A 72,089-nucleotide genomic window follows, 5' to 3' on the forward strand; every position below is an offset into this window, starting at 1 on the left:
GACCAGGAAGACTCCCCTGACTTCATCACAAGACCCCCCGGGAGACCCCTACCACAACCACCAAACAACACTGCGCAAGCGCTATGCGGATGTAAATGACTTTTGAGTTCATTATAATACGAAGCGAGGCTGGGTGGGGCTAGGTGATGAATATGTATGAGTTTGTTAGGAAACTTAATGAATATGGAACTTGTAACCCGATAAATACCAAGCTGAATGCAGCTGTCGGCACGCATGATTTTGGAGGAGCGATCCCCCGTGTGTTCCAGCGCTGGAATAAAGCATACCTACTTTACTACTTATTCTAGTAGTGGAGTCCTTTCTGCTTTTCACCCCTTCCTGCTGAGATGTCTCGGGGTTCCCACTGCAGCTGTGGAGTTTGATACATCTTGTCTACCACCCGGGATTTTGTGCTCATTCCTGCTGTTCCAGTTTGCTGCTCCCGAGGGTCCCACTGAGGCACCACGATCAGCTGCCCCTGGGGGTTTGTGAAGCAAGCCTTTCTTCCATCCCTTCCTGGCTTGGCTAAGCTGTTGTTACCATGTGCTCCCCAAGCTAGCGCCACAGTGCCCCCTGCAGCCGCGGGCGGAATCATTACACCTGCCCTGCCCACCGGGAGCCGCCAGCGCCCCTGCCGGCTGTGACCATAACTACACCAAAGGGGAAAGTGCCTGACAGCCGAGAAGGCTGTTACTGGGTTTTTGGTTCTGTTTGTTGTTAATGGTGAAAGGAATGAGAAGGAGGTGTCTTTACAAACAAACTGTGGGTCTGCTGGTAGATAAAGCCAGATACTGAGAGGTGAAAGAAGCAATGGGAGGAACCATAAATTCCGTAGGAATTCCACTAAATTGACACAGTCTGTTACTCACTCAAGACTGCTAATCCTTGGATTTAGAGAAAAAGAAGAGAGACACAAGGAAAAGAATAGGGGGGTGGTTTACACATTAGAAAGGGGTTTGTATTAAGCGATTTGGGAAGTCTGTACCTCTCAAGTACCTCAGCCAATGGGGAAAGAGAGAGGGCAATGCTGCCAGGAAATTAGGATAAAAAGGAGGCTGTGTCCTCCAAAAATTTGAGAGACCCCATGGGAAATGCCCGTGACCTATCCCTTTATTCAAATAAAGTAACAGGACTCCTCTGTCTCCTTTTTGGACATAAGCCTCTGGTGTTTGAGGATTAATTTTCCTGATGCTGACATAGTTATTGTTGTTTGTTTACCTTGTTTTATATATATTAGTAAAGAACTGTTTTTCCTATTTCTCATATCTTTGCCTGAAAGCCCCTTAATTTCAAAATTATAATAATTGGGAGGGAAGGGGGTTACATTTTCCATTCCAAGGGAGGTTCCTGCCTTCCTTAGCAGATACCTGTCTTTCAAACCAAGACACAGTTGACTTCAGAATGTTAACATTTATGAAATATGAGTTTACTCAAAATACAAAATTAAACTATATAAAATAACTAGAATAATGGAGAAAGTGACAAGGACTGCTGAAAGATTAGACATGTTAGATACTTTCAAAAAATATATCAAGCACTGCACATACTCGTGGAGAAGCATGGGTTAAAACATAAATATATTCATGTAGTCTTGAAGAACACAGGAAATTACAGGATAGTTTTTGCTTGTAAAAGCTGAAAATAAGCTTACCTGAACCAAAGGTCTTGAAAGAATCTGACTTCCAAAACTGCTTGGTTTTTCACATATCAACATGTAACATGTTTATTCTAGGAAAGAGTCCAGACCTCACATATATGTGTTTTAGAAGAGGAAGGAAAAGGAAAAAGGAAACCAAAACTCCCCACAAAAATAACCCTTCACAAACCACTTATCATGATTTCATGATTGTGATCTACAGAAAAAAAAAACCCAAAAAAGTCATTGATCATGTGCTCTTTAGTCAGAGAAAAAGTTAAATACCAGATTCTGTATATGGTAAAAAGCATATGTCCTAGTGTATACTAAACCAAGCAAGCAATTAAATTTAAATTGAATTATTCTTCCTCTTTTTTCCCCCCCAAGGGTAATCCTATGGGACAGCTCCCCATTAAATTTTCATTTCCATTACAATACTTTTAAAATCAATTTTATTGCAGCCAAACATTGTTCATATACCTATCCATAAAATAAATTGTGATATATACACAACACTACGTTACAGGACATAAGTTTATAAGTTTTGGCAGATTCTGTTTAACAAAATGGAAATTGAATAACTTTAGTACTTGGAGAAAGTGAACTTCCTTATTTTGGTACAAATGTTTTTTGTCTCCCTGTACTCTAACCATACCTAAACTGGTTTAATAAACTAACGTTATTGTGTAACATCTCACTGTTTTCTCTTATGTTCTGATTCTAGACAGAATTTTTCATATGCTTCTTCAATTTCTGGATCCATCTTGTTATCAAGGTCATTAAAATACCTAAAAAACAAAACCAAAACCCCCCACCAAAACTGTTAAGTTTATGTACAGATTTTCAGAAACAGTAAATAGGTGAAATATTTACATAGATGTCAAGGATAAAACAGAGCTTATGGGCACTAGGAAAACAAACAAAAATCCCAAAGCAGCATAGATATGTACAAATTACTACAGTATTTGTCACCATTTTAGATCATCTTAGGCTGCCCACAGGTTAAAAGACAGAAATATTTCCAAGATGACAAAAAAATGCAATAATGCAATACAAGCTTTCAAAAATGTAATAACACATTTGCACAGATGCATTTACAAAAAATATTATTAGCATCATGTTGGGAAATAGAATTATTGGGATCAATAAAAGAACTGTGCAAGCAATAGTCCTGGAAGTTTTAGGCTTGTGTGTGAGAAAACTTTCCATGGGAAAGTCCCTGTGTGAAAGATAACAAGCAGGCCTGAGAAAGAGAGAGGGAGTGAAAAACTTGCAGCTGTACTATCCGGGAGTGAGCGAGGGAGATGGGCACAGAATTCTTTTGATCATAACAAGACTATGGAAATTTGCCAATGTAAGTCCAATTAAGTAGAAATAGAAATGTGTCGTGATAAGCTTTAAGCCACTTAGGAGCTAACAAGCTGGTATACTATATAAGTGCCTTTGGACTGCTAATAAACGGAGTTCGCTTATTGACCATATTGGTTTTGGACTGTGTCTCTCTCCCCCCGCCTGGGCCCGGGCTCCTCGTCCTTCGGAGCTTCTAACAGCATCATATTAGCAAAATTTTAGTTGGTTAACGTCCCAGTTTGTCATGGTTTAGCATAGTTTGGGTTTTTAGTTAAAGAGGGCTCCATCAGCCACAGAAGTGATTCTTTTGCAAAGAGGTGCTTACAGCTTCCTCTAGACCTGACAGAACCAATCAACTGGCTAGTTTGAATATTGGCAACTTTTTTAAGCCACTTAAGAAGCTTGACATGCCTCTGTGATCCACATTTAAGAACGAACAAACCCCGGGAAAGCTCTCTTGCTTCTGGCTTTTGGACAGGTAACTGGGGGGGCCTGCGGCACGGCCCAGCGGGGCCGGGTCAGGCCCTGCTTGGCACGGGTCAGGCCCTGCTTGGCACGGCCCGGCCGGGTTGGCCGCAGTGCGGCTTGGCTAAGATCTCAGCCGCTTCTGCTCACTGGACACCCAGCGCAGCCCCTCAGTGCAGCCCAGGTCAGGCAGGAGACAGCCATCCTGGAGCCGTGCGGCCCTGTTCCACCCGCAGCCCTGCTCCGCACAGGCCAGCCCCTGCAGCCCTGCTCCGTGCAGGTGGCCCGGCAGCGCGGCTCGGCCAGGCCGGCCCTCACCCAGTGCAGCCAAAGATTCATCTGAGGCTGCTGCCCTGCAAAGATCATGTGACCAACAGCGATAAGCAAATTCCAGCTGCGGGGCCCAGGTGAGATTAACCCCTTTAGTGTTGTAAGATTCCTCCAGAACAGATGAAGCCTGCAGACATCAATCCTCTCCCAAGTCAAAAGAAAAGGAAGGGTGAGGGCACATGAAGAAAACACCATAAACACACCAAAGTCAGTGAAGAAGGAAGAGCTGAAACCCCAAGAGAGGAGAAAGAGGACATGCTTCAAACCTAGAAGCTGAAATTCTGTTGTAAAGCTATGGTGATGGACTATGATACATCGGAGTACCCATTGTAATTTCATGAAAGCATGGGGGGTGGAGTGTTCAAACTGCAATTGTGAGCAAAAGTACTTGTGCTGAAATAAGCAAATGTTGAAGTAGCTGTGATTTGATGAGAAGCTTGAACAGAGAGAGATGAAAGTGATGAAGACCCTTGCTCCCAGGGAAGAAGACCTCTGTTCCTAGAGATGAAGATGCTCCCAGAGATAGATGAAGAGAACCTTTACTTCTGAACAGCTCATCCTTAAAATGGTACCCCATTAGCTCAAGATTGAACCCTCGAAAGCAGTTGTGAGGAAAGCTGTAAGACGAGGGAAGGGACTTTCACATGTGAGCAGAGAACCAACCCGGGTGGCTGTCTTGCTGTGACAGTGAAGCCATGAGAGAACTTCTTTGTGGAGGTGTCTCCATTGCATGAGCAAGGGAGACTCCTCTCCCTAAGTGAACTGAAAAAGATTATAGAGGTGGTAAACTGACTGAAAAAATCTCAAGGGTTGTCTTTTTACATTGTCAGTGGGAGAAGGGAGAAAGGTGGGGGGAAGAGAAGTGTTCTGAAGGTTTAGTCTGACTTTTTTTTCTTTCTTTCTTTTAGTTCTGTTAATAAACTTCTTTATATTCTTTTAAGTTTTGTGCCTGCTTTGCTTTCTCCTAATTCTTATCTCACAGAAGCAAAATAAGTAAGTAATGGATATTTCGAACCAAACCACTACACTCGATTGGTGTTTCTGCCTGGTTTACGAACTGAACCTGCTACAAAGTTCAAATACTGAATCAACTGTCTTGGTTGCACACTAGTCAGAAAAATATATTTATAGAGAAAACCTGTATTCCTATTTACTGATATATGAAAGAAGGCAACCTTACTTCACCTCCCTTTTGTATCTGCATTACCTTCTATTACATGTTAACCAGTCTTTCGGAAAAGATCTGTCTCATTTAGGTCACAGAAAAGACTGTATCCCATTAATGATAATCAGTATTGTGCAGAGTGGAGACTGAGTTTCAAAAAAAATCAAGATGGGAAGTGATAGGGATCACTTAAAAGCTTTTTTTCTCCTTACAGATACTGAGAAGTAACTTGAGTGTTCCCTGTTTTCTCTAGGTCCAACTGGAGTTTTCATCACCATAAACAAGGACAATGGAGTTGTAGCTTGAACATGATAGTGTATATAATTCTAAACAGCCTTAAAGAAATCAACAGCTATTGACTCTCATAAAGTATGCATTAGTTTCAGGTGCACAGTTTATTGCTTTCTGTGCTTTAGTTCCAAACAAGGGAATCAGCATGCACATGAAAGCAGTTAACATATTTGTTTGTTCTTCCTTTCCTGTAGAAGTGTAGACTTGAGAAGAAACTCAAGAACCCTTCTCCCTGATGTCAGTCATGAGAAATAGCTGATAGAGGATCAGGATAGATTTGTCTAAACTTTTCTTAAGCCTTCAAAGAAGGTTCCACAGTCACCTTGCATGAAGATTGACTGACAGTCTTTCACATGCCACTTTTTAGATTTGCTATGTTTAACTGCTGTCTGTATTCATTTTGCATTTAATTTGTTCTAAACACAACAGTTCACAAGGGTAGTTTTTTCCACAGTATGATTTTGTTGATTTCTGATTACATCACTAATTTAGCTTCCAAAGTTCCTGTAACTCCCCTCAGCTAGGTACCATCTAAAAATTTTCTAATTTACTAACAAAAACATTGATCCAGACTAGCACTCTTATCACACATGAACACAACACTGAAAATGCTTTTGAGTATCAAATCATGATCTGAAAGTCCTCCTTCAACCAGTACAGAGCTCAGAACAATTTATTTTAGACTGTATTTCTTTCACTGATTTCCTATCAAATTCTTATAAACTGGTGTCAGAAAGTGAGACTATATTCCCATCTACTGCTTCCCCTTTTACCATTAATTGAAGGAATACTACTTATCCTGAAGAGAAAACCTTAACAACCTTCTCCCTTTGAAAGACACTGAAAATTTTGTAATTATCTCTAGCTATAATGAATTCAGGTTGTCTCACTACCAACACCTGAAGGTATGATGCATCATTTTGCTTGAAAATTTTTTTCTAAAATGCAGAAGAGAGTATGTTTGCACATGTGCAAAAATATATGAAGTTTAATTGCCCTACTCAGTTGGATAAATATAAAATGTTTCAAACTTGTGTGATTACAAACCAACTTACACCTGTGATGCCTTAGGTTTTAACTTTTATATTTTTCAAATCCTGTACTGCCTAGTGTGTAACTCTGAAGTTTTGTGTGGCCTGTTAACTACTGTTCTCTCATGCTGGTTAGACATAACAAAGCCTCTCTAGGTTTGCTCTTCAAGGACACCTTGATTGTCCTAGGCCCCAAAATGTGTAAACTAAAGCCTTTGAAGAGGAGGGGCAAACTTGGGGTAATTACATCATTAACTGAAGTTATAATTGGAGAATTAACCCTGATATGCAAATGGACCAAACTTATAAAAGTGTGAAGATCCTGTGACCCAGGGTCCATCTTGGGTGTAGCCTTTTGACTGTCCAGGGTGTGCCTTTGAAGGCCCTTTAAATAAATACCTACTTTTATTCTCTTATTCTTGTCTAGCCTCTGTTTTCAGGTAGCCACTTTAAGGCATCACCTGAACAAACACATAACTTCCATTGTAAAACTAAATAATAATTATTAATTTCATTTTTTACAAGATTGGATTCCTAAATTTGCAGTAAAAATAACTAGTGTTAAAAAAAAGCCCAAAACCACCCCACAACAACTATCACTCAAAAAGAAAACATACTGATCTCCAGGTCCTGATAAAGCCATGCCATTTTCTTCATAATCTGGAAACAAATCCTCTCTTTCAAGCAGTTCTTGGTATTTTTCTTGGTAATCTGCCATAGTAAAAATGAGACCCAGTAATATATTAGTCCTCTAAATTAACATATATCTATACGGTTTGAAAATAGCCTATTTAATGAAACCATAAATGGCATGAAATATATTATCGAAGAAACTCCCACTACAGTTTTTTTCTCAGGACATCAATCAAACTCCAAGAATGATACCTACCTTCCCAAAGAAACAAAGGTAGTCACAGTTGTCTTTACCTCAGATGATGTCTTGCCATGTTGCGCTCAGATTATAGGAAACAAAGAAACAAACCCTTTTGCTACTAACAATGGACAAACAAAAGAAGACCTGGGGAAACCAAGTGCTGAGGACTATGGCACAAATTCTTCTGAACTGTATGAACTCAACTGCACATTCTCCATTTCAAACATTTACCTTCTTTTAACACAGAATAAGGCATGTGTTACACAAAGCCAGGAGTTAAGCCATAATTTTGTCTGTTAAGTTGTATGAGTTTCAGATATTTTAAGAACAACTTTTATGTACTTCAACAGGACATAATTACAACTTTTTAAAGATTGAGAAAACAGGGGACATACCCGGATCTGCTGCAGTGAAAGGAACACCATCAGAAGTGTAAAATGTTGGTTCATTCTAAGAATAAAGTTATACAGTAAGTTATATGAGTTCAGAGACAGATGTTCGTAGCTTTTAGCAATGTGATTGTCTATGAATCAAATTCATATTAAACTAAGGAACTGAAATATCAGTACATTCTTACCATAAAATAGTTAGGGTCATTTTCAGGAGTAGCTTTTGTATGTGGAGAAGTTTCATGAACTCTACCCCAGTTACTTGATCGTAGTTCCACTACTTTCAGAAGCATATGTTTCACATCTCTGAAATAAACAAAAGCAGCACAAAAGTTAGAATGATTTGTGCTAAAAAATAATTGGGCTAATGGTTGGCTCATGGGGGAGGGGAGGAGAAGGACTTAAACCAAACAAACAGAAAGCACAAACAGAAAACAAACATACACAACCATCTCATTAAGTGGAACATTAATCTCTAGTAAAAGATAAAAAACAAAACAAAACCAAAAATGAAAGAACCACTCTCCCCACAAGTGCTACATGAAAGTGACCAACATATCACCTTACTTTTTGCAAATGAGAGTTTTTAAGGAAATATTTTGGACGTGGTCATTATTCTTGAAGATTTTTAGGGTGTTCTGTTTAATATAAAAGCAAAATACTGCAAACAAATTTATCTTCTCACCTGCTACAGTTTGCATCCAATACAACATTTTCAATTCTCTGAATCATTTCCTCCATATCATTCTTTCCTTTTTCTTTCCAGGCATCTTCTAAAACTGAGCCTGTCAACTAAAGACAAGGTATTAGGTTTTGTTGGGGTTTTTTTTTGCTAGTATTTTTTTTCTCTTTTAAAGTGAATTATAAAAGTTTAAGAAACTGTCAACAGAAGAGTTTCTTTAACAATCCATAGCATTTAGATGCCCTATGTGACTACCTGAGGGTTGAAGGTCCCAATCTCCTACATCTTTTTGTTGAATGGATTAATGACCACATAAATAGTTTATTTTAGACTACAGACAGTATGGTAACTCTATGTCCAATGTTGCCTAGAATTTTGTCGGGGTCTCCTCCCCCCACCATGTAGCCCTGGGAGAGAGGCCCTGAGGGGACAGACATGGGGTTTCCCGAGCCCCTGGTCAGCCTCGTTCCCCATTGGTTGGTTGGTGTTTCCCGGCGCGGGCAAGGACCCTCAACCCAGACTGTGTGGGTTCCTCGGCAGAGCTCCAGCCATGCGGCTGGAGAAATAAACATCTCTGAAACATCTACCAAGAATCCGTCCATATATATTTCTTTTCCACTGGCCTCCTGGTTTGGTGCATCGTGTTACAGAATCCCCACTGTAACAAATGGTGGTGAATTGTGAGCAGAACGATCCCCGATCCCTAAGCGACTGATTTGTGTGAGTAAACCCTAGAAACTTTGGATTCCTCCTCTTGGTTTTGTTTTGTTATTCCATATCTAAACTATGGAGGAACCGTGGGAAGACTCCTGGCTTTCAGAGCTGCATATGGACATTTATCTTAAAATGATTCTTGAACAACGATTTGTAAATTTTAGCTTGATTCAAGCTCAAAAAGAACTGAAACACTTCCTGGCATGGTTGTTTAAGAACTTTTTCTATGTTTCTTGGGATTTAATTCTTACCAAAGACTTTGGACACAGTTAATTTTTGAGTCAAAATACATGCTGATGGAAGAATATTTTCGTGAATATTATTTAATTACCGAGACTGTTGAGCAATGTCAGCTGTGTCCTGGCGAAGGGAAGCCTGCCTCAGGGACCGTGCGGCCTCGGCCACGTGGACCGACCGCTCTGCGAGCAGCAGCGAGGCAGTTCCCGCATGCAGGTGGAGCCACGCGAGCCGCAGTGTCGGCGGTGGAGCGAGGCGTGGCGGGAGCGGGACCACCCAGTGGAGCCTGCCCGGCCCCGCGCAGAGCATGGGGGAGCGAGCCCCGTGAATGCCTGACCGAGAGGGGTGGCCGGCGGGCTGCGGCTGGCTGCAGCGGCGGCGCAGCGGAGCCACGCCCAGCCCAGCCGCGCGCTGGAGCAGGGCGCGGGGGGTCATCGCTCGGGGGTTTGGCCAAGATGCAGTGCCTGGCATTGGCAGCGAAGCTGCGACCAGAGGAGGCAACACATGGAGAACTGAGCAGCGCGGCCCAGCTAGGCCCGCGCATCCCCAGGAAGAGCGCGCAGGCACTAGCAGCTCTGGAAATTCTAGCACAGGAGCGAGCGAAAGAGAAAGCAAGAATGCAGCGAGACAGAAAACCACAGCCACTTGGAAAAAGGAAAATATTGGAGCTAAGGTTTTAGGAATAGTAAAGTGGTATAATGTTAAACAAAATTATGGTTTTATAATGAGATGTGACAACCAGCAAGACATATTCGTGCATAGAACTGCTATTAAAAAGAATAACCCTGAAAAATGCATCCCAAGCTTGGAAGATGGAGTAGTAGTAGAGTTCAAAATTGTACTAGGTAGAAAAGGGTTACAAGCATCGCAGGTCACTGGGCCTGATGGTGTTCCTGTAAAAGGCAGTATATATGCAAAAAATCGTAGTCATGTTAGACAATATCTCCATTGTAGGCCCCCCCTACAGTCTCCCTTTCCTAATCCCACCTTTCCCTTTTACCTTATATCCTACTGCCCCCAGTGTATTCCCAATCTGTTTTTTCATCCATGGTTTCCCCCACAAAACCATACCTTTGCCAATTGTTTCCCCAAAAATCCCTTTCCGATGCCGATGGGGGGATGAAAAGGGGGAGGGAAGAAATTAAACCCTCTCCTGCCTCAGTTTCCCCACAAAGCATGCCTGGAGAGTCCTGTCTCCCTTCTGTCAGCCTTAAGATGTTCCACAGAATCTTTTTGGACATTCAAAGACTCAGGAGGGTAGCTTGTTTTGTTTTGAAACTGTCCTTGTTCTTTTCAATGTTAAGTTTTACATCTCTTTTGTTAAAAATAAACGGGTGAAATGTCGGGGTCTCCTCCCCCTGCCATGCAGCCCTGGGAGAGGGGCCCTGAGGGGACAGAGACGGGGTTTCCCTACCCCTGGTCAGCCTCGTTCCCCATTGGTTGTTTTGTGTTCCCCTGCGCGGGCAAGGACACTCGGTCCAGACTGTGAGGGTTCCTCAGCAGAGCCCCGGCCATGCGGCTGGAGAAATAAACATCTCTGAAACATCTAACAAGAATCCATCCATATATATTTCTTTTCCACGGGACTCCTGGTTTGATATATGAGTGTTACAGTAATCCCCGCTGTAACAGAATTTCACAGCCACTTCCCTCATTTCAGTCTTGAAATGTGATCTTGAAACAACTCTTCAGTGATTTAATTACACTGTGAAACAGTCACATTACAACAAAATGCATTTTTTAAATATTGCAGTGATTTCTTGTAAAAAAGCATTACATTTCATCATCTTTCTGAGGTTGTGTATCAGTGGGACATGGAGATTGCATTTGACCATACAATTACTTGTGTCACACTGACACAAAAATATTGCAACATTCTGAATCCTGTTGAAAGGACTATCAGCATTTGTCAGATCTTAATTGCTTTAAATACATGCTATGAAAAGAGAGACCATATTTTTGCAGATGATGCCACAGGCTTACCTGATAATAACAATAGGTTAGTAAGCTTTAGAAAGACTTCAGTCAACATACCTAGAAACAGATGTGCCAGAGAATTTCACCTGGGTATGTATAAAGAGGAGCCAAGAATTATCTGACCAAGCCAACTTGAGTTTTAATACATAAAATCTGTGAGACTGAAGCTGTTGCTGAGGGAGCTTTAGCAGCAGACAGCCTAGAACTGCTATGGATGAAAGCCTTTTCTGTTAAGAATAGGTACTTAATTCATTGTCCAATAATTGCAGAGTAGGAGATAAGAGTTAAACTACAAAAAATTATTTTGCCACTATGGTCAAACTTAATATCAGTTCCTAATCTACTGAGCATAAATTCTACATGATCTAAAAATGCTTGGAATGGTGTCTGATGATACAAAGGAATAAAATGCAAAGATAAAAGCAAGCACTTGTTTCACATTCCCAGTTTTCTACTGTGGTCCTGCATTGATCCTAGGTAATTAGATAGCAACCCCAAGAAGGTTTAATTAAAAATAAATATACTGCAAAGCAAATAGGTGAAAAGCCTGTATCCACCACTATATTAAATGGAAAGGACAACAGGAGACATCTATTGCTTCAGTAGTGAATCCAATGTTTCATGAGGTAGCTCAGTCTAGCTACAGATACACTTCAACATTTGTAGACACTTGGAGTTTCCCTCTTCATTCAGGACTATGATGATATATTAAAAAAAAATAAAACCCCAACTTTTTTTCTTTTAAAACTACTGTCTCACCTGTTGCTGTGACCCAGCCCACTGTGGGGCTCGGGCAGCGAGATGCCAATCAATCCCAGCCCATCCCCTGGATCGAGTTTCCCGAAGAGGCAGACTCAGAGGGGGGGTTGATGGGCAGCTCAGAAGACTAAGCCACATCCCCCCGGGCTGTGCCCCGGTACAAGCCGCCTCCCCTGGTTCGGGAAAATTCTCGGTTACTCGGTTGTTCATTTGTTCTCTACCTCCCGCCTCTCGGTTTCCCCCAGTGGTTCTTGTTAAATTGTATCCTCCCCTGGCTTGTAACTCATTGGTTGTTTTCCCCTTTTGCCGCGGTTTTCAAATTCCCTATAAAACTGAGGACAAGCCTCGGGGGGGCATCCTATCGCATTCCATCCCTTCCGAGCTTGTTTGGGTTGCGAAACTTCTAACAATAAACCTGTTAGGTGTCAGACCAGAACAGCCTCTCTCTTCCTTTGTCTCCGAGCTAACGTGAGCCAATACCATCGGCTCCTGCTGTGTTTCCTCTGCTGAGAAGCCAGATAGCTAGCTCAGTCAGCAGCACCTTTCTTGATGCCAAAGTCGCTTCAGCGACGCCCAGAAGTAACGCAGCTGGACTCTCTCTGACCGGGGGCTCACCAGAGCTTGTGCCTCGAGCACAAGTACTGCATTAGGTTGGCGCACCAAGCATGGGGCTCACGCTAGTGCGCGATCCCTGCAACGTTGTGGCTGTCGGTGGACAATAAGAAGCAGCGACTTTGGACCTGCCGACGCCTCTCGGTGCAGTCCGCTCTGTTTTAGGAGCGGTGCCCTGAGAGAAGGCTGCTAACTCCCACTGATTCTGCACTGAACTGATTTTGGAGAGCAGCCGTGCCTCGGAGAACCCCACCTGCGCTTTTTAGTTTGGGACCGGACGCCTTTTAACTGATTTCTGAAACTTGTGCGAGTATCCCCGGCCCCTGATATTTTCTTTTTTCATTTTGCAGGTGGTGGGCGAAAGAAGTGCTGAGAGAGAGATGGGATCAAAACTCTCTCAGCCCCAAAGAGAGGTTTTTCTCCCAAGTTGTGAAATCCCTTCAAGTTAGTGGGTTTAAATTTTCAAAGGGTCTGTTAAAACCGTTTGTTCGCTGGCTTTTCTTTTACCATCCTCAAGCGTTTCCCACAAATTTAAAATCGCCTGCCTTCTGGCAGGCTGTGGGGGATAAGATTACTGATTTAAAGTAAAAAAGGGGACTCCTCTGGAAGAAAATTCTTTCCTTTAGTTCTAGTCCTTCGGGACTTGCATAAAATGGATCAGAAAGTAAAAGAAAAGCACAAATCCCTTCGCAGTTCTTCCCAAATCCCTCCTTCCTCCCCTCCTCCTCCTCATCCCACTTCCCCTTCGTTGGAAAAACCGAATGGGGTGATATGCCTAGAGGCACAGAGTTGCTACCTTCTCTCTGACCCCTCTCGGTCTTTTCAGCCACCCTTTCAAGATAGCCCTGGCCAGGCTGCCTTGACCCCTTCCCAAACTCCGTATCCCTCGCCCTCTTCCCCAGTTGCAAGCCCAGAAAACTGTTCTAAATGCTGTTCGCCATTATCGCCCCCCGACTTCACGTGGCTGAACAATGGCGCTGACCTCATGGCACAGTTTACCCCTCCCCCCTCTTCTTCTTCCCACAGTCCCTTTCGCCCTCCTACCCCCAACCCTTTCCTATCCCCGCCCTCAGACATGACGTCTTTGGGCTCCTCCCACACGTTGGGTACTGCCCCCTGCATCGGGAATCCCTGTCCATCCTGTGACCACTCCTCCTGGTCCTCCAACCCCGCCCACTGTGGAGGACTTCTTGGGTCCCACACCTCCCTTTCCAGTTCCGACGGGGTAGAAACCGGAACCGACGCCATCTTGAAATCGGGTCTGGGAGTACCCTCAGCCCACTCCTACCCCTTTGCTGCTCCTGTAACATATGATCGCTCTGGCAATAATCCCACATGGAAACCTTTTGATCCTGCAGGGCTGAAAGAGCTTTGCAAAGCCCAGAAAGACTTTGGGAGGGAGAGTCAGTATTTTAAGAACCTCCTGAGAATAACTCTCAGCGCTACAGTGATTGTGCCACATGACCTCAAAAGCATTTTCTCCTGCTTGCTTTCCCCATCCGAGTTTCAAATGTGGGAAGAAGGTTGGAGAAAGCAACTGGGAGAGGTCCTCCCTATTTTACTGCAGGATCCAAACAATGCAGGGGATGGATCACCTTACTGGTGAGGGGTTATTAGCCAAGCCCCAGAACCAGGCTCAAAATACACCAGAGCCGGTCCTGAATGCTGTAAAGCAAGCAGCACAGCAAGCGTTCTTAATGATGCCCCCTAAATTAGCACCTCAATTGAATTACACAGAGATTCGGCAACTGCAAAATGAGCCATTTATTGATTTTGTGGATAACCTGAGGCTCATGGTGGAAAGACAAGTGGAAGGTCCGAAAAGAAAAGAGACTATATTATAACGCAAATTGCAAAGACTAATGCCAATGATGCTTGTAAAAGAGTGATTTTGGGTCTTCCATTCGAACCTCCAGAAACCCTAAGTCAAATGATCCGTGCTTGCATGACTTTAGTGCCTATTAATCAGCCAAATTTAAAACGGGGGGGGGGGGGGGGGGGGGGGAATTTAATAAGAACTGCAGCTGCTGCTGATGCAACAGCATCTCAAAGCAATAGAATTGCTAATTTGGTCTGTCACAGGTGTGGCAAACAAGGGCACTTGGCCCAAAACTGCAGAGCTCTGGCTCCAATTAATCAGGGTTCCTGAGATGTCTCCCCACGGCAAAATACATCGCCTGCCACTGATGGGATGCAGCCAAAAAACTAACAGGACTGCATGGATTGACAGGGCCACGCGGGGGAATGAATCAAGAAACTGCCACCAGAAAAATGGTTACCAGGACCACTGCAACTCAAATGGACTCAGTAACACTCCAGAGAACCGTTGTGAGTTGCGAGAACCTGAAAGACTGTATACTGTTTGTGTTAAAAGATGATGTACATTCACCAGGTGACATTTGTGTTACACCAGAAATTATTCAAGTGGGGCCACAAGGGTTCTTTACTGTCAGTATCCAGTGTGTTAACCCTCCCTATTTTCCTGCTGCTAACCAGGTTGTAGCCCAAGCTGTTCTCATGCCCAGTAGTCCGCCACAGGACTACAACCCCTGTGTCTTCTGGGCTGAGGTAGTTGGGAACAACAAACTTAATTGCAAACTGTCTTGCCAAGGCTCGGCCATCAGCCTGGCAGGAATGATGGACACAGGAGCAGACGTGACAGTCATTTCTTCCCACCATTGCCCGTCACATTGGGAGCTGCAGCTGGCAGAAGGTACTTTGATGGGTGTGGGGGGATCTATATCTGCCCAGAGAAGCAAGGCAGTTGTCCAAATTGAGGGTCCGGAGGGACAGATAGCATCAGTCCGTCCTTTTGTAATTGACTCTGGATTTACATTCTGGGGAAGAGATCTCATGTCCCAGTGGGGGGCTCGAGTTGAAATTCCATCTCAACCCCAGAATTTTTAGTAAAGGCCACTGCGGAGCGCCCCTTCCAGAAATTAAATTGGATCTCTGACGAACACATCTGGCTGGATCAGTGGCCTTTGAAAACAGAAAAAGGTGCTCACCGCACTCGTGGAGGAGCAATTGAAAAAAGGAAATATCGAACAATCTAATAGTGCTTGGAATTCCCCAGTGTTCGTAATCAAAAAGCCGGGGAAAGACAAGTGGTGCCTCCTACAGGACTTGCAGAAAATAAATGCAGTCATAGAGGACATAGGACCTGTAATACATGAAATCCCTAATTAGCTTGGTCTTTGCATATTAAGTGCTTTAATTAATTAATTTTGAGTTAAATATTTTTAAATTGAATGTTAAAATTAACTCATCAGCCCAGGTACACAAATCAAGTTTTATTATTATGGTTTTCACTTGTTCAAAGCAGTTTATTTACACCCTTCCCAGTAAAAATTCCCCAGTTAAAAGTTTCCCAGTTAAAATCCCTTTTCAAACATTAATCACTTGTACACCATAAGAGTTATCTTTCCTGTGTTTACTGTATACTTTTACAAGTGTTTTAAGATGTGTTGGATGTATTTTTTGGTGTTTTTACTTGTACTTTGGTTCCAAGGCAAATTTCAAAACCCCAGTTCCAACAAACAGCCCAGCCCCCATAGCCATTACCCTGTAGGCAAGTACCATAGCAACCTGAATTTTAATGACCCTTGTCTCAACTAATACCACCCCTCTGACAAGGATGAGCCATTGGTGGACAGAGATAATCTGTCAAAGGGAAAACACCAATCACTTTAAACCTAAGGGGCGGACTGTGGGCGGGCTGTGGGCGGACTGGGGCGGAGCAAAGGCACTATAAAACAACGGGCCAGAGAAAGATACACCCCTTTTTCTCCAGCCTTGCTGAGGTGGAGTTCAGTGCTGGGAAAGCCTACTCCTATTAAGGAGCCTTTAGTAATTTTTTTGGCTTTTGGACCAGCCAAAAGCGAGCCTAGCACTGCAAGCCCTTTTTCTCTACCTGAGGTCTAGTGCTGTTTCAGCCAGAAGATCTAAAATCCCTGCGCTCCTGGGGCATACCATCTATCGAGCCACAGGATCCCAAATTTTTATATTTTCCTAATTTTTGTAATTTTTCAATTTTCCCATTTTTTAATAAATTATTTTAATTTTTAACTAAGAGTTGTCTCTTTTCTCACAACTCTTTTGGGGGGGAACTCGTCTGGGATCCTATTTTTGCCCTAAAATCCAGGTATTTTGGTTTATTTTACTGTTTTTGAATTTTTGCAATTTTTTTGGTTGTTTTCCCTTGGATTTTCTGGGCACCCACAAGGATTACTGCAGTGGAGAAAGGACACCTCCAGTGGAGAAGGACTTTGTGGTAAGGCTTGAACCCTTCTTAAAAGGAATTTAGTTAGGGCTTACCCTTTTTAAGGGCTACTAGTTTTTGGGGTACCTCCGGGTGGAATTCCTTTTGTGAGAGTGAGTGTGGGGTTGGCCATCCCCAGTGTGAGTGTGAGTGTGCTTGAAAGGATTCATTTTTAAGGGCACCACGAGGGATCACCCTTTAGAGACACAGAGGGGAAGACTGAGTATGGTGGTCAGCCTTACTGTGGGGAGGTTTCCACATTTTAGGGGAGTGCGCAGCCCCAATTCAGTTTTATTAGTGTCTCAATCTCCTCGGGTCTGGAACCGAGGAGAAACCTCATTTAAAACGCCTTATTTTTTTCTTTTCGGTGGGGGCGCCCGCCATTTTGAAATTTCGAATTTCGGCGGGGGCGGCCGCCATTTTGTAATTTCAAATTTAGGCGGGGGCGGCCGCCATTTTGTGTCCTTTTAATTTGAACTGCACCCTTTTGTTGTTCTAAGTGCATGTGTGAACTTGTTTTAGTTGGACTCTTGTGGTCAGTGCTATCTAGCACCTTTATACTTCCTGTTAGTTCGGGTTGTTTGAGTTATTGGATTATAGTTGTAATTTGCTTTATCTACTTTAATCATAAGACACCACTTTGATATTTTGAATTACTGTTTGTGTTATTCATTATAATCTTTTTCCTTTAATTTGATTATAAATATTTTAAATTTACCTCTCCTTTGCTAATAAAGACAACTCTTGTTTCTTAAGTTTTAAGTATTATATATATATAAAGCTATCTAAATTTCAGTTATACTTTAAACAATTTAAATACACATTAATTATTCTTATTATAATTACAATTAATTTTTTTGCACCATATTTGTTTCTCACCAGCCTACCATATTTAATTTTCCCACAGATTCACCATCATTAATTCCCTTATACATCTACTATCCCTACTTACTTTTCTCTACATTAGTTGTATTGTATTTTATGCTTATAAATCTATTATCATTGTAATTTTATATTGTGATAGTGTATTGATTTTAGGTTATTTTGTAATATTATCTCTTTATACAATATTCTAATTGTTTTATATAATACAATACTTTGGTTTATTTAATTAAAAAAAAAAAATTTCTTCTGCACAAGCTACTTGTTTGCTTCCCAGTAACAAAATGGGACAAGCAAATAGCAAAAAGAAAGACCTAATGAAGAAATACAAAATCTTCCCAGAGAGTCCATTAGGACAAATGCTCTTAAAGTGGGAAGAAAATCTTTTAACTAAAGAAAAAGACCAGTGCCAAATGATTAGGTACTGTGTTTTTAAGTGGCCAAAACATAAAATTAACAAAGATGGGCTCAAATGGCCCAAGTATGGGTCTTCTGAAAAATGGCTTTGTGAAGCTTTGCATTCTTATGTACATTACAAAGCTCCAAAACATTCTGATGAACTAGACTATGCTAAAATTTGGTCAAATTATTGGCAAAAACAAAATGAAGACCAAGGCAAGAAAATAGAATTGGAAGAGGAAACTAAATCTAATTCAATTGGACTTAATAAAAATTCAAACCAAATTTTTTCCATTGCAGAAGAACACAAAGAGAAAGAAAAACAAAAACCTAAATTAAATCAACCAAAGTGGGACCCCCTAGACTACCTTCCTCCAGTAACTCCTCCAGAAAGGAGGGTCCAAATTGAACAAGAAAGGGTCCTTCCTTCATCAAGCCACCCAACCGAAAGGGACTCAGAAAGTGAGAATGAAAGTGAAAAAGAAAATTCTGTTCCTTCCTGCTCTCACAAAAAGACAACCGGACAAAGGATTTCTTCTAGCCAGGATGGCCCAGCATCTTGCACTAGAAAGAAATCATTTAAAACACCCGACTGTCCCACCTGCCTTAGCACTCCCCATGAGTCTAAAATTTTACCTCTTAGAGAGGTACTCATGGGAAATGCTCAAGGAGGAATTGGTTATGTAGTTGTACCTCTAGCTTCATCTGAGGTACGGGAATTTAAAAAAGAAATGAAAAGCCTGATGGCTGACCCCATTGGTCTAGCTGACCAATTTGATCAATTCCTCGGCCCTAATATTTATAATTGGGGAGAGATACAATCCATCCTTCACTCCTTATTCACCATTGAGGAAAGAAAATTGATTAGAGCTGCAGGAGTGACAGTCTGGGACAGAGAAAATAATTCTAATCAGGGCCCAATTGGAGAACAAAAATTACCACTGACAGACCCTGAATGGAACCCAAATTCAGAAGAGGGCAGGAGGAACATGAAAGACTACAGAAATTTAATTATAAAATGGATTAGAGAAGCTGTTCCTCGAGTTAATAATATGAAAAAGGCATTTTGTGGGGAACAGGAAAAGGATGAGTCCCCAACAGCTTGGATGGCTCAGTTAAGGAATAACATCCAGCTTTATTCTGTCATTGATTTAGACAGTGAAGGAGGCAAAACTATGCTAAAGGTACATTTTGTGCTTCACTCCTGGCCTGACATCAGGAAAAAATTGGAAAAATTGGAAAAATGGCCAGAGAGGGAACTAGATGAATTACTGGAGGAAGCCCAAAAGGTCTTTGTTAGGAGGGATGAAGAGAGGATGAAGGCTAAAAGCCGAATAATGAACAACAGTACTAGTGCTCCAATTCACAACCCTCCTACACAAAGAACTTTCCAAGGGGGCACCCCACAACAGCAAACCCAAATTTGCCCTCAGCAACAGCCACAGGTTTGCGCTTGCAATATACAATCTACCTCAATTGTTCAAGGACCTAAGAGGCTAATTTGAACATACTGTAATAAACCAGGCCACGGGCAGTGGTACTGTTTTAAAAAGCAGAGAGACCAAGGAGTCCTCAAAATGGAGGGACAAATTTTGAACAACTGAAGGGGTCAGGGGCTTTATTCTCTGGGGCAAAACATCTTAAAGAGCCCTTGATAAAATTAGAAGCTGGACCCCAGAGACAACAAGTGGAGTTTTTGGTGGACACAGGTGCTGAAAGAATCTGTGTCACTGAAACACCTCCAGGATGTTTTATTTCTCAAGATACATTAGATATATATGGTGCTAATGGTGAAAGCTCGCTGTTCCTGTAATTAAAAATATAACCTTTTCCGTACAAGGACGCACCCATACAGGGGACGTGCTATACCTACCTCAAGTTGGGATCAATCTTTTAGGACGTGACTTCCAAATACCTCTGAGGGTTGGGGTGGTGCCGCAAGGTGGAAAAATGACCACTAAATTGTTTGTTTTATCTTTAGTAGATGAGCAACACATTGACCTGGTAGTGTGGGCCAAACCTGGCAACCGTGGAAAAATGGACATCACACCTCTAACAATTGAGTTGCTCCCAAATAGCCAGCCAGTACGGATACCACAATATCCCCTCTCCAAGGACAAAAGAAAGGGCCTGAAGCCTGTTATCATGGACTTATTTCAAGATGGAATTCTTGAGACCTGCAAATCCACTTACAACACTCCAATTTTGGCTGTCCAGAAACCAGATAAGTCATTCCGGCTTGTACAAGATCTGCGTGAGTTCAATAAGAGAGTCCAAACCAGGTATCCACTGGTGCAGGACCCCTATACACTCCTGAGTCGGGTACCCCCAGCACATGCCTGGTTCTCTGTTATTGACCTTAAAGATGCTTTCTGGTCATGTCCTCTAGATTCTCATTGCAGAGACATCTTTGCATTTACCTGGGAGGATCCAGACACTGGACGGAAGCAGCAGCTGCGCTGGACTCGCCTGCCTCAAGGTTACACCGAGGCACCCACACTCTTCGGCCAAGCGCTAGAAGATTTGCTAAGTTCCTTTTCTCCACCCGAAGGGATTCAGGTAACTCAGTACATAGACGACCTGCTCCTCTCTGGGGAACAGGAGTCTATGGTAAGAGCTGCTATAATTCAGTTACTGAATTTTCTAGGGAGGAACGGGCTGAGGGTGTCAAAACCTAAATTACAATTTGTGCTATGGGAGGTGAAGTATTTGGGACATCTAATTGGCCATGGCACAAAAAAACTCAGTGCCGAAAGAGTAGAAGGAATCCTAAATTTACCACCTCCAACTTCAAAACGAGAAATTCGGCAATTATTAGGCCTATTTGGATACTGCAGACTGTGGATTGATCAGTATTCACAATCTGCCAAATTTTTATATGAAAAACTAATGGAAGAAGAACCTTTTAATTGGACTAATTCAGACACACAAAAATTACAAAATCTGAAAGAGAAATTAACAAAAGCACCTGTTTTAAGCCTCCCTTCACTAGAAAAGCCCTTCAATCTATTTGTTAATGTGGAGAAGGGAATTGCCTATGGCGTCTTGACCCAAGAGTGGGGTGGAGTCAGGAACCAGTTGCTTTCCTTTCCAAATTACTGGATCCAGTGTCCAGAGGATGGTCCGTCTGCATCCAGTTCATCGCCGCAGCAGCCGTTCTGGTCTCGGAGAGTCAAAAACTCATTTTTGGTGGAGACTTGACAGTGCATACACCACACTCAATCAAAACCATTTTAGCTCACAGGGCTGCAGAGTGGTTAACTGACCCAAGAATAGTCAAACATGAAGCCATTCTCATGCACTCGGACCACCTGAGGTTAGTTGTTTGTACACATCAAAATCCAGCTCAATTTCTTTATGGGACCCCATCAGAAAAAGAAATTGAACACAATTGCATTGAGATAATTGACATCCAAACAAAAGTCAGAGAGGACCTGGTGGACTGCCCCCTCAATGAAGGGGAAATCCTCTTCATTGATGGGTCATCTCGAGTGGTGGATGGAAAACGATGCTCTGGCTATTCAGTGGTCGATGGACACCAAATGTGCGTGCTAGAAAAGGGCAAATTACCATCAACCTGGTCAGCTCAAGTCTGTGAGCTCTATGCCCTAGAAAAAGCACTCCACCGACTAGCAGGAAGCATCGGGACCATTTACACTGACTCCAGATACGCTTATGGCGTAGTCCACACCTTTGGAAAAATCTGGTCCGAAAGGGGGTTCCTAAACACCAAAGGGAAAGATATCCTACATAAGGAATTGATTCTAAAAATTCTAAAAGCACTGCAACTGCCTCAGGTGATCTCAGTGGTGCATATTCCAGGCCATCAATCAGGAACCACAAAAGAAGCTCGAGGGAACAACCTAGCAGACTTGGCAGCAAAAGAAGCAGCAGTGGAAGAAGAGGTAAAAGTCATGGAAGTGAACCAACTTCCAACCAACACCACCACATCTGACACTATTCCACAAACTAACATTTTACCCACGCCCATTTTTACTGATCAGGAAAAACAAAAATTAGTTTTAGTTGGAGCTAACGAGGATTCTCAAGGCCGCTGGTATTTACCAGATAAACGCCAAATATTAAACAAAAATTTAACCCGAGAAATTCTACAAAATATCCACCAAAGCAATCATTGGGGTTCAAAGGCTGTGGCGGATCACTATCTCAGAACCTTTGGATGCACTGGTGTTTATGAAATAGCCAACCAAATAACCCGGGACTGTGTAATCTGTCAAAAAAGTTAACAAAAAGGTAATGAAAAAGAACACTGGAGGAGGAATTGAATTAGCAATCAGGCCTTTCCAAAACATTCAAATTGACTTTACAGAAATGCCTCCTGTCCAGAGGTGGAAATACCTATTGGTAATCATTGATCACCTTACTCACTGGGTGGAAGCTATTCCAACTGTCAATGCAACAGCCCAGACAGTGAGTAAGGTGATCCGCGGGCAAATTATCCCCCGTTACGGGATAGTCCACCGCATAGATTCAGATCGAGGTACCCGTTTTACCTCCCAAATTGTACAACAATTAGCTCAGCAATTAGGAACAAATTGGAGATTACATACCCCGTGGCATCCGCAGAGCTCTGGGAGAGTGGAACGGATGAACCAGACAATCAAGAACACCCTCACAAAATTAATGCTGGAAACAAAATGGACCTGGGTAAAATGCCTTCCACTTGCTCTTCTTAGAATCAGAACGCAGCCAAGATCTGATTTGGGTTGTTCACCATATGAGATGTTGTATGGATTGCCCTACCTTGCTACACCACAAGAGCTGAATGTGAAAGAGTGTGGAAACACCAATGTACAACAATATGTACAGATAATTGCCAAAAATCTGGAGTTGCTAAGGGAAAGAGGTTTTCTTCCACAAACTCCCCCACTTGATTTTAATTTACATCACATCAATCCAGGTGACTGGGTGTTAATAAAATCCTGGAAAGAAAAGTCATTAACCCCATCTTGGGAAGGTCCATTTCAGGTCCAGCTAACCACTGAAACAGCTGTCCGAACATTTGAAAAGGGCTGGACACACATCAAGAGGGTGAAGGGTCCGGTAGCACCACCAATTGAAGAAAAGAAACCTCTAGACAAACCATCAAACTAAACACCCTGTTTGAAAGCTCCACTCAGCATCCCTCAGTCCAAGTTAATAAAACCCTGTACTCCCAGTTCTTCCCCAGTTATACCCCGTTAATAAGTGCAGTTTATCCCCAGTTATACCTCGGTAATAAGTGCTAGCTACAAGTTGTTAAATTAAGTTGAAAATATTTCGCTGTTAATTCTGTTCTTTGTTATTCCCTTTTACAGATTCTGCCTTCACACAACCATATTGTCACATCAACTGTATAGTAAGGCTCCATTTGAAGCCAGCATTCTCTTTCAATAACAGTCCAATCAGACTCCAAAATTACGGGCATGATAACTCTAATCTTTGACAAGGCCAACCCCAAAATAACCATGAGTTTCCAGAAGCCTGAGATCACTGAAGGACCATCTGAAGGTGAGAAGCCTAAAGAAAGGACTAAAGAAGCAAAGATGACAAGCCCCACCAGCAGAGGCAACCCAAATGCTGACAGCTCCTCTCGGGTCTGCCTAAAGGGGAAAGTGAGCAACATCCTGCTACTAAATGTCATCTGTCTCTGGGTCCTCTGGCCTCCCTTTACACAAGCAGCCGACAGCCACCGTAACAGATGTTACAAGACTGTGTATCAGGCAGAAGGAAGCTCATTCCAAATTCGACACTTTTTCCGAGCACATGCTTATGTTAATCCATCTTGTTACAACATAACAGGGCTGAGTATCTGCTCAGAAAAAGGTCACAGGTATTGGATTGGCAGAAACATTGGCACCCAAATACATAAGCAGAAGGGAGAGTGCCCCTCCCAAGACAATTGGCTCTGTTTCAATTTTAGATACATAACCAAGACAGAAGATTTGTTAAAAAGAAAGACCTATGACACCGACCTGATCCAAGAGGTGGTCATAAAAGAAAAGGAAAAACAAAAGGAAAACAATCCTTTGATGTCAAGGAAAAACTTATTTATTGACCTGGCAGAAAGGATTGGACAACAGCTAAATTTAACAAATTGCTGGGTGTGCGGAGGAACTTTAGAATCGGAAAGTTGGCCTTGGCGGGGAGTCAGTCTTGGACCCCCCGATTTACTCCGACTGAGTAATCTTTCCCCCACAACCCGACATGACAATGAAACCTGGCTGCTAAGCAATACTGTTATTGGAGAAGAATGCATCTGGAGGAAAGGAAGAAAATTTTTAGAAGAAGTTGGTGAGACAATATGCAAAAGGTACCTGGTAACTGATGGGCAAAAACACTGGTGGATACCCCAAGAACCAGATGTATTCTGGTCTGCAGAAAAGGTTAAAAACAAAAATTGCATTTTGAATCCCGTTAAAAAACTCTGGCAGTGCTGGGATCAAGGAAATCCATACTCTGTCCTGCCACAAATTTCCAAGTACTGGATCACAGCAGCAAGTATACAACCCCACTTCTAGGAAGCACCACAAGACCTCTATTGGATCTGTGGTAACCGAGCTTACTCCAACTTACCACCTCGCTGGAAAGGGAGCTGCACTCTTGGAGCCATTCAACCAAACTTCTTCCTACTTGCTGAAAACGCTGGAGCCCACCTTGGAATCTCCCTTTATGATGAACTTTCCCGTACTAAGAGACATGTAATAGGAGGGACCCAGAGATGGGGAGAAGAAGAGTGGCCAGCCGAGAGGATCCTAGAGACTTATGGACCTGCAACATGGGCACAAGATGGGAGCTGGGGGTACCGAACTCCCATCTACATGCTAAACCAGATCATCAGACTGCAAGCACGAATTGAGGTAATCACTAATGAGACCTCTCTTGCTCTTGAACTGCTTAACACACAGCAAGGGCAAACTCAAGCAGCCGTGCACCAAAATCGGCTGGTATTGGACTATTTACTGGCAGAAGAAGGTGGAGTATGCGGCAAGTTTAACACCTCAGACTGCTGCATCCACATTGATGATCACGGTGAAGCCATCACCAAGATTACCCAAAACATCAGGAAACTAGCCCATGTTCCAGTGCAGAAATGGCAGCCCTTGATCACTTCTGAATGGTGGGGAAATATTTTCCAAGGAGAATGGTGGAAGAAAGCTTTAATTACTGTTGGACTTTCCCTTACAGGACTTATTTTTCTCCCTTGTTTAATCCCTTGTTTCATCCGTCTAATCACCACTGTCGTCCAAAGCATGCCACTGATCCAGGATCTTCAAGGACAACAGCAGCATCCACCATTCGCTCAAAAGATTATGTATATCAATAATAGTAATAATAAGAAAACCAGAAAGGAGAGAAAAATTGCCCAGCAAGTGTGGGACAGTTTTAAAGAGCTTGAATCTATCCCTGAAGAGCTATCCACCTCCACTTAAATGCAAAGACCAAAGATGCGAGCATAAGAGAAAAAGGGGGGACTTGTCATACATGAAATCCCTATTTGTGCTTGGTCTTTGCGTATTAAGTGCTTTAATTAATTAATTTTGAGTTAAATATTTTTAAATTGAATGTTAAAATTAACCCATCAGCCCAGGTACACAAATCAAGTTTTATTATTATGGTGTTCACTTGTTCAAAGCAGTTTATTTGCACCCTTCCCAGTAAAAATTCCCCAGTTAAAAGTTCCCGGTTAAAATCCCTTTTCAAACATTAATCACTTGTACACCATAAGAGTTATCTTTCCTGTGTTTACTGTATACTTTTACAAGTGTTTTAAGATGTGTTGGATGTATTTTTTGGTGTTTTTACTTGTACTTTGGTTCCAAGGCAAATTTCAAAACCCCAGTTCCAACAAACAGCCCAACCTCCATAGCCATTACCCTGTAGGCAAGTACCATAGCAACCTGAATTTTAATGACCCTTGTCTCAACTAATACCACCCCTCTGACAAGGATGAGCCATTGGTGGACAGAGATAATCTGTCAAAGGGAAAACACCAATCACTTTAAACCTAAGGGGTGGGCTGTGGGCGGACTGGGGCGGAGCAAAGGCACTATAAAACAACGGGCCAGAGAAAGACACTCCTTTCTCTCCAGCCTTGCTGAGGTGGAGTTCAGTGCTGGGAAAGCCTACTCCTATTAAGGAGCCTTTAGTAATTTTTTTGGCTTTTGGACCAGCCAAAAGCGAGCCTAGCACTGCAAGCCCTTTTTCTCTACCTGAGGTCTAGTGCTGTTTCAGCCAGAAGATCTAAAATCCCTGCGCTCCTGGGGCATACCATCTATCGAGCCATAGGATCCCAAATTTTTATATTTTGCTAATTTTTGTAATTTTTCAATTTTTCCGTTTTTAATAAATTGTTTTAATTTTTAACTAAGAGTTGTCTCTTTTCTCACAGGACCCCTGCAGCCCAGAATGCCTTCACCGTCTATGCTCCCTAGGCAGTGGAAGTTAGCAGTCATCGATATTAAAGACTGCTTCTTCCAGATCCCTCTACACCCAGACGATGCACCCTGGTTTGCCTTCTCGGTACCTTCCATCAACCTAAAGGCTCCCATGCAGCGCTATCAGTGGCGAGTTCTGCCGCAAGGCATGAAAAACTCACCCATCTGCCAGTGGTATGTAGCTTGCATTCTGTCCCCCATCAGAAAGTTAGCAGCAAAGGCAATAGTGCTCCATTATATGGATGATGTTTTGGCGTGTGCTCCTAACCAACCCTATTTAGACTGGACATTGGGGAATGTAATCGAAGCCTTAGAGGCCAATGGATTTGAAATCCAGGCCGAAAAGGTCCAGAAAACCTCTCCATCTAAATACCTTGCACTGAAAATCCATGAACAGACTGGGGTTCCCCAAAAAGTCAAAATTAATGATAACCCCAAGACCTTGCAGGAACTCCATCAGCTCTGAGGGACCATAAATTGGGTGAGGCCACTCCTAGGGCTGACAACAGAAGATCTCGCTCCTCTGTTCAACCTTCTGTGAGGGAAAGATAACCTCACATCACCTAGGCATCAAACAGAGGAGGCAAGACAGTCCATCTGTAAGGTACAGGAAGTGCTGTTGTCCTGGCAGGCACACCGCTGCGCCCCAGGTCTGCCTTTTCAATTTATTGTATTAGGGGAAATGCCATACCTTCACGGGCGGATATTTCAATGGGATGAGGTGCAGAGTGATCCCCTCTTAATCATCGAGTGGGTTTTCCTCTCGCAACAGCAGTCCAAAAGTATCACAATGCCACAGGAGCTCATGGCTCAGTTGGTGATGAAAGATAGATCCCACCTCCGCACCCTTGCAGGGTGTGACTTTACATGTATCTATTTACCATTGGCAATCGATTCACTTGATAACCTCCTTCAAAACAACGTGCACCTCCAATTCGCCCTAGACAGCTACACAGGCCAAATTTCTATACACCATCCAAAACACAGACTGTTTACTTCAGTCTTCAAACTGATTCCAAAAGAAATTCAAAGCAGAAAACCGTTAAATGCCTTGAAAATCTTTTCAGATGGTTCCAGAAGTTCCCGCAAGTCTGTCATCCCACGGAAGGATCCCTGCACTCAGAAGTGGGAGTCTGATGTGCAGGTAGTTGAAGGATCCCCACAAGTGGCAGAACTTGCAGCCGTGGTCAGAACATTTGAGCGGTTCAGTGAACCATTTAATCTGATAACTGATTCAGCCTATGTAGCAGGTGTAGTTTCCAGGGCAGAGAGAGCCTTACTAAAGGAGGTTGCAAACCCAAAAATTCATAACTTGCTTTTGAAACTGATTCAACTGATCTCCCACCGAAAGCACCCATTCTATGTCATGCATGTGAGATCACACACTGACCTGCCAGGATTTATTGCCGAAGGGAACAGGAGAGCAGATGCCCTAGCTATGCCCATTGAGTCAGCGAATCTGCCTAACAGATTCCAGCAAGCCCAGCTGAGCCATGCAATGTTCCATCAAAATGCTCCAGCTCTCTTCCGAGTGTTCCACCTCACTAGAGACCAGGCAAAAGCCTTTGTGGCGACATGCCCCAACTGCCAAAAGCATCAGCTTCCATCATTAGGTCAAGGGGTTAACCCCCGAGGCCTAGGCAGTTGTGAAGTATGGCAAACAGATGTCACCCACTTCCCCCAATTTGGCCGCCAGAAATATATTCATGTTTCTGTGGATACCTTTTCTGGCACGACCTTTGCCTCAGCCCACTGTGGGGAGAGGGCCAAAGACGTTATCAACCACCTAGTCCAGGCCTTTGCTGTGTTGGGGACACCAAATAAAATAAAAACTGACAATGGCCCAGCATACACCTCTGCAGAGTTAAAGACATTCATGAATGAGTGGGGTGTGGATCACATCACTGGAATCCCTGTCATAGGTTAGCAAGCATAGTCCCGGAAGGGATATCCTTGCTAAGGGGTGCTTACAGTTTCCTCTGGGACCTGATAGAACCTATCAGCTGGCCAGTTTGAATATGGACAATTCTTTAAGCCACTTAAAGTTGTGACCGCCTCTGTGATACACACTTAAGAATAGACAAACTCCCCCCCAAGCTCTCTCTCGTTTCCGGCGCTGGGACAGGTGGCTGCAGGCCCCGTGTGGGGGCCAGCGGGCCCGGCCAGGCCCTGCTTGGGCCAGGCCGGGCCGGGCCACAGCCAGCCTGGAGCCATGGGCCTGTTCCAGCCATGGAACCCCCCCCCACTGCCTTGCCGTGGGCAGCCGGAGAGGCTCGGAACCCCCCCCTCTCCACTGCGGCCGAGATTCAGCAAAGCGGCACCTCTGTCCGGCAGAGGTCAGGTGACCAACTGCGATAAGCCACATTCCAGCTGCAAGGCCGAGGTGAGATTAACCCTTTTATTGCTGTGAAGAGCTGAAAACCTGAGGGAAGAGAGAGAGGAGATGCTTAAAGCTGAAAGTCTGTTGTGAAGCTATGATATATCAGAGTATCCCATTGTAATTTCATGAAGATATGGGGGGTGGAGTGTTCAACTCATAAGCAGAAGCACCTGCGCTGAGATAGGCAGATGCTGACACAGCTGTAATTTCATGAGAAGTTTGGACAGAGAGAGATGAACCAGATGAGGACTTTTGCTCCAAAGAGGAAAGGAGAAAAACCTCAATTCCTAGAGATGCTTCCAGAGATAGTCTTAAAGATGAAGATGACCCTTTGCTCCCAGGGAAGGAGAAGGGCCTCTGTTTTTTTTGTTTCTGAACAGCTCAACCTTAAAATTGTACCCCGAAAAACTTCAAGAGTGGACCCTCGAAAGCAGTTGCGGGAAAAGCTGCAAGTCGGGGGAAGGGACTCACATCGCAAGCAGAGAGACTCCTCTTCCTAAATGGACTGAACAATATTTGGAAGTGGGTGGCTGTCTCGGTGTGATACTGTTTTCATAGCATGAGCAAAAAGAGACTTCTCTTTCTAAATGGACTGAACCAGGTTATTATGGAAGTGGTAAACAGACTGAACATCTTAAGGGTTGTCTTTACATTGTCAGTGGGAGACGGGAGGAAGGTGGGGGGAGGAGGAGAGTTCTAAAGGTGGTATAATTTTTTTCTTTTCTTCTTTTAGGTCTATTAATAAACTTCTTTATATTCATTCAAGTTGGTGCCTGCTTTGCATTTCTCCTAATTCTTATCTCACAGAAGATAAACAGTAATGAGTATTTTAGACCAAACCACTACACTAAATTGGTGTTTCCGCCCGGTTACAAACCCAACCCGCGACATTCACCCACAGGCCAAGCCATCATGGGAAGGAAACATCAAACACTGAAAAGACTGTTAGAACAACAAAAAGGCGGCAGTGAGATCGCTGCCCCCATCATAAGACTTTCCAAAGCGTTGTTCACTTTGAACTTTTTAAACTGTTCCTATGACGAACCTGATCCTCCCATAATGAGACACTTCCCAAACTCTGCCAAACATAAACTGACTGAGAGACCTGAGGTCCTAATAAAAGACCCTGACACTTTACAAATCCGTGGCCCGTACCCCCTAGTCACCCACGGTAGAGGCTACGGGTGTGTTTCCACCCCAGAAGGTCCAAGATGGATCCCTGGGAAGTGGATCAAACCCTTTTTGAGACCACCTGCAGATGCCAAGCAAAGGAAAGAAGCTGCCACAGCCTGGAAAAGAAGAAAAACCAAGACACCTGGAAAAAAGACTCCTCCTCCAGGCCTGAAAACAAACCCTCCACTTCCCAGTCTCCTTAAAATGTGTCTCCCTTCCCAAAATGACTCCTCAGCTTTGTTTTGAAAGAGGGGGAATCTAAGGGAGCCATTGTTATTTAAGTTAATTTTATTTGTGTTAATCATATTGGCGTTATACTTTTCCTAAAGTTACCACCCTTGACTGAGTGATAACCTCCTACCTGCTGCTGTCCCACCTGCTGCTGCAGCTCCTCCTGTGCCACCACCAACGAGGCAAGGCATGGATCATACCGCAGCCACAAAACATCATGTGGGTATCGCTGGCCCAAGCCCTCAACCAGACGGGGATATGCTTGGGCACGGATGGGGCAAAGGACCCAATGTCTTCCTGCCTTGTTCATATTCCCTTGTACGCTGAGGAGTTTGTTGCCTACACCCATGACACCCACATCCTCCAGCCCCACTGCTGGGGCCGGTGGATGCGGAAACTTCCGGTAGCCATACAGGAGCCCCAAGAATTACTTCTTCAGGGGTCTGCTGGGGCAGCCTTTTGTTTTAACTCACACTATAGCAATCCAGAACACCAATTCCCAGTCAGGCCTTTTAACAGAATCTATAAAACCCAGAGTTAGTGTCACAATATGGCTTTGTCAGTTTCCAACTCCATCGGTCACAGCAAGGTGCTGCCGGAGGGTTTATTCTTAATCTGTGGGGAGCGGGCGTGGAACAGAATCCCACCATTTCTCACAGGAGGCCCCTGCACTCTGGGGCATTTGACCACTCTCACCCCAGACAGGGCTCAACTTCTCAAGTGGCAAAATTCGGCTTATCAGGCTGGGTCAATTTACAAAATCCCTGATGATTGTGATAATTCGGTCACTAATTGGCCTCATTCTAAAAGAGTTATCATGTCAATTTTCATGCCATGGGTGGCGGCAGCTAAGGCCCTTGGAGAACTTGAGCAGATTTCTTGCTGGCTAGGGAAAACACCCAAGCCACGTCCTCCGTCCTCAGCCAGCTTTTAGCTGAGGAAGAAAAAGCAAAGCAGGCGACATTACAAAATCGAGCTGCCATCGATTTCCTTCTCCTCGTCCACGGCCATGTCTGCGATGAGTTTGAAGGACTCTGCTGTATAGACTTTTTGTCAAAGAGCAAGTCCATCCATGCCAAAATTAAGGAAATTCGTGCCCAAGTTGACAACCTGCGTGCAGAGGGCAGCAACTGGTTTAAAAACATCTTTTCTGCCTCCAGTCTCTCTTCGTCCACCAGGAGCTTCAGCAGCCGTATTCCCTCCATTATCAAGGACATTGTATGGGGTTTCATTATGGAGTTGTTAATTTTATTAGCTCTTCCCATTTTTAAGTGTTTGGTTTTGAAATCCCTTAAGCCTTCCCCCTCATTTCAAGGTAATAAAAAAGGGGGAGATGTTGCTGTGACCCAGCCCATGTCGGGGCTGGGGCAGCGAGATGCCAATCAATCCCAGCCCATCCCCCAGATCGAGTTTCCCAGAGAGGCAGACTCAGAGGGGGGGTCGATGGGCGGCCCAGAAGACTAAGCCACACCCCTCCTGGGCGGCACCCGGGTACAAGCCGCCTCCCCTGGTTCGGGAAAATTCTCGGTTACTTGGTTGTTCATTTGTTCTTTGTTATAACTCCCGCCTCTCGGTTTCCCCCAGTGGTTCTTGTTAAATTGTATCCTCACCCTGGCTTGTAACTCATTGGTTGTTTTCCCCTTTTGCCGCGGTTTTCAAATTCCCTATAAAAGTGAGGACAAGCCTCAGGGAAGCATCCCATCGAATTCCATCCCTTCCGAGCTTGTTTGGGTTGCGAAACTTCTAACAATAAACCTGTTAGGTGTCAGACCAGAACAGCCTCTCTCTTCCTTTGTCTCCAAGCTAACTTGAGTCGATACCTTTGGCTCCTGCTGTGTTTCCTCTGCCGAGAAGCAAGCTAGCTAGCTCAGCCAGCAGCACCTTTCTTGATGCCAAAGTCGCTTCAGCGATGCACAGAAGTAACGCAACTGGACTCTCTCTGACCGGGGGCTTGCCAGAGCTCGTGCCTCGAGCACAAGTACTGCATTACTCACCTTCAGCAGTTTCACTGCACACATCAAATTATTATCCACAGGATTAGAGAAGAGCACATTTAGTAATTCTCGAAGACCTTCTTGAAGAATTTCTGCTCGTGTAACCTGTCCCTTTGTTCCTTTAATCTGCAAAATATATTTAAAAAAACCAAAACTCAACTACATTTAAAAGACTTAAGTTTTAGAAATTAATTTAGTCACATTTTCTCTCTCAAATGCTGTATGATTTGGTTTGTGATTAACATAGTTGAGCTCTTCAGTTGAAAGAACATGTCAAATACCGCAACTATTTCTAGAATATAGAGTAGTATCCTTGCAATTCTGACATATACATAACAATGCCTGCCTAGCATTTTGTTTCTTTGCTAATTGCTAAGGAACGCTGCAAAATGCCTGGCAAGTGATCCACATCATCCCAAATTCTCAAATCCCATGCTCTTTTCCCATCCTACCTTATGCATTCTCTGCAGCTGTAGAGTACCTTACTTCTAGAAGGCATTCTTTATATATTTAAAAATTAGAAAAAATGCTTTAAAAATAAATGGTACTCCAAACTGGGCAACTTCCCCTCCCCCAAATCCTTTGGAAAGCTTCCTTTTCACTTCTAGCAAGTGAAAATTAGATTTCATGGCCCACTTATGAATTCAAATGGAAGAGTCAGAGTTTTCTTTCCTCATGCCAGCAAAACATTTTAGCAGTGTCTGCTTAAATCAAACCTTTGAAATAAAGCAGTGAAAAATATAGTTTAAGGACACTACAGCAGTCAGTGAACTTACTGAACTCACGGGTATAAGAGTCAAAGAATTTTTATGTGTACATACATTTTTTTGTACATATCAGAAACAAAAAAACCTGATCTAAATACAAAATTTCATGCTTCATGCATAAGCCAAGGACTCAACCTTCAGAAGAAATATCTTTCAAGGTCTGCATTTTTAATTGTTAATTTTGAAGATTCCCATGCCTTCCTCAAGCATTTGATAATAGCTCCTATTAGTGGCTGAATACTGAATTACATGGGTTACCGATACTAATCTGCTTCTGCTAGGTTGTAACATTTTCTATATTGTTTAAGTGTAGTAATCTGGTGGGTTTACTAGACAAAAGAAAATACCAAAAGCTTCATTCCAAAGGTGGTTTATGGCTGGTTCTTTTTATGTATTCTTACACTTTTTTTTAATCTTTATACATTTCTCTTCTGATGATCTTGTCCTTTTTCGTTTATCTGTTTCTTGGACACACATTAGAATTAAACTGTTCTAAAGTTCTTTTACTTTATTCCCCTTTCCCTTTAAAAAAACAAACTCAAAAAACCCACACCTCAAATGATATTCCATTTTAGTGTTTACCTAAACACAACAAAAATTAATGAATATGAATGACATACAACTTTCTTCTTACCTCTAGGTTAAGGTAAAGTTCAGCTAAGAACAACACAAAGGCATGAAATTGTTTTCGAGCAGTCTCATCTCCTTTGGCAGCTTCATCTCTGTTTTCATACTCTGTTTGACACCTGAAAACATTAAAAAAAATCATATAATCTATAGACAACCCAAGATATGCAACATACTACTTATTTAATAGAATGCTAAGAACTTATTCACTGCATTATAACTATTAAATGCCGAACAGTAGGAAGCTTGATTTGTGAAGGAAGTGAGAGGACTTCACAAAGAATATAGATTTTTGTTCTTCTAGGTGAGCACTGAGATATCTGAGAAAGCAAAACGAAATAGGACAAATTGCAACATGTAAAAATTAAAAGACAGTTACACAGTTTATATATTAGAATATGGCTCCAAGAAGTTTAACATGGGCAGACAAACATCAACAGAAATAAAATAGGTGTACTCTGAAAGACGTTTTCCCCCTTTCAGGGTGCTGCCTACATTGTTTTAGATGCCTTTATACTTATTTGATAAATTCTTTATCCTACCATTTTAAGTGACAGAAGCAAAATTTAGATATAAATGCAAACAGTGAGGATTAAGATAATATCACAGTGAGGTAATTTTTTAATATTCAACAACTGTGTTAAGTTTATCATGCCTTTACTCCTAAACATAGGTGGACTAAGGGAAACTTTTAAAATAAGAAGCAAGTCTGGAGCTTAGGAAGACAAAAGTCCTTAAAGAAAAAGACTAATTTCTAAAGAATTCTGAAGTATTAAAGAGCACTATTCCTTCAAGTGTCATACAGTAAGATTTAAAAGGAAATACATCAATTTAAAAAATGTTGCATTTTTGTCAACTGTGAAGTCTAGTCATTATTATACCTTAATCCCTCAAATTCTGTAGTAACTGAAAATTGAAGAAATTTATCCTTCTGGATTTTATGCATCATAGGTGTAAAGTCGGTTAGCAAACCAACAAATAAACCTTTCATAGCAACTCCAGCCAAAAGAGTAATTAAAGAAAAAACACAATGAAATAAGCCCTGGAAAGAGTCAAAGACAGTACATATACATGCATTTCGTATACATTTAAAGTTGCATACCTTTCAAATTTATCCTATAACTTGGTATCAGTACAATATACTCAACTGAAAGGAGCCTACAGAACTTGGAGTCCTATTTTCATATTAAAAATTTAAAAATATGTGTTAGATATCTAGTATGTACCTATGCTTTAATAATCCTCAATCTAAATTTCTATTTTAAATATGCACACTATGTTAAGAGTTACATACAAAAAAGGAAGACAACCTGAGAAAGTAACAGGCTTAAAATGACACACTGATACTGACCTTTGAAGTAACAACTGCCGAAAGCTCCTACTTTGTGGACTAATGGTTAGATGGTGAGATAGATAGTTACATAACCGTGCTCCCATGTAGGAAAAGTTTGGGACAGATGTGGCCTTCCAAAATAAAAGTGGAAAAATAAATTATTCAGAGAAGTCATGATTAGGTTATCAGGAAATATCTTTAAGAGATTTTTGAAAATTTGTCTTTAACAACAGTTGACTAGACAATTGAAGAACAGAAGATTAATAATTACTATTTCTCATGTTAATTTTTTTATCTCATAAACACTTTGGTATATGCATTTCAGCACTTTGAAGTTCATTATACTGATTTTGTGGCTTTAAGAAAATAACCAGCATTGTGCCATTTGTCCTCAATTCTACTTCTCCATTGTGACCTACACCAAAGAGTATCTGAAAGTCACTTTCAAACTGCTTATTAAAAAAAAAAAACAAAATCAAGAGTGGACATTATGACTTTTTTTTAAGGACCAAACTGTGTTAAAATAAATACATCACCTTCATTCAGTCTAAGAGCTATTTATCCCAGATTTTTATTTTTGGCAATAAGTAATGCTCAGGGAAAGAGTACAAGAACATGGTAAATGAAGATAAATACTTACTCCTGTACATGCTCCAGAAAACTGCAGAATAGCAAACTTCTGATTCAGATATTAAAACTGTATCATTACAGTTAATAGTTCTTGATAAGTCCTTTTTTCTAAAACAAGTCCTGTTACTTTGAATATTTACACTTTAATAATCTAAAAATAGGTGGTGGCAATGAAATTCCACAGCATAAGTTATACACTGTCTGAAAAATATTTTGCTTTGAAACTGATACTTGAAAATTACAAGAGGTGGTAAAAGTAATTTGGAATCCATTAGTGTTTACATTCAACCTCTCTTAGAACTTAAAGTAGAACATTCCCTTATTTTGGCAATTTATTACTGCTCATTTGTTCTGAGCTCTCTTCTAACAAGACTTGAGTTTGATATTATTTCTCAGATATAGCTTCAGTGAAAAGAGGCTCTGGTCTAAGTAATTCGATCAGCTCTGCGAAAAAAAAAAACCCATGGATAATAAGAATTCATTAAACTTCTCCCTTGGCTTTATCATCTTTGAACATTCTTTTTACATCTATCAGTGCTATAAAAGTGTTTGCATCCTTCTGCTTCTAACATGTTTGAAAAAGCATCTTGCCATTTTCCTGTCAATGCATTATAGCTACTTACCTTCTACAGGCAGAGGAAAATATGCACTAAACATAACTGTACTATGTGCATTACACTGCTGGAAAGAACTGAGATATCTTTGAAAGATACAACAAATTTAAGTAATTAAGAAAGTCAAATCAACTTTAGTTTCCAGTAAGAGGCACATGAAATAGCTAACGAGCTTTTTGGTACTTTAGTTCAATCAGTTGCTTGGACTAGAAGAGGTGGTCCCCTTTTTATAAGGCAAACCCCCCCAAACCACCACAAAACACACAAAACAAACCAACAAAATCCCAACAAAACAAACCACCACACAGTCAAAACCACCAACTACTTCAAATGTCATCTGTGTTCTGTATTTTTTTAAACCATTATCTTCCCAATTAGTTGGTCTGTATTTGTGGTTGCATCAAATACTGAACCAATGCCATTTGGGGTATTCTGACCTGGCATAGCACACAGAGACATAAATAAAATAAATAAATAAATAAATACATCTCATATCTTACTAACCAGTCATTATAGTACAATAATGTCTTCCCAGAACTATTGTTGCTTTTTAATCCTAGTTTATTTCCAACTCCAAAAAAGTAAAAATCTAAGCATGAAGGCTAGCCTACCAATACACATCTTGAGAAATTTTACTTGCTGTAACAGCAACAGTACACAATATTAACTACACAATAGTCAAGACTTAAGCTATGAAGTCAGAGGGTTCTTTGGAAAACAAGCTAACTGGCACTTCACTCTGTCAAGACATAAATGGATTAGGAAGAACGGGGGAAAGTATATAATTAAGTCTTACAGACAGGCTAAGATACTTGATACCCAGATGAAGGGAAGATTGTACAGGATTTCAGTTTCTTTTATTTTAGCCTTTTTTCCTTCACAAACCTAGCATCTGTAGATCTGCTCAAACATCACTGACACAGATGCTTATAAACACACTTCAGCATATTTAAATGAAGTTTTGTGATAAACCAGGACGAGTAAAAACTAATACTTGAGCAGAGGCTCAAGACAGAAGAATAAGCATAGTTGACTGACACTCAAACACTGTCATATCCTGACATACAATGAAGTTGAAATCATGTGCTTTTGGATACTAGGACAGCATTTTGCACTGAGCAAAGTTTTATTTTTCAGAAAAAATTATCTTTCAGACTGATAACACTCAATGCTTCTCAGTTAAGGAAGGCACATCCAACCCTAACATCAGACTTGTTTTAAATAGGGGGACAGAAAAAGAGGCAACATTAAAATACTTATATTAAACAAGAGTAAATGTATTAAACATCTATCAAGTTTCTTTAAATAAAGTTATATGGATATTTTCAACTTTTATTAACTTTTCTCCATGTGTCCAAATAAAGGATGAAAAAATGATGCTGCCAAACACAGCACAAGTAATCTTAATGTCTAACTAAACTGTTCTGAATTAAATGTGTATCAATTCTGTATTATAGTAAGAAACTTAAGACTCTACAGTTCTGTACTATGTGTGACAATCATGCAGGTTCTACATACCCCAGATTATTTCACAGAAAAAAAATCTGCAAGTATCTGCACTTAAAAGGTGCATAGTTTACATTCTTCAATGTAAAATTTGAAAGCAACTCAGTAAAATGGGAGATAACTAATGTAATAAATAGCAAGCAGAATTGTGACTTCATTTTCTGCAGCAAGCCCAGAAGACAGTAGCAGCAGCTCATTTGCTAAGAAACACAGATTAAGCAGTTTTTTCCAATGGCTCCCCCAATTAGTACAGAGTTCAGCTCAAGGTCTCTGTCCTCATTTCCACGACCATCAATGGGACTAGACCTAGTTACCAGCAGACTAGCTTTCCTTTTTTCTAATTATGATGTTCTGAAATAGTTATCATACCAAATGAAGAACAAAGCCTGTCAGTAAAAAGAGCATTTCCTAAAGTAGGTATAATTTTTTTTAAATACAAAAGAACAAAAAAATTTCTATTATGAAGAATATTTTTTGTAGGATAGAATAAAAATGTACAACTGAGAGTCTCTGCTATGTAAATCTAGCAATTAAAATATAACTTCTTTAATGAACTGCTGTAATTTCAACTCTAGTATGTGACCTGAAAGATTCAAATACACAACAAAGGAAACAGAATAAGTTAGGGAAATTTATCAACCAGCCAAGTATACCTCACTTGAGCTATCATTACAGTTTATTGAGAAAAATCTTTCCCTATACATTTCAGTCTAAAAAGAAAAATTCAAACCTTTAAAATACTACGTAGGCACAATCATATAACAAATAATACTAGTATGCATATCTTGCACACTAGGTAACAGAGGCATAACATCCATGTTAAGACAGAATACACAGGCTACCTGTTGATATACGAGTTCAACAAGTTCTTGCAAAGTTTCATCTGCAGTGACCCAGCCATTCACTGTTTCGGCAAACTGCTCTATTTCAGTTTCAAAACAACCTGGTTGCTCGGCGAGGTGATTTAGAAAGTCTTGTACATATTCCGCCAAAGTCAGATAGCCATCATATCCATCTTCAAAGGAAGAATCCTATAGCAGTGAAAGAATATACCAGCTATTTAAAAGGAACCTTAAATAAAGTTGTCACAGTTACACATTTCACTTAAACATTTTAGCAAATATAGACCTCTGCATCAAAAAACTCTAGTAGTCAAGAACTAGGTAACATGTTTTTATAGAGATTAAGGTCTCCCAGCAAAACACATCAAAAGACAGATTAAAAAGAAATTAGTTTGCCAAATTGACTGTAAGATTAACTAACAAACTAACACATAAGTATACCTGCTAAGAATAAAATTACCAAACTGAGGCTCAACAGCCTTTCCTGCTGCACACACAAACTGTGCTACAGCTATATGAACTGTAGAAGAAAAAATAATTGAAAATTGGAAACAAAATATTTTGAGCTTACCTAGAGTGCAAAAGTGCTCCAAAATATGCAGGAGGGGGAGAAATTCCAGAAATAAAATACAGTGTAATGTTCCCATGTATAAAATATAGCCAGGAAATAATGCATACTTTATCAATGTTTATGCTCCTGCTGATGGAACAGAAAGCCGCTCTATTTGGTTTGTGTGGCCAGGTTTTGGTAGCAGGGGGAACTGTAGGGGTAGCTTCTGTGAGAAGCTGCTGGAATCTTCCCCCATGTCTGGCAGAGCCAACGCCAGCCAGCTCCATGACGGACCCACCACTGGCCAAGGCTGGGTCAGTCAGAGATGGCAGTGATGCCTCGGGGATAACATAGTTAAGAAGAAAAAAAAGTTATTGCGCAGATGTAATTGGGGCCAGAGGAGAGCAGAGTGATATGTGAGAGGAACAACTCTGCAGACACCAAGGTCAGTGCAGGAGGGGCAGGAGGTGCTCCAGGCACTGGAGCTGAGATTCCCCTGCAGCCCGTGGTGAAGACCATGGTGAGGCAGCTGTGCCCCTGCAGCCCAGAGAGGGCCACAGGGATGCGGAGATCCACCTGCAGCTCCTGGAAGAGCCCATGGGGGAGCAGGGGATGCCTGAGAGGAGGCTGTGATCCTGTGAGATGCTTGTGCTGGAGCAGGGTCCTGGAAGAGACTTACAGACCCATGGAGAGAGGAGCCCACACTGGAATAGGTTTCCTGGTAGGACTTGTGACCCTCTGGGGGACCCACACTGGAGCAGCCTGTCCTTGAAGGACTGACCCTGTGTAAGAGTGACCCACGGTGGAGCAGTTTGGGAGAGCTGTTGCCTGTGGGGTGGACTCACATTGGAGAAGTTCATGGAGGACTGTCTCCCATGGGAGGAACTCCACGCTGGAGCAAGAGAAAGACTCTGACTCCTCTCCTAGAGCAGTGGCAGGAACAATGGGTGATGAACTGACCATAACCCCCATTCCCGTTTCCCTGTGTTGCTGAGGGGAGAGAAGGTAGAGCTGGGAAAGGGGGGGAAGGTGTTTTTAAGGTCTTATTTTACTTCTCATTATCCTGCTCTGATTTTTGTTAGTAATAAATTAAATTCATATCTCTAATTCAAGCCTGTTTTGCTCATGACAGTATTTGGTGAGTGATCACCTCCTGATCCTTACCTCAACTCATGAACACTTGTTATATTTTCTCTCCCCTGTCCAGCTGCAGAGGGGAGGGAGAGAGAGGCTTTGGTGGGTGCCTGGCATTCAACCAGGAGCAACCCACTAATTTTGTCCATTCAGAAATGAATGTATGTAACAGTCTCTAAAGTCAATGCTGTCCTGGATAATTACAATGCTAGTATATGAGAGGAATAGCATAGGAATCAATATACTTTGTGATGTAACTAGTAATAACACAGTACCAATAATTCACCTTTTCATACTGTACAAAAGATTGTGAAAAGTATCTCATGAGATCTCAGAAGAGCAAGCAGGAACCTGAAGAGGGACTGCTAAAGAGCTGACATAATTAGTGATTCAAGACATAAGGGTAACATACAAGATATCAGAATTCTCAGCTGATCTACTATTTAATGTGAAAAATATTTAAATATATCTACTCTAATGAAAAATCAAGCTAAAAATGATAACCACTTTTTCTTTACTTTGTGGACATAAATACACTGATAAGGTTTATAATTACATTCTCCCTCTCCCCACCATCCCTCCCTTAACAAGGGGATATCCTTTACTTTCTGTCTTCAAAATACCTCATTCTCTCCTCTACTGCAAAACAACATGGATCTGTGAAAGATAAAAGCTCTGGATATGAACCGTGGAGAAAGACAGATACACATTGCTGAAAATCCTTCCCATTTTGTAATTAAAAGGCTAACCACAGAGGCTAAACTCAGCACCACATTCATCTACCTATACTAATTATGCAACTTCAAAGGCAGTCTAGGTTTTATTAACTATGCCAGGGAACAGAACAAATGGGAGAGGAAAAAATAATAATTTAAACTTTATTATATGCTGTATATTGCTAAATTTGGAACACTCAATACTTTAAAAACTAATTAGATTTAGTCCAGTAACTTCTAGACATAAACCACTCGTTTCTCACTGGCAGATTTTAACCTTTAACAAAGGAGATAGAACCACGTACTGTATCAACTAAGGGAAAGTAAAAGAAATTCCTCTTGGTTATTTTTAAGCAGCAGTTAGCTAACAGGAGGCTATAAGTTCACATACTCATTATAAATTTACGATTCAAAGTCATGAAAGTCGACTAGAAATTTTCTAATAATCTAAATCATTTCTCAGTCAAGCCAACACTTCTAATCCTTCTCCTTTATGTTTGATAGCTATCAGATGGGATCCTGGATTATTCACAACAAATAAAAGAGTCACTAACTTTAAGATAATAGATTTGCTTCTCTTCTACTAAGAATCAGTTCATGAGTTTAAAGACATAATGAAAAGGCTAAGTAGGTACTGAAATTCCTCCAAGTTACATAAAGATAAAACCAGAAAGTCTATGGAAAAGATCCACGAGCCAAATTTGCTCTCTGGTTCTGTTTCAGTACATGTGCTAATTACCACTTTCCTTTACCTGAAAAGTATTCATAACATTTCCACTTAGGAACTTAGTCACCAATAATTTATTATTGATTTGATTTCTTGAGACTTCTTAGGAACAAGTTTTGGTTTTTTATCTTCAGATTATACCTACTCAGCAAATATACAATAGATATTGCAAAATTAGGTATAAAGACTGTTGCAGGTACATACCTCATATGACATGAATAGGTGATTTAGTTGGCACCTTAATGTATGACTAAAAGTATAAACTCCACTAGTGAGGCTGCTTAGCCTCCTTTTGGAAATTAGTTGAAGAAAAAAAAAAGGAGGTGGAGGGGAAATTCCACCTAAGATAATACAAATCCCACTCCTAAAACTATGAATTGAGATAATTATGCCCTTCTGATAGAGTAACAGTCATATTATTCTCATATACCCATGTCAGAGAACAAGTCTGACATTTCCTACTGGCAATCCAAACCTAAATCTAGTTACCAGTTCTACTGCAGATACCCACAATTTCCAATGGGATGGACAGCTGTATGCAAAGAGAGAATCCCACAGAGATCTTTCCTCCCCAAAGTCCTGGTAAAGTTTTTCTGAAAAATCTAGTATGCCTTGGATGCTGTAGCCCTTAAAGTATCTTCACAGGTAGCTAATAATTCTGAGTATCAGAACTAACTGGAGATTAAATAATCTAACAATCAAATGTTATATGGACACACATAGTAATTACAGTAATGTACAATCAAACAAGGAATCAACCAACACATTATTTCTAAAACAATAAATGTTTAATAAATAGCAAAAAAACAACATGAGTTTTCAGATCTAAAAATTTCAGGGAACATTATAAATGAAAGCTAAGTATAACTTGTAAGTAAGAAAAACTAAAGTTTCTCAAAATTGCTTTGTTTCAAATTTTAAAACCCATGGTGAAAAATCTGTGTAATAGTAAAGTGTGCTAAATTCCTTATTTTAATTGCAGGTAGACCCAGTTTATAAAATTAATTCAGCCATTAAAGTAAAAAAAAAAAAAAAAACAAAAACAAACCTCGAAAAAATAACAACAAAAACTAACAAACAAAAAAATCCCCAAACTTGGTAATAGTGAAGGACTAACAAGTCTGAAACATCACTATTCTATCCCTAGTATACTCTGATTAGACATGGGTTCCTACAACATACTTCCAAATAAATGTTCTAGGTTTTGCTACCATTTTAAGACTTATTTTTGTTAACAGATGAGTCACTTGTATTCATAACATTCCTACAACACGCCTGTGTGTTTTTGCAAAGCAGCTGAAAAGCAACATTGCTGGACTCAAAACTTTGTAATTATACATATGCACACTCATGCCATCCCAAATGGCATTTTTTCTTTATTCATAGAAACCATGTAACATGTACTGGGGCAAAGTAGTATTTTTTCCTCCTAGATTATCCATTCACAGAAGCATGTTTGTACTGGCATTTGTCAATGGTTGTATATGACTATGGGCTTTTATTATTCAGGATGGTGATTTTATCCAGTAAGCTGCCAAAGCTGGTAACATCCAGATAACATTGATTTTACTGGTGAGAGAAAAACCCTTCAAAATTCCAAACCACCATGTTTAGTATTCAAATCAAGTATTTTCCCCTAAGTTATTCAAAATATATTTGTTTCAGTATAATTGTTTATTATCATTTGATTGTATTTGAAAAAGCAATAGTTCCCACCTACTTATACCAGTACCAGTTTATCTGCCTGCATAACAAAAAGATATTCCAAAAATTCACATAGATCTTCCCTAGAGTAGAATTACTGTAGCAACAATATGGAAGACAAGGAGAGTAGAAAATAAGTACCAACTTTTATTATGTGATGAATGTACAATACAGATCGGAGATTACCCTTAGCCTGGCTGCAAATATATTTCATATTAGGTATGCTGCTAGGAATGAGCCCAAACCTACTTTTTTGCCCTCTGGTGATACAATATCCCTGAAGGAATTAAAAGACATATAATGGTACATAAAGTTAGGCAGTCATGGCAAATCATACCCATGGCACAGTAAATTTAGGAAAGGTAAAGGCTATGCTTAGAAAAGCTAAAGTTCAATCTTTCTCCCACACTTGCTTCAAAAATCCATGCAATCTGAATAAAAGTGCAGCTAAGTTTTTAATGAAAATGCAGTGCAGATGTAACTATAACAGAGGCAGTTGTGAAAAAGACAGCTTACGCTGATGTTGGGTGTAATCAATAAGGAATGTAGTTATCTGGAGCAAACTTCAAGCAAAATACTAAAGGCTCTCAGTATAACATTCACTTATCCCAACATTCTGACTGTCTGGAGGTTATCATCCAAATTTTTGAAATCTCTTCAGCAAATGCAGCATTCAAGTTATCTGATACACAAGAGCACAAGAAACATTGTTAGATTGAATATAAGTAAATTGGCATATACTAAGAAGAGAAGACAAACACTCACTGCAAAGTTCTGGTTATATCCTGACGGATAAAACTCAGGTGCTTTAACAGACAACTTTGATGTTACTAAAGTAGCCACAGCCACCTGAGATTCAGCCATTTCCGGTCCAGAATCAGGAACTGAAACTTTTTCTTGTGATCCAGATGGAATTCTTGCCTGTTGCAGGTGTTCTGAAAAGTTTTTAATAAATGTTTTTTGTTAATGGTTTTTCTTAGAAACCACTAAATTAGTATGTATTCACACAGAGTACACACACAATACATCACTTTTTGGACTTTAAATATACTTTTACTTATACTATAAATATACTTTCCTCCAAGCTCAGGAGGGATGCATCCCAATAAAGAGGAAGTAAAGCAAAAATACCAGAAGACACCTGCATGGATGAACAAGGAGCTCCTGGACAAACTCAAACACAAAAAGGAAGCCTACAGAGGGTAGAAGAAGGGACAGGTAGCCTGAGAGGAAGACATTGTCCAAGCAGCCAGGGATCAGGTTAGGAGAGCAAAAGCCCTGAGAGAATTAAAATTGGCCAGGGATGTCAAGGGCAACAAGAAAAGCTTCTATAGGTATGTCCTACCTGACAAATTTGGTGGCTTTCTACGATGGGGTTACAGCCATCTGGGTGGATGAGGGAAGAGCAGCTGGTATCATCTACCTGGATTTGTGCAAAGCATTTGACACTGTCCCACACAAAATCCTTGTCTCTAAACTGCAGACATAGATTTGACAGATGGACCACTCGGTGGATAAAGAACTGGCTGGATGGTCACACTCAAAGAGTTGTGGTCAATGGCTCATTGTCCAAGTGGAGACTGGTGACAAGTGACATTCCCCAGGGGTCGGTATTGGGACCAGGGTTGTTTAACATCTTTGTTGGTGATATGGACAGTGGCATCAAGGGCACCCTCAGTAAGTTTGCTGATGACACAGAGCTGTGTGGTGCAGTCAACATGCTGGAGGGAAAGGATGCCATCCAGAGGGACCTGGAGAGGCTTGAGAGATGGGCTTGTGGGAACCTCATGAAGGTCAACAAGGCCAAGTGCAAGGTCCTGCACCTGGGTCGGGGCAATCCCAAGCACAAGTACAGACTGGGCAGAGAATGGGTTGAGAGCAGCCCTGGGGAGAAAGACTTGGGGGTGTTGGTTGACAAAAAGCTCAACATGAGCTGGTAATGTGCACTTGCAGCCCAGAAAGCCAACCCTGTCCTGGTCTGTATCAAAAAAGGTGTGACCAGCAGGGCGAGGGAGGTGATTCTGCCCCTCTGTGCTGCTCTTGTGAGACCACACCTGGAATATTGCATCCAGTTCTGGGGTCTCCAATACAACAAAGATGTGGACCTGCTGGAGCAAGTCCAGAGGAGGGCCATGAAGATGATCAGAGGGCAGAAGCACCTCTGCTATGGAGATGGGTTGAGAGAGTTGGGATTGTTCAGTCTGGAGAACAGAAGGCTCTGGGGAGACCTTATGGTGGCCTTTTAGTACCTGGTGGGGGCCTACAAAAAAGCCAGAGGGCGAGTTTTTACAAGGTCATGGAGTGATAGGATAAGGGGGAATGGCTTCAAACTAAAAGAGTAGGTTTAGATTGGATATCAGGAATAAATTCTTTCCTGTGAGGGTGGTGAGGCCCTGGCACAGGTTGCCCAGAAAAGCTGTGGCTGCCCCATCCCTGGAAGTGTTCAAGGCCAGGTTGGATGGGGCTTGGAGCAACCTGGTCTAGTGGAAGGTGTCTCAGCCCATGACAGGAGGGTGGAACTAAATGGTCTTTAAGGTCCCTTCCAACCCAAACCATTCTATCATCCTATACTTCAAATATATATATATTTAATATGGATAAAGCTTTCACTAGAGCAAACTCTAGGCACCTTTCTACATGACAGAAAGTGAACACAATCAATGTTCATGTGAAGGTGACCAAAAAAAGGGTGAAAGAGCCCTCTTTTTCCCCATGAAAACATGTTTTCTAAGACCTAACCTGAGAAACTAGTAAATTTTCTTAGGATATTCTTGCTGCTTTTGGGTTTTTCTAATAGATTTTATATGTAAAGGCAAGACTTTAAAGGTCAATAAATGGAAGAAATCACTTTTTTAACATAATCCTTAAAGACACAACTATCATTTTTGTACACAATTTTAAAAAATAAACCAGTGAATCGGTGTTTTTTAAATCACATTTTCCAAATCCATGTTTATAGATTAGCTCCTAAATTTATTGAAAACATAATCTTGATCTGCCTGAAAAAGGTAACCAACAAATAATGCTTTATGCTACTGTTGGGTTGGGTTTATTTTTTTGTCAAACCTTTAGTCCAGAGTTAGAGAATTCTTCTGTAAGGGGAAGAATGAGAACATCTGCAGCCAGATGAACAAATGGCTAAAACACATACATACAGATGTGTGGGCACAGAAAGGGAGGGAGGGAGGGAGGGACAGAGAAACGATGCAAACAGGCTGCAACGGTACATCATACCTTTACTTGGGCACAGGTCATAGCCCAGAAACATGACTGCTCATCTAAGGAAAAGTGCAGTTGCCAGGCCCCTACGCAGCTCATCTCCATACGGTGGCCTCTAAGCCCCTAGGTGCGTGGGGTGGGAGAAAGTACGTGTCCCCGTGGCTAGGCCGAAGGAAGGTGTGTGGGGGAAGCCCCAGGGCTCCACTCTCAGTGGGACGGCGACGGGAATGGGGGTGGGGGGTGCCGGAGCAGCAAGCGAAGCAGGAGCAGGGCACTGTGCACAAAGAAGGGGAGCACAGCGGACTTTAGGGGGGGCCACTCCTCGATACCTTCGGCACCGGGGGCTTCTGGAAGGGCGGGAAAGGAGCCGCTGCACGGCGGCCAGTACCTGCGTTTCCGGTGCTCAGCGGCGCTGTCTTCGGAGGTCGCAACGGTTCCTGCTGCAGCAAGAGGCCTCCCGTTTTATCCTGCTTTTCGGCCGAGACTAAACTGTGGGAACCACTACCCCCAAGATAGGCCCCACCACAGCTCTCCGACGCGTCCGCGCCGCTGAGAGCAGCGCCTCCTCGACCCCGGCCCCGGCCAGCACCTGGAGCTCGATCGAAACTATCCGACATATTCGGGTCGGGGTGGCTCAGGCGCTCATGGGAAGGAGCCAGCGACTCAATCTCGCTTCGCTGCGGCCCGAGCACTTCACTTTCAGTTTCACCCCCACACACACCGCCACGATGGTCGCGACCCAGGCCGGCTCACAGCGCCCCCTCGCGACCTCTCAACACCCGTCGCCATAGCAACCTCGGTGGCACCGAGGCCTAGCACCACCCGCCACCGGGAGGGGGAGGACCACGGCCCGCCAGGCGGCCGAGACTCCGGCCCGCCAGGCGCCATTGTCGCCCGCAGGTGTGGGTCAGGCGTGGTGTTTGTGAGAGTTGTCCCCATCAGCTCGGCTGCTAGGGGTTAAAGGCTCTCACCCGGATGTCGGGCTGCGTAGCCAACCTCACCTGTTCAGAATTGATGAGTCAGCTTCCCCCTCTTCTCCCCCAACACGGGCTCGACTTCCAACAACAAACAAGTTTGGGGTTTGTTAGTGTCAGTACCGGTTCTGAGGCCTCGGGATGTATTTCAGTTACACCTCCCTCAAAAATCACAAAATATTGGAAATGGCATTTTCAAAAAGACAATATTCTCTTGTAATTGTTTTCTACAGGAACTAATAGCATACTGTGACCATAACAGGACTAAGATTGCAGCTGCACATGCTAGGAAACCTGTAGCTACAGGTGTCTGCTTTTAAAAGCATCATACCACACTGTGCATATGTGATTTTCCACAAGAAAGCCATTTGTGTGGAAAAGTTGTAGGCAAGATTGTAAATTTAAGCCAACAAAGTTAACACACCAACTTTTATATGTCAGTGTCTGGTTCCTCTTTTGGGAAGTGACCTGTTAGGTAAATTGGAGGGTCAGATTGTATTTAAAGATGGAGAAATACATTTATTGGTATCCAAGACTAAAGCCATCGAGGCAAGGACTTTTATGTTCCAGGGAACACCAGAACCAGACACTTCTGGAGGAATACTGCAAGCAGTAGAAAATGCAGTAACAGCCTTGGTTTGGGCCAGTGGAACTCCAGGCCATTCCCAACAATCTCAGCCTGTAAGCATTACCCTAAAACCTGGATCAAAGCCAGTAAGGCAGAAACAATATCCTTTAAAATTAGAAGCTAGAAGGGGAATCAAGAGTCTAATAGAAAATTTCAGGGAAATTGGATTATTGATAGAATGTGAGTCAGAATATAACACTCTTATTTTGCCAGTTAAAAAGCCTGGGATGAATAAATACAGGCTGGTGCAAGACCTACGAGTGATCAATCAAATAGTTCAGGATATCCACCCTGTTGTAGCCAATCCTTATACCCTGTTAACAGCCCTTACAGAATATCACCAATGGTTTACACTAATAGATCTGAAGGATGCCTTCTTTTGCATACCTCTCGATAAGCAAAGTCAGGGCATTTTTGCCTTTGAATGGGAAGATCCTAAAACTGGCCAGAAGACTCAGCTTACCTGGACTGTGTTACCACAAGGATTAAGAAATAGTCCAACGATTTTTGGGAACCAACTGGTGTTGGGGAGGATGAAAGTTTGGTAAGAAAGTTTCACAGATATGTAGGCTTGGCAGAAAGATCTCTGAATGTGTCATAGGTTAGCAAGGATAGTCCCAGAAGGGATGTCCTTGCTGAGGGGTGCTTACAGCTTCCTCTGGGACCTGATAGAACCTATCAGCTGGCCAGTTTGAATATGGACAATTCTTTAAGCCACTTAAAGTTGTGACCGCCTCTGTGATCCACACTTAAGAATAGACAAACTCCCCCCCAAGCTCTCTCTCGTTTCCGGCACTGGGACAGGTGGCTGCAGGCCCCGTGCGGGGGCCAGCAGGCCCGGCCAGGCCCTGCTTGGGCCAGGCCGGGCCGGGCCACGGCCAGCCTGGAGCCATGGGCCTGTTCCAGCCATGGAACCCCCTCCACTGCCTTGCTGTGGGCGGCCAGAGAGGCTCGGAACCCCCCCCTCTCCACTGCGGCCAAGATTTCAGCAAAGCGGCACCTCTGTCCGGCAGAGGTCAGGTGACCAACAGCGATAAGCCACACAGCTGCAAGGCCAAGGTGAGATTAACCCTTTTATTGCTGTGAAGAGCTGAAAACCTGAGGGAAGAGAGAGAGGAGATGCTTAAAGCTGAAAGTCTGTTCTGAAGCTATGATATATCAGAGTATCCTGTTGTAATTTCATGAAGATATGGGGGCTGGAGTGTTCAACTCGTAAGCAATAGGCTGATGCTGACGCAGCTGTAATTTCATGAGAAGTTTGGACAGAGAGAGATGAACCAGATGAACCAGATGAGGACTTTTGCTCCAAACGGAAAAGGAGAAAACCTCAGTTCCTAGAGATGCTCCCAGAGATAGTCTTAATGATGAAGATGAGGAAGACCCTTTGCTCCCAGGGAAGGAGAAGGGCCTCTGGTTTTTTGTTTCTGAACGGCTCAACCTTGAAATTGTACCCCAAAAAACTTCAAGAGTGGACCCTCGAAAGCAGTTGTGGGAAAAGCTGCAAGTCGGGGGAAGGGACTCACATCCCGAGCAGAGAGACTCCTCTTCCTAAATGGACTGAACAATATTTGGAAGTGGGTGGCTGTCTCGTTGTGATACTGTTTTCATAGCACGAGCAAAAAGAGACATCTCTTTCTAAATGGACTGAACAAGGTTATTATGGAAGTGATAAACAGACTGAACATCTCAAGGGTTGTCTTTTTACATTGTCAGTGGGAGAAGGGAGGAAGGTGGGGGGCGGAGGAGAGTTCTGAAGGTGGTATAATTTTTTTCTTTTCTTTTCTTTTCTTTTCTTTTCTTCTTTTAGGTCTGTTAATAAACTTCTTTATATTCTTTCAAGTTTGGTGCCTGCTTTGCATTTCTCCTAATTCTTATCTCACAGAAGATAAACAGTAATGAGTATTTTAGACCAAACCACTACAGGGACACCTGCTCCTAATGGCAGACACTCTTGTCTCTGGTTCTGGTGAGATCTGGTAAACCTCTTCCTTAAGTTCCTTTTTCAGTTTCTGATGGCCCTGTTCAATCCAGCTCCAGACTTGCTCAGCCAGCCTTGTTCCGACCGATGAGACATGGGTGCGAAACAGGGCTGTGACAGTGTCCTCGTAAATCCTCAGTTTGTTCACCAAGACGCCCACCCTGTCCTTGCCTTCCCTCCATTGTAGTGGTGCCAGGTATCGGGAGTACATCTCTGGTCCAAGGCGTGCGAACCCGAACCACATCTGTGACATGCACTGGACACCATCTGGGCTCTTAGGAAATCTCTCGTCTTCTGAGAAAATTATTTCCAGCACAGCCAATTCCCTCATTCACCAGATACCTTGTTCCATTGTGCTCCATTTTCCTTGGTGGACTGAACAAGGTTATTATGGAAGTGATAAACAGACTGAACATCTCAAGGGTTGTCTTTTTACATTGTCAGTGGGAGAAGGGAGGAAGGTGGGGGGAGGAGGAGAGTTCTGAAGGTGGTATGATTTTTTTTTCTTTTCTTCTTTTAGGTCTGTTAATAAACTTCTTTATATTCTTTCAAGTTGGTGCCTGCTTTGCATTTCTCCTAATTCTTATCTCACAGAAGATAGACAGTAATGAGTATTTTAGACCAAACCACTACACTAAATTGGTGTTTCCGCCCGGTTACAAACCCAACCCGCGACAATGTAGAAACTGGGGATGAGAGAAATGAAAGCAAGTTTTGATATAGAGTAAAAGATGTTTGGCTGAAACACTGACCACTGAATAACTGAGAAGGCAAAGGTTGGAGATGAGTTGGAAGGAGATTTTTATGAATAGGACAAAGCTATGTGACTACAAAGACATGTTTTTCACCAAGTAAATTAGTCTCAAGAAGAGCATAAGTAAATAGAAAACATGTTTTTACCAAAAAGAGAGATATGGCAGGCATACAAGAAATGTTGATGTAGGAAGAAGAAAAGAGGTCTGAGAATTTTCCATTGTAAGCTTAAATTGTAACTTACTTACTCTTGTGATTGGATAATAATGACTATAATATGGTAATGGTAGTAGCTATGATAGGCTATAGGCAAATGTAAAGGTATTGTGTATGGTGCTTATTGGTTGTTATGTATTAAGATACTCTGCAAAGAAAAGTATAAAATGCTTTGTAACTTGAACAGAAGGCAGCTTCAGGTATGCCTACAAGCTGGAGCTGGCAGCTGTAGGGCTGGTTCTGGGTACCCACTCCCTGAAATGCTGTAACTTCGCCTATGCAATAAACAGCTTTCAAGAGAGCCGCCTGAAGTCCAGACATCCTTCGTGAAACTTTCTCCTATAAACTGGCAAAAGAATTAGAGGTCTGGAAAAAGGAGAACCCCTAAGGGTTGGTCCTGCAGTATATTGATGACATCTAACTAGCAACTGAAACTAATGAAAAGTGTATGGAATTGACTATCAGTCTTCTAAATTTCCAAGGCCACGGAGGCTACAAAGTGTCTTGGGAAAAAGCTCAGACCATGAAGCAGCAAGTTACCTACCAAGGATTTGAAATAGTACCAGGACAGCAGATGTTGGGAACGGACAGGAAAGAAGCCATCTGCCAGGTACCCCAACCTACAACTGACTGAGATTTAAGAATGTTCTTAGGTATGGCTGGATGGTGCAGATTGTGGGTCTCAAATTATGGACTTTTGGTCAAACCATTGTATGAGCTTTTAAAGGAGGCCCAGCAACAACCTTTGATTTGGACTCCTGAGTGTGAACATGTGTTCTGTAACTTAAAGCTGGCCCTGATGTCTGCACCTGCCTTAGGACTTCCAGACTTAACAAAGCCCTTTGAGCTTTTTGTGCACGAATGACAGCACCTTGCCCTCGGAGTTCTGGCATGAAGGTAGGAGACTTCAAGAGGCCTGTGGGGTACTTTTCAAAACAACCTGACAATGTCAGCCAGGGATGGCCCAGATGCCTGGGAGACATAGCAGCAACGATTCTCATCCAAGAGGCCAGGAAATTGACTTTGGGACAAAAGATAGCAGTGCGCACCTCGCCTGCCGTAACTACTGTATTAGGCCAAAAAGGGGGGCATTGGCTTTCCCAGAGTTGTATGCTGAAATATCAGACTATTTTAATGGAGCAAGAAGATGTGGAGTTGAAAGTAACCACAGTGGTAAATCCAGCCTAATTCCTGAACACCCCGATGCAAGGGGGTGAACAACTAACCCATGATTGCTTACAGACAATTGAGCAAGTTTATGCAAGGTGACCAGGCCTACAAAACACACCCATTGAAGATCCAGAGACAGAGTTCTTTACAGATGGAAGTAGATTGGTGCAAGATGGAAAACAAAGAGCCAGCTATGCCATAGTCATGTCAACTGAAATAATAGAAGCTGCACTGCTGCCCGTGGCCACCTCAGCACAAAAGGCAGAGCTCATAGCACTATAAAGAGACCTGGAATTGGCAGCAGGAAAAAGAGTAAACATGGATCAACTCGAAATATGCTTTTAGCATTGTTCATGCCCATGGAGATATATGGCAGGAAAGAGGCCTATTAACAGCACAAGAATCTCCCACTAAATATAAACAAGAAATATTGTCCCTTCTTGATGCTATCCAACTGCCCAAAGTGGCCGTACTACAGTGCAAGGTACACCAGTGTGGGGATTCCCAAATTCATGTAGGAAATAGACTTGTAGATAAAGCTGCACGAGAGGTTGCACAATAAGGCATCCTAGCATTAATACCTGAGAAAGCTATTTCACTTCCAGAAGGTAGCCCTGGATATAGTCAAGCAGATTTAAAATTAGCTACTTATCTAAAAGCCCAGAATAAAAAGGGTGGATGGCCAGGAACTCCCAATAACCAGGTCAAAGTCCCACCACAACTGATGTTACAAATTGTAAAAGAGGAACACCAGCAAACCCACTGGGGAATTGACGCTATGATGACAAGTCTATGGACTCAGATACTCGGTGTTCGTATGACAAAAATTGTCAGGTCTATTACAGAAAAATGCCTGATATGTCTTAAAAATAATCCTTTTAATTCAAAAAGACTGCCTATGGGGATTACTAAAAGAGGAAACACTCCTGGGGAATACTGGCAAATTGATTTTTCTGAGCTACCACGCCAACAAGGATACAGGTATCTCCTATTATTAGTAATACCTTTTCTGGGTAGCCAGAAGCTTTTCCCTGCTGCACCAACAAGGCCAGGGAAGTCACCAAGGAACTCCTCAAAGAGATCATACTCAGGTTTGGAGCGCCTATAGGAATGTTATCTGATAGGGGACCCCATTTTATATCTGAAGTGTTACAGCAACTTAGGACACAGTTTGGTATAAGTCAGGATTTACATACTGCATGGAGACCACTATCTAGCAAAAGGCTTGAGCAAATGAATCAAACTTTAAAGAGACCAATTAGCAAATGTGTCAGGAAACTTTCTTGAAATGGCCACAGGTTTTACCACTAGCCTTGTTACGAATTAGAGTACAGCCCCGAACTAACCTGAAGGTGACCCCATATGAGTTGATGTTTGGGAGATCGTATTCTGTTACAACCTTCCCTGGGTCCGAGGAACAAATTTGGAATCAGGAAATTGTAGGAACCCAGACTGCCGAGAATATTTCTCTGCCTGTTTTGAAGGGTTTTTACTCCCCTGAACAGCACTGTTTTGACCTTCGTCCATGGAAAAAATTGCCAACAATCAGACAAGAACTAGAAAATAAAATGGTGTGAATTAGGTGATAGACTACTATGTAAGATTGTCACAGGGTGAAAAATTTAGAAGTTTTGGGCTTCTCTTTGTAGTAAATAGATAAGAGCAAAAAACATCAAAATGGAGGATTGTTGTTGTTCTCCAAACCTTCTTCTACTACTCCATATTCTGCAGTAAAAGTAATTTGGGATGATTGGACAAAAAATTCCGCAGTTCCTGGCTGTGTTATTGAATAATTGGTAGGAAAGTGAAAATAATATACGTTTTTAGTAACCATTGGTTAAATTATCTTTAAAAGGCTGTGTAAATCTTGATAATTATGCTTTCTTCTGCATTCTCTGCTCTATGCTGTGTCTGGGCCATGCTAGTGACTCTGTTTCTCTGATAAGACTTAATAAACAACTATCTAGCAGCAGTAGTGAAGGCTGAAAGTCTCTGTTTGTCTCTTGAACTAACTCCTGGCAAGGACTTTTAAAATTCTCTCCCATCAGGAGAGATTTGATTTACAGCACGGATCTGTGTCAGGAAATAGAACAATATTTAATTTCAGTAGGGAAATCCTTGAATGAACTAAAAAGGTTTATCATTTTCTCAGAACCTCTTGCCCTAGACACCCCAGTTCGTTCCTTTCAGCCTGGGGATCACATATACATCAAGACCTGAAAATCTGAACCACTTAAGGAGCAGTGGAAAGGACCTTATCTAGTTCTGTTGAGTACAAGAAGGGCAGTGAAGGTGTGTCGCGGGTTGGGTTTGTAACCGGGCGGAAACACCAATTTAGTGTAGTGGTTTGGTCTAAAATACTCATTACTGTTTATCTTCTGTGAGATAAGAATTAGGAGAAATGCAAAGCAGGCACCAACTTGAATGAATATAAAGAAGTTTATTAACAGACCTAAAAGAAGAAAAGAAAAAAAATTATACCACCTTTAGAACTCTCCTCCTCCCCCCACCTTCCTCCCTTCTCCCACTGACAATGTAAAGACAACCCTTAAGATGTTCAGTCTGTTTACCACTTCCATAATAACCTTGTTCAGTCCATTTAGAAAGAGAAGTCTCTTTTTGCTCGTGCTATGAAAACAGTATCACACCGAGACAGCCACCCACTTCCAAATATTGTTCAGTCCATTTAGGAAGAGGAGTCTCTCTGCTTGCGATGTGAGTCCCTTCCCCCGACTTGCAGCTTTTCCCGCAACTGCTTTCAAGGGTCCACTCTTGAAGTTTTTCGGGGTACAATTTTAAGGTTGAGCTGTTCAGAAAAAAACAGAGGCCCTTCTCCTTCCCTGGGAGCAAAGGGTCATCTTCATCTTTGAGACTATCACTGGAAGCATCTCTAGGAATTGAGGTTTTTCTCCTTTCCTCTTTGGAGCAAAAGTCCTCATCTGGTTCATCTGGTTCATCTCTCTCTGTCCAAACTTCTCATGAAATTACAGCTGCGTCAGCATCTGCCTATCTCAGCGCAGGTGCTTCTGCTTATGAGTTGAACACTCCACCCCCCATATCTTCATGAAATTACAACAGGATACTCTGATATATCATAGCTTCACAACAGACTTTCAGCTTTAAGCATCTCCTCTCTCTCTTCCCTCAGGTTTTCAGCTCTTCACAGCAATAAAAGGGTTAATCTCACCTCGGCCTTGCAGCTGGAATGTGGCTTATCGCAGTTGGTCACCTGACCTCTGCCGGACAGAGGTGCCGCTTTGCTGAATCTCGGCCGCAGTGGAGGGGGGGATTCCGAGCCGCTCCGGCTGCCCACGGCAAGGCAGTGGGGGGGGTTCCACAGCTGGAACAGGCCCATGGCTCCAGGCTGGCCGTGGCCCGGCCCGGCCTGGCCCAAGCAGGGCCTGGCCGGGCCTGCTGGCCCCTGCACGGGGCCTGCAGCCACCTGTGCCAGCGCCGGAAACGAGAGAGAGCTTGGGGGGGGAGTTTGTCTATTCTTAAGTGTGTATCACAGAGGCGGTCACAACTTTAAGTGGCTTAAAGAATTGTCCATATTCAAACTGGCCAGCTGATAGGTTCTATCAGGTCCCAGAGGAAGCTGTAAGCACCCCTTAGCAAGGATATCCCTTCCGGGACTATGCTTGCTAACCTATGACAAGGTGAAAGGAATTAACTCCTGGATACATTGCACTTGAATTAAGAGGGCTCCCAACTCAGAGTAGACAGTGGAAAACACTGGACCCCTGTGGCTGAAAGTTTTGAAGACATCTGTAAGGGACCAGCAAAATTTATAGACTAATGTTTATGGGAATCTTTTTATCTTTAGGTGGGGGTGTTGAAGAAAATTTAATATTGACTTTAATCCAAGGGTTTGGTAAGAAGCGCAATCTGTCCAGCATTATAGACTGCCTCCCTATCCCCGATACAGCAGGGAAACCTATTCCATGGGGAATTATGCCTATAAATCTGTCAGTGGTGATTCAATATGATAATCTGACTAATGTGATAGCAAAGGCTAATATCACCCACTATTTGGATGAGGAGAGATGTAGGTGAGAAGGAGATGGTATGCTTAAGATCCAAGAGCTTGGTGGCCAGGGAATAATACAACTATTTTTGGAAGAAAAGGAGGTAAGGAGGTGTCCAACAGGGTCCCATAGTCTCAATCAACATTTTTTAGAATTCACCTTAGCAGCCTCAGGAGGCCAGGCAGCCAGGTTGTTAGATTTATATGTTACTATGATGCCATGAAGATTTTTTGCCTTTTCTTTTATACCCCTGTTATACCTTTTTTGCAACTTCTGTATTCTTAGTGCTTTTGCCTACATTCTCTTGGACTTGTTTGTCAAGCTGAGAAGACTAAACATTTTAGAAGCTTCGTAGCTAGGGATCAGTGTGCCTCAGCCACTAAGGTCCTCTCAAGAACACATCTGTAAACTAAGATAGAACCATCCAGGGAAAGGCTCCTTGGGGAGGGGGGCTCACTTGAGCCTCTCATTGGGGAATCTTTGATAGATATGCTAATTAGTAAAACCTATAATGTTATACCCGATCTTTTGGGGCATAATTCAGCAGGGTGCATTTCGATGCATATGACCTGGACGTGTGCACCTAACACCTAAGGATCCTTAAAATAAATACCAAGGTAAAATCCCTTTTTATAGGAGAAAGTTTCACGAAGGATGTCTGGACTTCAGGTGGTTCTCTTGAAAGCTGTTTATTGCATAGGCAGTGCTCTTGGAGTTTTCCTCAACCCAGAATATGGGGGGGGGGGAGGGTAGCTCCCACTTTGCAACCCCTTCCCTGGGACCCCGTCCCAGTCACCCCGGGACATTCTTTTACTCTTTTTATCTCTCGCTTCGTCTCCTCGCTGGCCGCTGTTCTCGCGAACAAGATGGAACCGCAGCACTCAGAGACTGCCACACTTGCTTCGCAGATCTGGGGGTAACCAGTCTACGTCTCATTCACACACACTCATCTCCCGTAACCACCCCCTTTTTCTTTGGACAATACTTACCAGTCCTGTTTCTTTTCCAGTGTCAGTGGGATTTTTGTCGAGAGCACTCTCTTTCATTTGCTTTATTTTTGTGTCTTTCTTGTCCTCCGGGTGTTGCCCTGCTGCCACCAAACCGCACCAGAGGATGCTAAGTAAGGACCCTGCCAACTTGGGCGGGGGGCGCCTTACCCTTACTTTTTGAATCATCCCACGCTTTTCAGAGGCGAGTTATAGATCCCGGGACGAGCCCCCAATTGTGAAAAACGAGGTTCACTCTCCTGTGAGAAGTTAAAGGGTTTAATATAAAGACAATAAGAGACACATAAAATAAAGCAAAGAGGTAACGGCCGGCTGCCTTGGTGCTCTGCCAAGAGCACACCTGATGCTCGGGGATAGTCCTTTTTATACCATTTTTACTGTCTGTTCTTTATTCATATTCAAACTTTTCCAGGAGCTGTTCTGCATGGCCACTCCTTGGTTCCGCCTTTTTAGAGCATGCGTATTCTTCTGCCTTGCGGTTTTATTTCTTTTGATTCTTGGGGTTGGGCTCGCTAGGTAAAAATTGTTGGTAGGGCGGATCTCTTATTTCTCCAGAGTCAGGGCTGATTGCAGCTTTGGGCCTCTTTGTCTCTCCAGGCAGAGCAGTGATAACAGTTCTCGGACTCTCCTGGGCGCCCGTTCTCCGGGCAGAGTCGCCTTTGGGCCCTTTTGTTCCCTGGACAAAGTGTTGATTAGCAGCTCCTTGGGCCTCATCCTCTGTTCACTTGGAGGTTATCTTACTTGCTCACACTTGCTAACATTCTTGCTAAAAAGAGAGAAAACTACATCCACACAGCAAAAAGCATTTCTAACATTATATAATATCTACCTTTATACTTTCGGAGAAGCCAATATAATATATGGTTATAGCAATCCCCCCTTTTCTATTTTATAAATCATTTGGCTTCAGCAATAATTCTTTTTTCTTGGCTTCTAATGTCCATTCGTTCTTTTCACAGATCAATTTGGCTTCTTCAAGAGGGTCTTTTATATCACTTTGTCTTTTTAATACCATAATTTTTGTGCCATTCCAGATATAGCCAACTTCGGGTCTGTAGGCATTGCCACAACTTGCATGCCTTGAACTACACTGGTGATTAGCTGAATAAAGCAAGGGATCAAGCAAGGAAGAAATATTAGACCAGCTGTAGCACATAAGAGGAAGAAACCTAGCTTCTTCCACCATTCTTTCCCCAATATGCCATCCCACCAGTTAGCAGACATCATTGATTCCCATTTTTGGACTGGTACATGGGCTATTTTTCTGATATTGTTGGCGATATCTAGAACGGCATCCCTATTGTCATCAATTTTTAAACAACAATCCGATGTATTGAACTTCCCGCACACACCCCCTTCTTCAGCCAGTAAATAGTCTAAAGCCAGCCTATTTTGATATACTGCAGCTCTGGTTTGGCGTTGCTGACTGACTATTAATTCCATAGCCCCGGCTGTTTCATTGGTTATGATTTCTGCAAGAGCTTGGAGTCTGATGATACGATTCAGCATGTAAATTGGGGTTCGATATCCCCAACTTCCATCTTGTGCCCAGGTAGCTGGCCCATATGTTTCTAATATTCGTTCAGGGGGCCATTCCTCATCTTTCCATTTTTGGAATCCTCCAATCAAATCTCTTTTATTTCTTTTGAAGTCTTCATAGACAGGTATTCCTAATTGATCTCCCTCTGGTTCTGGTAGAAGGAAAAACCCTGGTTGAATGATTCCTAGTGTACAACTCCCTTTCCAATGTGAAGGGAGTCTTGGGTATGCCCTTTTCCCACATATCCAAAATAAGCCATCTGGTGCTTTCCAATAATCACCTTCTTGTTGGTTTATATTCTCCGAAAATTTGGATATTTCTGGGATTCCAAAATAAGGATTTTTCCCTGTGTCATTACACTGAAGGAGTCCAATTTCATTATCATATACACAGTCTTTTCCTTTTTTCTGGGCCCAATACCAAGTTGGTTTTTCTGGGACCCACCACGTTGAAGTTTTGTTACTCACTTGATACCTTTTACAGGGAGTGTTTCCTACTTCATTAAGAAAGTTTTTCCCAGTTCGCCAGAGGCATTCTTCCCCTATCACTGTTGAACTTAAAATCCACCCTTCAGGTCGGTTCCCCCTCTTATATTTGTCCGGTTCCATTTAAGGAGTTCTACCGGGCCTACGCTGCTACCTTTCCATGGCCATTCTTCTGTCATTAAAGCTCCTCCACAGACCCAACAGTTGGTTATGTTAAGTTCTTTACCTATCCTCTCCCCCAATTCCACAAACAGGTTTTTTCCTAACCTTGGGGTTTTTTCCTCTTTTAACTGTTGTTTAAGCTTTGCATACAGGTCCTGGCGTGAGGTGAATATAGGGCGAGGTTGCTGTGCTGGCTTTGTATCTTTACTTACCACTTGTTCTTTTACCAAATCTTGGACTGTTCCCCTGGTGGCAGCTGTGAAGCAAATCCATTTTTCTCCTTTTGGACAATTACTTCCTAGTCTGTTTCCACTTGTTCCCAAATTTTCTGTAATCCAATATTTTTCCCCTTTATGCATGCAAATACCTAATTTGGACGAGTCATAACAGTGACTGTTGATATGGGTATGAGTAATAAGAAAGAAGCCCCGGTGTCTTTCCATGTAGAGCTTTCGATAGCATTTGTAACATGGTCTTGCCGGTGTCCGAAAAGGGACCAGGAGAAGTGACAAAAGAAGGAATAACAGAGGTCCGGCATGGCTTATACTCCCACCTCCCTTGCCTATGAGGTTGCAACCCATAGCAGGTGTATTGGATCTTCTCGGTGGCGAGTACAGTGGCCAACCCGGTCTTGCCCTCTATTTCCTTGTCACTTCCTTTGTAGCTTTTAGGCAAATTTCTTTTGGCACCTATTTTAACTGTAGTATCTTATTGTATCTTAGGTGTTTCCCATTCAACAGGCACTAGTAATTCTCATCTGCAGAGCAAAGTTATTGCTTTTGTTGCTTATGATTTTGTCTGGATAGGGGGTCAATTTTGTGCTTGACACTCCTTACAACTAGGGTGTCGATGGCATGAAATGCCAACTTTCCCACAGATTAAATACTTATATTTGACCTGGCTGGCATGCCCCGTGTTAGAATGATTCAAACAGGGTATATGATGTGGCACTGATGGAAGTTGTGATTCTCCCCCTTCTTAATACAAATCACAGGCTAGAATCAGAACATGAGAGTGCCCTGTTTGATACAGTCCCAACCCTTCCTGTTTGAAGTGAGAATATTCTTCTCCAAGATGTCCCAGAATTTGTCCAGGGGGCACTTGAAACCACTGATATAAATTTGGCTTTTACTTCTCAGTTAGGTGTGATTCTTTGCATATCTCTTGGATTATTTAGATTGTTCTAGTTCATTGTCACCTGGCCTCCGTTTAAGAATCAATTTGGTATAACCTGGTTTGGATATAACAGTCCATTCTTCAGGTTCTTTTACAGGTCCTTTGATTCTGCTGGCATGGATCCACCCTCGTTCCTTGGTCCGGATTGCGGCCTCAGTCGTCAGCAGTACCTGAAAAGGACCCTCCCATTGTGGAGTCAAAGATTGTTCTTTCCATGTTTTTACTAGTACCCATTCCCCCAGATGGATATTATGAATTTTGAACTCCAAAGTTGTGGTTTGAGGGATCATTCCTTTCAGCCGCAAATTTTCAAGTGTTCTGGCAATTGTGGTGACATATTTTCTGACACTTACTTCTCCTACTTCATAAGTGGCTGTTTCATGTTGAGTGGAAAGGAAGGGTAATCCGAACATCATCTCATAAGGAGACACTCCCAGGTCTGACCTGGGCTGTGTTCGGACTCTCAGCAGAGCCAAAGGTAAGCACTTTACCCAAGACATTTGAGTTTCAATCATTAATTTTGTTAAAGTTCTTTTCAAAGTCTGGTTCATTCTTTCTACTCGGCCTGAACTTCGTGGGTGCCAGGGGGTATGTAATTCCCTTTTTATCCCCAAGGCCTGAGTTATTTGTTGTAAGACTTTGGATGTAAAATGTGTTCCTCTATCTGAGTCTATTTTATTAACCATTCCATATCTGGGAATCATTTGTTCCAAAAGGGTTTTGCATGCGATGTTAGCTGTAGCTCTAGTAGCAGGAACTGCTCCTACCCAATGAGTTAGGTGGTCTACTATTACTAATAGGAACTTCCATCTCTGTACTTGGGGAAGTTCAGTGAAATCTACTTGGATACTTCAGAATGGTCGCAGGGCTAACTCACGGTCTCCTAATGTTGTTTTTCTCATTATTTTCCTATTCTCTCTTTGGCAAGTTATACAGTTCCCAGTTAATTGTTTTGCTACCCCAAAGATTCCAATACACCCATAATTTCTTAGAAAATGATCACACAAAGCTTGAGTACCCCAATGAGTTTTTTGATGCATATCTTCTAATATTCTCTTAGTGAGTGGCTTATTAAGTAACTGTCTCCCATCAGGCAGTTTCCATTTTCCAGATTGATCTTGTTCTCCCCCTATCTTAGATAATTCCTTTTCTTCTTCTTCACTAAATTTAGGGATTTCCAATTCTTCCCTCTCTGGGGTCAAGATTAACAGAATTCGTTTAGTCCCATTTTCTACTACATCTTTGGCTTCTTGGTCTGCTAGATTATTCCCTCTTATTTCTGGGGTCATCCCTTTTTGGTGTCCTTTGATATGCACTACGGCTATTTCTTCAGGCAATTTTAATGCCTCCAAAACTTCTGAAATCAGGCCTTCATGTATCAGTTCCTTCCCCTTTGAATTTAGTAAACCCCTTTCATCCCAGATCTTTCCAAAGGTATGTATTACCCCAAAGGCATACTTTGAATCAGTATCGATGGTCCCCTTTTTGTGTGCTAAATGCTCCAGTGCTCTCTTTAGAGCATATAATTCACAAGATTGCGCCGACCAATTTGAAGGTAGTTTTCCTTTTTCGATGGTCTGCATATTTATCCCATGGACTAAGGCATATCCTGGCATTCTTTTTCCTTGCAAGCATCTGGATTAACCATCCACATATATTCTTTCCCCTTCTAAGAGGGCTTGTTCTGCTAGATCTTCCCGAACTTTTGTTTGGTATTGAATAATTTCTCAAGCAATTATGTGCCAGGTCATCTTTTGGTTTTCCATACAGGAATTGGGCCGGATTGAGGCTTTTGCTCATTTCTATAGTTAGATCATGATTGTCAATTAGAATTGCTTCATATTTTAATATCCTGGAGTCTGTGAACCATTTTTCAGCTTTTTGATTTAGCACATTTTGGATCGCATGGGGTGTGTATACAATCAGTTTACTTCCAAAGGTGAGTTTAAGGCTCTCCTCCACTAAAATAGCAGTAGCTGCTATGGCTTGAATACATACCGGCCAGCCACGGCTTACTGGGTCCAATAATTTAGATAAATAAGCTATTGGTCTTCTCACCCCTCCCCATTCCTGGACTAATACACCACGAGCTACTCCATTTTCTGCATTCACATATAAATGAAAGGGTTTTTGTAGTGAGGGTAAGCTTAGGGCTGTTACCGAGGCTAGTTTCAACTTCAGTTTTTCTAATTTGTCATCATCATTTGTGATCCATTGTATATTGTCTCCCCCTGTTAATTTTTCATATAAAAATTTTACTGCATGTGTATATCCTTCAATCCATAGTCTGCAATATCCCAGTAGCCACAGCAGTCTCCTAACCTCCTTCTTTGAAGAGGGAGGAGGGAGGGATAAAATCCCTGCAATTCTTTCAGGACTTAGTTTTCGGCTACCTTTGCTTATCAGGTGGCCGAGATATTTTACTTCTGATTCCACAAACTGTAATTTCCTTTTTGATGCCCTTAGTCCCTTTCCCCCAAGATAATTTAGAAGTTTTGTAATAGCTTCTTTAACTTTAATTTCAACTTCTCCTGATATTAGAAGATCATCTACATTTTGGATAATTTGTATTCCTAGGGGAGTAGGGAAGGTTTGTAATATTTCTCCCAAGGCTTGCCCAAATAAATTTGGGGCCTCAGAATACCCCTGTGGCAGTTTAGTCCACCTCAATTGGTTCTTTTTCCCCGTGTTTGGATCTTCTCATTCAAAGGCGAAAATATTCCTGCTTTCCTCTGCCAGTGGGCAGGCCCAAAAGGCATCTTTAAGATCCACCACGCTAAACCACTGATGTTGAGGTGGAATTTTGCTTAAAAGAGTGTAGGGATTAGGAACCATAGGGTAGCAGGCCTGTGTTCTTTTGTTTACTTCTCTTAAATCTTGCACTAATCTATAATTTCCATCAGATTTCTTTACTGGGAGAATAGGGGTATTATGAGGGGATTTACAAGGTTCTAGTGTCCCATCCTTTATTAATTCTTCTATTACTGGTTTTAAGCCTTTTCTCCCTTCTAAAGATATAGGGTACTGATGTACACAAATGGGACATTGTTCTTTTTCAATTGTGACCCTTATGGGGTCAATATCTAGTCCACCCCTATTCCCTTCCCCAGCCCAAACCTCTTTGGTAATTTTTCTCTCATCTTCTTGGCTAAGTTTTAACACTTTGGCCATCATTTTCCCTTCTTCTGGTATGACTCCAATCCCCAGCTGGATCTGTAAATCCCTTCCCAATAAATTGCTGCCAGCCCCAGGAACTAACAAAACATCCCCTGTCCCTATTTTTGTTTCCCCTTCAATAACCACATTTTTAATGACAGGGACCTTAAATCCTTCCCCCTTTGCTCCCGTTACTTTTACCATATCATTACTTACATCACACCCTTTTGGAATATTCATCACACAAGTCCTTTCTGCCCCAGTGTCAACTATAAATTCTAATACCTCCTCTTGGGGGCCTACTTTTAAAGTTATCAAAGGCTCCAGATGGTATTTATCCCCCAAAAAATACAGCCCATGACTTCCCTATTTTTCTTCTGGGTGTGTCTCTTGAAATATTTTCAGATCCCTCCTCAGGTGGGGGCATTCTCTTTTATAATGCCCCTCTTCCTTGCAATAGAAACAGGCATCCTGTTGGGATCCTTTTGCCGGGGCCCCTCTTGTCCGTTTCTCGCGCTTCACGTGTCGGAGGAAAATAACTTTTCAGGGATGGGACTGTGCAACTACACGAATTTATTGTTTAAAATAACAAACGCATCAGTCGAGGCGTGAGCTTTTACAACACCTCCGAGTAATGGAGACTAGTCACAAGATTTAGGGTTACATCGTAATTTATAACTTTCTAATCCAATAGATACTTAAAACGACACTTTGTTTTAGATTAATGACCTATCACCTGTGGTACTTCTCACTGCAATGCAGCTTATGTTTTGACCAATAACTTCTCATGTCACGTACACACAGATGTCTCTCTTATACCATCTAAATTCTTAACTTAAACTATATAAAATCACACTATTATATTTTAAAACCCTTCACCAAAACACCCAGTGTACAATTTTACTTATAATGATAGGAACACAAGTTTGTAATCCTGTTGCTTAAAGTCCACAAATCTCTGTCAATTAAGCCAGACCTAGTCTCTTCCAGGGTTGTAAATCAAAGCCTCCTTTAATTGCAGGAGTTTCTACTCCTCTGTCTCCCACATCTCCCCCTCCTTTCTGCACCAAAAAAACTCCTTTGATGGATTTATCAATCATTCGCTGTACACATTGAAACAGACACGGCACCATTATGAGAACTATTACTATAACTGTCAAAATATATAGGCCTGTTGTAAGACACTTTTTTACCCACGATGCTAAACCCCATCCACTAAACAAATTATCCAGCCACGTTCCATCATCGATTCTTATTTTCGACACACCCTCTTTAAGTTGTTGTATGCTCTTGTAAATAGACTCTGAGTGGTCAGACAGATTCATACAGCACATCCCCTCAAAGTCTTTGCATCCATGTCCATGGGCTAGCAAAAGAAAATCAATGGCTGCTCTATTTTGCAAAGTGGCATGCCTCACATTTTTGACATCTGCGAAAAGGTCACTTAATGCAAGGGATGTAGCGTTAGATTGTTTACTCAGCCAACATCCCAACCGATCCAACTGCTTTAACGCAACTACTGAGGCAACTGGTGGCATAAGAAGAGATATTACAAGCCTTTTTCTATAGCCGCATGGGGTAAAATCATCTTTGCACTCTGGTCCATATTGATGCGGAGTAGATCTTTTTTGTCTGTGTCGCACATTGGCAATTGTCTTCATATTAGGAGTAAATAATGTAAGCTCTCCCAAAGTACACGGACCACCCTTAATGTTTGAAGGGATAGCTGGCCATGCTCTGTCTCCACATACAAAAAACATTCCTCTTGGTAATTGCAGAGGAATAGAGCTAGGTGCAGATGAAACTACAAAAGTATTATCACACCAAAAGGAGTGGTTCTTATACACAGAGTGATATGGAGAAACATCTCTCATCAGTGATTGATTCATGTTTGTAGAATAGAACTCAACACAGAATTTCACTTTTACAGAACCAAGGATTTCCAATTCTTCAGGTTCATCAGAGGTTTTAGGAAGATAGGGAGTCCACCATTCCCATGTATTTACTGGAGTATAGTGTTCCCAAACTTTTGATCCTGCAAAGATACCTCGTAAGGCCCTGTCAATTTTCTCTGGGATTGGCCAATTCTCTATTGGAACATTGACTAGACAAGTTGAAAATGGATTTTCTGGAGTTGTGGTAGACAGACATAGAGTATCCAACCCTGAAGCATTAGCTAAAGTCACCCAAACATTGGTCTTAGGTTGATCGACCGGCAAAGCTACTCCACCGAAAGTAAACAAGACAAACAAAGCAAAAAACAAACTTAACATTTGATTAGATTTCATGTTTCTTGAAAGTTCTCTTGGCAAAAGACTCCTTCTCAAATCTCAATCTCTAAACTAATTTGTAAGAATATTTTTGTATTTCCCAATTTTACTTTCACTTTATCTAATAATGAGGATTATTTACCAAAAGATCTTTACAACACATTTGCTTATACACGCTTACATCAATCTAAAACCTAAAATTTACAGCTTTAACAATAAAACAAAAGATTGCAGGTATGGGCTGTAGTCTCTGCGAAGTTCACGTCTGCGTACTCTCTTCTCTACTCGTAGAGCTGTCAGCTTTTTTCTGCGCGTGATATGGTTTCACATTCTTCGCAGGAAGCCACCTAGGTCCCGTACCTGTAGAAACACAAGCAAACCCTTTGCCCCAGGTTATTAATGGGAATGGACCTTCTATTTGTCCTGTTTCTGGATTTCTAATCAGAACCAAAGGATTTTCTCTTAACTTTGCATGTGTGCTATTAGAGAAATGCCTAAATATTGGAGGATCAGGCTCTGTAGAAGAACTATTCAAAAAGTTATAAACATACAAAGCTTTACTTAATCGCATCTGTGGTGTTGCTTGTGCTAGATCTCCCTTTTGCTGATCTAAAATACGTTTCAAGGAATGATGTGTCCTTTCTACAATTGCCTGACTCGTGGGCGAATAAGGAATGCCGAAAGTATGGCGAACACCCCAATTCATCAAAAATGTGGCTACTTTCTGAGCTGTATAAGCAGGACCATTATCTGTTTTTATTTCTTGAGGCACCCCCAAGGAAGCGAAAGCTTGCAAAAAATGCTGACACACATGATTTGCTGTCTCTCCTGTGTGTACAGAAGCAAAAACTGCATTGGAAAATGTATCCACTGATAGATGGATATTTTTATATTTTCCAAAGGACGGATATTTAGTGATATCCGTTTGCCACAATTGCAAACTCTGTAGCCCTCGAGGATTTACTGCTCCCATGGAGACAGGAGGCTGCACCAGTTGGCAATCTGGGCAGGTATTTACAATTGCTCTAGCCTGGTCTCTGGAAAGATGAAACATTCTCATAAGAGCTTGTGCATTCTGATGAAAAAAGGCATGACTCAACTTTGCTTGTTCAAAAGTATTTGGCAAGGTGTTCACTATGGCAACTGTTAACTTATCAGCCCTGGAGTTGCCCTCCGCCAGGAATCCTGGGAGTGAAGAATGAGCTCTAATATGGGAGACAAAATATTGATTAGTTCTATTTTGCACAAGGGTATAAAGACATTTAAGATGACGATACAGAGCATCATTGCTAACATCCTTCAGAACTGATCCTTCTATTCTCTTAACTATATTAGCAACATAAGCAGAATCTGTAATCAAATTAAAAGGCTCTGGGAAAAGCTGAAATGCCCTAACTACTGCGGCAAGTTCTACTACCTGGGTTGAACCTTCTACTATTTGAATATTCTGTTTCCATGTTTTAGTTTCTGAGTCTTGCCACGTAACGACCGAGCGATGGGTCTTCCCTGACCCATCACTAAAAATTGTCACAGCATCCAAAGGCACTTCACTTAACAGTGGTCTTTCTCTAAAGCTTAATTTTGCCTGAAATAGTTTATGACTAGGGAAATGAATAGAACAAGTACCTGGATAATTCAATAATGCAATCTGAAGTTCTTCTGAGTTTAGTAATGCCCAATCAAAATATTGTTTCTTCAGAGGCAAATAAATTATCGCAAACTCCTTGCCTGCCATAGTTAACAACCTTGACCTGCCTCTGATTACAATCTAACATTTCCATCGTTGTGAAGATTGTTTTTGGAGATCTATAAGGCAAAAAAACCCATTCTATTATCAATAAGGGATTTTTGGCAGAAGCATCCCATTGAAATATAAGACCATACAATTGCATTTTTTCCCCCAGTGCTGCAAGGAAAAATGGTTGTGAATCTACACAACGATGTGCTTGTCTTTTCTGTAAAGCCTCTGTTACTCTGTCAAGTGCCTTTAGAGCTTCAGGTGTGAGGGTTCTTGGGGAAGTAATGTTACAATCTCCCTTTAACAAATCAAAAACTGGAGCAAGTTCATCATTAGTAATCCCTAAAGTAACTCTAATCCAATTTATCTCACCCAAAAGCTGCTGCAAATCTTGTAAAGTATGAACTTTAATTCGAAGCTGTAATTTCTGTGGCCTAATTGACTGTTCTGTCATTTTCCATCCCAAATATTTCCACGGTGGAGTTTCTTGTATTTTTGACGTAGAAATCTCAAGTCCAGCCCTTTTAATCTCTGTTACAACACTGTCACGAGCTTCCTCCATCTCCTTCTGTGTGGGTGCTGAAATTAACAGATCATCCATGTAATGTAGAATCTTTGCTTTAGGGTGTTTTCGCCTAGCTGGAGACAAGGCTTTTGCCACAAACCATTGACATATAGTAGGTGAATTTTTCATCCCTTGAGGAAGCACAACCCAGTGGTACCTCATCAATGGTTCTTGTCGATTAATACTTGGAACGGAGAATGCGAAACGCGGGGCATCTTCTGGATGAAGTGGAATATTGAAAAAACAGTCCTTTAAATCAATGATAACTAAAGGCCAGTCTCGGGGAATCATAGAGAGCGAAGGAAGTCCAGGTTGGAGGGGTCCCATATCTTCTATTACTTCGTTGATCCTTCTAAGGTCTTGAAGCAATCTCCAGGTATTAGAGGTCTTCTTGTGTATAACAAACACTGGTGAATTCCAAGGACTAGTTGTTTCTATGATATGTCCTTCTTGCAATTGTTCCTGCACTAATTTCTTAAGGGCACTCAATTTTTCCTCTTCTAGGGGCCATTGATTAACCCAGATGGCTTCATCGGTTTTCCATGAAAGCTTAGGGGTGATGAGTGCCTGCATGGCCCCTACTAAAAATCCACTTCCAACTTGACTCCCCACTGAGATAACAAATCTCTTCCCCAGACTGTAATAGGCTTTTTCACAATAAAAGGACGAACAATTGCTGTTTTTCCTTCAGGTCCTCTGACTGTAATCGCAGATTCACTTTGTAAGCATAAAGTGGCCCCCCCTATTCCTGTGAGGGTATCCAGGGGAGTTACCAACTTCCAGTCTTTTGGCCAAAACAAGTAAGAAATAATAGTAACATCTGCTCCTGTATCTAATAGGCCTTGAACCATGATTGTTTTATTGTTATGCATTAAACTGCAAGTCAGTAAAGGCCTGTCACGTCCAATATGCTCTGTCCAGAAAATCTCTGGTCCTAAGTTTGAATTTTCTGTTATAGGTGGCCGCCCTTCCATCTCTATCGCTCTGCGTACAGCTGTAGTAGGCACTGCAACAGCAGTGGCTAATTGCGTTCCTGCAGGAACAACTAAAGGAGGTTGTAATGCTTGAGCCAAAATTGTAAGCTCTTCATGATAGTTTGCTGAAACAATTGTTGGATAAACCACGAGACCTATAATACGACACGCATCTTTTCCCATAATTAAAAAGTCCTGCTTTTCTTCAGATGTCCCAGTAACTCCTGTGGGTATCAGGTAGTGGGAACTATTCATAAAACATATCAATTTGGAGGCTGCCAAGGTACAGAATGCTCCAGGGGGCAAGAGGTTTGAGTCGCTCGGGAGATGTTTGACCATTCTGCTAACTGTGTGCGACTTCGGTTTCCATAGGATTGAAGCTCTGGGTAATGAACTGCTGCTATTTGTTTCGTCACGCGGCGAGACATCGCGCTCAAAAATTCGTTTCCCGGCAAGAGATTCCCATCTACATCATATCTAGAGTGACATCTGTTAGCATAATGTCTTCCCTTTCTACATCTCGGACAACGTAATGGTTTTGTTGAAATCTCTCCAAGCCCTGGACAATTTTTCATTAAATGTCCAGGCTCACCACATCGAAAGCACACTCTTTCATCTATATTAGCTCGTGGCATTGCTCGAGAATTGCTTACAGCAAGAGCATTAAGTGCTGTTACAAGTCTTTTATCCAACATCTCAGCTTGAGCAGAAAGCCTCTTATCCATCATCTCAGCTTGACTGGTAATAGCTCTTTCCAGTTTTTCTCCTAATGAATCAGTTTGAATAACAGCCGTATGCTGTGCATTACCAACTTTACTACATGCTTCAAGCATATCTGAAATACTTGGTTGTACCCCTGGTAAAGCTCTAATAGTTCGCTGACACTCTTCATTAGCATTAACATAAGCAAGATTTCGTAATAAAATCGGACGAGCAACATCATCCTCACACTGTCTCTCCAAAGCCTGGGTCAGCCGATCAATGAAGGAAGAAAAGGTCTTGGTCGGACCCTGCTTGATTTGTGTATAGGCACCTTGTGGAGAACCCACAGGCTCGATTTGCAAAAGTGCCCTTTTAGCTGCTTCTTTGAGGTCAGCAAGGACTGCCCTTGCCAGATCTGCTTGATCTTCTGGCCTGTCATGAGGTGGATCTCCTGCCAGTTGTGCAAGTGTCAGAGCTGCATTAGGACCTCCTGCATAATTCTCTATCAGTTTTCCAAGAAGTCTACGCCACTTTAAATCCCACAACAAATACTGCGAGTCAGTCAAAAGCATGGAGGCAATGTTCTTACAGTCAAAAGGTGTTAAGTCCACATGATCTAAAGTTGCTTTTAATAGCTGCTTAAAGTAGGGAGATCCCAAACCACTCTCCTTTATAGCTCTCCTTAAATCCTTAATGTCATCATGTGCCAGGGCTTCCCATCTCGGGTTTGCTCCTCCTCTCCCATACCTCACCGGCAATGCTAACAATGATTTACGAGCTGGGACAAGATCATCCTCTTTAGATACCTCCCGATGTATAACATCCCAATTTGTTAAAACAGGCTTTTCCCTTAGATATATTTCTCTCTGCTTATCGGCAGAGGAAAGCCTATTCATATCTTGAAGGCTTAAATTAGATTCATTCACCGATGGTAAACACTCATCCTGAGTTTGCACATCTGCTGTGCTACCAGCAACCCTCCGAGTTCTCATGGGGGCATCCATCTTTGCTTTCATCACTTCCGAAGATGTCATTTCCGGAGATGTAATTTCCGGGGCCTCCCGCCCTTCGGCACCATACATCACTTCCGAGGGCTCCCCCCTCTTCTCTTCACCACCCCCCCCTTCGGGTGCTATATTACAAGCGGCCGGAGGGGGCGACTGAGAGGGAGCCCGTGGCGCAGTTAAAATTTCGGAGCCGCCATTAATCACTGAGCTGTTCAACAATTCTATCACCACCCGGCAAGCAGGGATTAACATAGCTGCCATCTTATTGCGTTTTGAAGCGAGATCGTAAAGTCTAGTCGCAATATCATCCCAAACTGATTTAGTAAGAAGAAGTTCAAAGTCAACATCAGGGCAATTACGAAAAACCCAAAGCAATAAATCTTTCACTTCTTTGCTGGGAAGAGGCTCAGAATGCAACTTCAGCAAGGCATCTAACTTATTATAAACATCCCTCTGTTCTTTTGAAATATTTTCACCCATCTCTCTACCTACCCGGCCCCTGCCTTCACTCAATCGTTGAAGACAGATTTCCTACCGGCGTGCTGGGGAGAAATCGACCCGCGACTCTCTGTCAAGCTTCCTTTCAGCTTAAGCTCTCGACGGATCACCCTTCCTTTCAGGGTACGGATAACTCACGTTGACCGAGGGAATCCTCTTCATCCTACTCCAACCTCTGCGCCGTAAATTCGCCGCACACCGGGCACCACTTGCCGGGATCCTTTTGCCGGGGCCCCTCTTGTCCGTTTCTCGCGCTTCACGTGTCGGAGGAAAATAACTTTTCAGGGATGGGACTGTGCAACTACACGAATTTATTGTTTAAAATAACAAACGCATCAGTCGAGGCGTGAGCTTTTACAACACCTCCGAGTAATGGTGACTAGTCACAAGATTTAGGGTTACATCGTAATTTATAACTTTCTAATC

At 42.2% G+C, this 72,089-nt stretch overlaps 1 protein-coding gene across 2 annotated transcripts; it reads right to left on the reverse strand.

The window, feature by feature from the left end:
- Nucleotides 1-1,478: 1,478 nt before the first annotated feature.
- Nucleotides 1,479-47,372, reverse strand: LOC138102690 (polyadenylate-binding protein-interacting protein 1-like). Of its 2 annotated transcripts, none has more exons than XM_069000410.1 (11): nucleotides 47,028-47,372; nucleotides 44,270-44,355; nucleotides 38,590-38,778; nucleotides 35,016-35,128; nucleotides 33,672-33,783; nucleotides 32,271-32,396; nucleotides 8,217-8,323; nucleotides 7,720-7,837; nucleotides 7,538-7,592; nucleotides 6,886-6,979; nucleotides 1,479-2,424 (listed from the first exon to the last, which is right to left on the reverse strand). In XM_069000410.1, the coding sequence occupies exons 1-11, from the start codon at nucleotides 47,254-47,256 to the stop codon at nucleotides 2,331-2,333; spliced, it is 1,323 nt and encodes a 440-aa protein (XP_068856511.1). In that variant the 5' UTR covers nucleotides 47,257-47,372; the 3' UTR covers nucleotides 1,479-2,330. The 2 variants fall into 2 exon arrangements, with proteins under 2 accessions (XP_068856511.1, XP_068856510.1); XM_069000409.1 differs by having other exon boundaries at nucleotides 44,186-44,355.
- Nucleotides 47,373-72,089: the final 24,717 nt, after the last annotated feature.

This window comes from Aphelocoma coerulescens (assembly GCF_041296385.1).
Source record: "Aphelocoma coerulescens isolate FSJ_1873_10779 chromosome W unlocalized genomic scaffold, UR_Acoe_1.0 ChrW_unloc_scaf_1, whole genome shotgun sequence".
Taxonomy (NCBI): domain Eukaryota; kingdom Metazoa; phylum Chordata; class Aves; order Passeriformes; family Corvidae; genus Aphelocoma; species Aphelocoma coerulescens.

Excerpts from the sequence above, each read along its gene's own strand:
- LOC138102690 (XM_069000409.1), bottom strand. The coding sequence starts at position 47,256 with ATGTCGGATAGTTTCGATCGAGCTCCAGGTGCTGGCCGGGGCCGGGGT. Across the intron at positions 44,356-47,027 it reads GCTGAGCACCGGAAACGCAG|AACACCTGCAACAGGCAAGA; the intron begins GTACTGGCCGCC and ends AAAACTTTTCAG. Across the intron at positions 7,838-8,216 it reads TTGGATGCAAACTGTAGCAG|AGATGTGAAACATATGCTTC; the intron begins GTGAGAAGATAA and ends TGTTTATTTCAG.